Here is a 72089-nt window from a genome sequence, read left to right on the forward strand (position 1 = left end):
GAATTTTACATCTATCTATATATATATATATATATATATATATATATATATATATATATATATATATATATATATATATATATATATATATATATATATATATATATATATATATATATATAGCCAGACACTTGCGCTTTATTATATAGGGGAAATGGATACTCCTTTTTTTTTTAAATCCAGCCTCATGCAAATGTCAACGCTAATGTGAAACTTATTTAAAAAAGATCCATTGGCATCAATCATTTCCATCTCCACCTTCTGGCTTCCCGGGTTTATTGTAGTCGATTCTTGCTGGAACCAGTTACCGAAAGTCCAGAGTCAATATAACTTCTCTCTCAATTTCCATTCGCTATTTACTGTACGTCCCGATCTTTAACCTGGATATGGAGGCGCCACCGGTGGGGATTAATAACTAATATCGTCAACCCCCCCCCCCCCTGTGAAAGAGTAAAATCTCAGTTGCTTGATATAGTCAAAATTTATTTAGATACTTACTAATTATCATTCTTTTTTGGTAATTAATATTCAATCACTAGGATACCCGAGCCTTCAAAAATAATGTCTAAATATTTAGTTACATATGCACACACGCACACAGATTCAACCTTCCCCCCCCCCCCCCTTCCGATTTCCTAGCTACAAGTTACAACCAGCTGGTTCGGCTAGTTGTGAGAGTGTGGTTTCACCAAGGGATGCCTACTAGGCTACCTGTCTTCCCTGAGCAGGATAGGATATATATATATATATATATATATATATATATATATATATATATATATATATATATATATATATATATATATATATATATATATATATATATATATATATATATATATGTGTGTGTGTGTGTGTGTGTGTGTGTGTGTTTGTGTATGTATGTTTGTTTGTACGTATGTATGTAGAAATACACTAGCCCTTTATTATATAGGGGATTGCATTTCTACAACTTCAAAACGTCCGCCTTTCTCTGAAACTCTAGTCAACATAACCTGTTTCTGCGCAAGTGAATTTTGCGCAAGTGGATCAGAGGTTCACTGCAAAGACTATATACTGAAGGAAGATAAGAAGGCTCAGGCTTTTAACCCAAAAATGAGTGTGCTATGAAAAGATGCCAGATACTCCCATGCGAAACGAATGGCTCCATCTGTTGAGCAAGCAACCAAACATTCAGAGCGGTAATGCTTACGGGTATATAGGATGGAATTCGATTGTAAACTTTGCGACATATTTGTTCATAATTTGCATTACTATGTCAGTATATTTTGCTCATATATTCATGATATTCTTAAATTTTAGGTAACTAAATTGCAAATTATGTTTCTCAGTCTATTTTTTAGAAATTCAATAGCTATATCTCTTATGATTTAGTTAATTTTCTTGCAAATTTAAGTATTGTACAGTATATTACAACCATTTTTAAATGTTCTATTCAATACCACAATCGAATAAATTAAAACATACTGTATATCTGATTTGTTAAACTTGGCCACAAATGCTTATGTGTAGGCATACATTTAATTGCAGTATGTAGGCCACTGTAAGATGGAGAGATATTAGGTGTATAAAAACATAATTGTATTTTATTTTTTATTGAAATGGAAAAGCATGATGCACTCATGTATAGTTTAGTATTATAAACTAATAAATGTATAAATGTACAATCAGAAGGATCAAAATAACACAAAATTGTATCACACACAAATATAATCAAACGGGGGTTGGAAATAGAAATAGGAAGAGGCTATTTAGCCGGTTCCGGTAAAATAGACAAACCTACTTTTAAGCTTATTTTGCCGGTCCCGGTAAAATAGACAAACCTGCTTTTAAGCTTATTTAGCCGGTAAATATTATAAATAATGGCAATAAAATAAAATAAATTACATAACACTTAAAAGAAATTTATTTATATAATTTTAAAGACAATTTTGAATCTTGTTCACTACAAATTAAAAAAAATCATTAAAACGATTATTTTAATTAATTATTAAAATAAATACAGCTGTCTTAGAGTTTTTAGGCATAACAGTCTCTGCAAATCCAAAACATTCCTTTTGGGAGCGTTCTTTTACCAATACACTTAAGGTGCACCCACTGAAGACAACAGTCACAGACCACAGAATCCATCTTGCTCAAATCCTGACTACAGAGCTCACACGTCCACCGTGCTGACAATCTTGAGGCTTCATAAACATGCTCTACAGCTCTCCAACCGTCTGAATCAAAATATCGGCGGATTTTGTGGATTGAAACATTTTCATCCAGACATGCTGCTGGAATAGAAGAAGGGTTTTATTCTACCGCATTTTCAAAGAGAACCTTTCCACGCATGGCACAGATGGCATCTTTATCACTTACAAAGTAGCCAAGTACCTGTAGATCCCTGTCATTAGATGATTTTTTGATGAATGAAGTTGGCTTATCAAGTCTTGACTTTTTCTTTGGAAGTCCCAGAACATTATTGTTTGATCCTTTAGGTCTACCCCTTTTCTTGGCTTTTGGAGGCAAAGTGACATTGTCTAATTTAGGATTAGCAGGTTCTGGAACTGCACTGTTCTCAGTAAAAGTGGGTGGTTCTGTTTCACCATCGGCTACAGATAATTCTGTACCTGTAGGCCTAGGTATTAAATCAGAATTCTGTATATCTGGCAAATCATCCCGTTTTGTGCATTCAGTGATGCTGAAATTATGGTCAATTGGCATGTCAATCACTGGCACATCCTGCATGTTTGTCTATTTTACTGGACCGGCAAAATAAGCTTGAAAGTAGGTTTGTCTATTTTACCGGGACCGGTTAAATAAGCTTAAAAGTAGGTTTGTCTATTTTACCGGGACCGGTTAAATAGCCTATTCGATAGAAATAAGGTAGCATACAAGGCAACAAAAAATGAAAAATAAGAGAGATTTACTGTGGATGCCTTGCCCTCATCTTACATCCAATATCAATGGGGGTTACTCATTACCAGCACATACTGCATGTATTATACTGTTTGGACTCACCGTTCTTTGTCCTTAGGGAACCTGTGAAATACCAAATGAAGATCGGTTTCTTTTGTTTATGGCACACAACACACTTGTGTGACTTCTTGGTAAAGTTTTGGATTCAACCAAATTGGGAAATGTATTATATTAATATATTTTCCTAGTAAAGCACGTGATAACAAAACACTTCTTCTCAATACATTATTGTCGCTAATGCATACTTACAGAGAAAAAAAATATTTCAGGAATTGAAGGTCTTGACTTTTTCTAAGTTTAGTGTATATCTTTCCATGGGCACGCAAGGTAGCTCTTGTTCGTTTGTATATCTGTTTTCATCTTACTTGGCTCCTCCCCATTGCGCAATGTGACAATATTTGCTTGAATGCGCATTTGCTCCTCCCACTAATGTCGCTCCTCCAATCTAAATACTACTGGGTTCTTTTCAAGGGTTATTATTGGACGATTCATTGGTCTCTCAGTCTTGTTTCAAGGATCTGTTTTTCGTGCAATATAACATTGTAAACGATAGTATTTTGTTTTTTTCCCTATTTCATTATGGGAGAAACCCGTGATTGTCGTTTGTTTTCGGTTTTCAAAAGTTCCGGTTTCTATATTTTCATCACACGTCACTTGACTGTCATGGATCCTCCGGTATGGTTGTGTGAAATATGTCGTTATTCCTATTTTGATGTGATCGGCAGATTTCATGGGAATTATAATGGAACTCCTGAAGTAGTGAATCGTTTTCTAAGGGAGCATTCCGTATTACCTTTAAGTGTCCAGTGTGGTAAACGTGATTCGGCTTTACATTTTCGTGAGGATAGACATGTGTGGTATTGTACCAAATCTGTAAAGGAGGGTCAACCACAACCTTCCACATCTTCATCGTCATCTTCCGTTTAAGGTAAGAAGTGATTTAACAAAATATATATATTCAAATTTACCCCTGGTTAAAGGGTGGGTCGCAGGGGGGGCCGAAGCCCCCCCCCCCCGGTAGGGGTACAGGGCCCCTAGGTTAGGTTAGGTGGGTTTGTTAGGTTCTGTGGTGCCCTGAAAATTACTGTGGCCTTAAGGGGGGGTCGCAGGGGGGGCGAAGCCCCCCCCGGTAGGGGTACAAGGCCCCTAGGTTAGGTTAGGTGGGTTTGTTAGGTTCTGTGGTGCCTTGAAAATTACTGTGGCCATAAGGGGGGGTCGCAGGGGGGGCGAAGCCCCCCCCCCCGGTAGGGGTACAGGGGCCCTAGGTTAGGTTAGGTGGGTTTGTTAGGTTCTGTGGTGCCTTGAAAATTACTGTGGCCATAAGGGGGGGTCGCAGGGGGGGCGAAGCCCCCCCCCCCCGGTAGGGGTACAGGGCCCCTAGGTTAGGTTAGGTGGGTTTGTTAGGTTCTGTGGTGCCCTGAAAATTACTGTGGCTTTAAGGGGGGGTCGCTGGGGGGGGCCCTACCCCCCTCCCCCCGGTAGGCCTAGTTAGGGGTATGGGGGAGGGGTGCTGGAACATTAATTATTCATTTATTGCAAATATCATTCAATGCCCCAACACCCTCCCCCCCCCTTCCCCCACCCAAAACCCCGGTTCCCAAAGGGTGTCCCCCATAATTGGTGGGATGAACTAGGGTATACATAGTAAATCTCTAAATCGGTTGGTTTGCAGTCAAAATAAACGTTAAATTCATTGAAACCACACTATTTCTGATGCAACAAATATATTTTTATTGCATTTTTCCAAATTTGGCTGAAACTAAAAATTTACCGACTTCTTTACTGTCGGCGCCATTTTTTCGTTTGAGTCAACTTAGTTGACTCAACTATCAAATTCTGAATATAAACAAACAGACGACAAACGATGTATACCTACAATGCCATCTGAAATCGGAGCAACCAACTATTGTGTTCACTTTGGAGTTGCCAACTAGCGTATTAACATTCTATTTTGAGCCTTCCTATCTTCCTTCAGTATATTGTATATAGACTTTGGTTCACTGTATACAGTAGCTGTGATCACTAGTTTGTTTATCATTGTTACTTCGTGACAGGCAGAAAATGTATTGAAAACGGGAATAATACAACTTTATACATACTGTATTCTATATTATGTTAAGTGGATACATTGATATCAAAATTTACAAGTAATTGTTTCCACGAAGGCAAATTCTTCGTAAATTGTCTCTTGTTTTTTAGGGACCTACTCTTTGGGACGCCTGGCAAAATGGTAAGTACTGTTCGGTCAGGTGTTTTATCACTAATAATAAAAAAATAATAATAATAAAGTTTAGCAATAAAATACAAAGTTGTTATAAATTTACACTCTTTGTGGCCATTTAAGTTAGGTGTTGCTTTAGTGCGTGTCATTTATTCGGTGTCCATTTGTTTAAGGCCCTTTGGGGTATTATTGTAGTGTACTACAGGGCAAAGTAACCTAGGAAAAAACTACTTTTTTATAGAAAAAAATATGTTCTCTTCGGAAATGACACGTGTTCCCGTCGCAAATGATGAGTTTCATATATATATATATATATATATATATATATATATATATATATATATATATATATATATATATATATATATATATATGGTAAATTTTTAGTTTCAGCCAAATTTGGAAAAATGCAATAAAAATATATTTGTTGCATCAGAAATAGTGTGGTTTCAATGAATTTAACGTTTATTTTGACTGCAAACCAACCGATTTAGAGATTTACTATGTATACCCTAGTTCATCCCACCAATTATGGGGGACACCCTTTGGGAACCGGGGTTTTGGGTGGGGGAAGGGGGGGGAGGGTGTTGGGGCATTGAATGATATTTGCAATAAATGAATAATTAATGTTCCAGCACCCCTCCCCCATACCCCTAACTAGGCCTACCGGGGGGATGGGGGTAGGGCCCCCCAGCGACCCCCCCTTAAAGCCACAGTAATTTTCAGGGCACCACAGAACCTTACAAACCCACCTAACCTAACCTAGGGGCCCTGTACCCCTACCGGGGGGGCTTCGCCCCCCCTGCGACCCCCCCTTATGGCCACAGTAATTTTCAAGGCACCACAGAACCTAACAAACCCACCTAACCTAACCTAGGGGCCCTGTACCCCTACCGGGGGGGCTTCGCCCCCCTGCGCCCCCCCTTATGGCCACAGTAATTTTCAAGGCACCACAGAACCTAACAAACCCACCTAACCTAACCTAGGGGCCCTGTACCCCTACCGGGGGGGGCTTTGCCCCCCCTGCGACCCCCCCTTAAAGCCACAGTAATTTTCAGGACACCACAGAACCTAACAAACCCACCTAACCTAACCTAGGGGCCCTGTACCCCTACCGGGGGGGGGGGGGGGGGGGGGCTTTGCCCCCCCTGCGACCCACCCTTTAACCAGGGGTAAATTTGAATATATATATTTTGTTAAATCACTTCTTACCTTAAACGGAAGATGACGATGAAGATGTGGAAGGTTGTGGTTGACCCTCTTCTGAATCATCAAGTACTGGAATACGTTCAGATTTGGTACAATACCACACATGTCTATCCTCACGAAAATGTAAAGCCGAATCACATTTACCACACTGGACACTTAAAGGTAATACGGAATGCTCCCTTAGAAAACGATTCACTACTTCAGGAGTTCCATTATAATTCCCATGAAATCGGCCGATCACATCAAAATAGGAATAACGACATATTTCACACAACCGTACCGGAGGATCCATGACAGTCAAGTGACGTGTGATGAAAATATAGAAACCGGAACTTTTGAAAACCGAAAACAAACGACAATCACGGGTTTCTCCCATAATGAAATAGGGAAAAAAAACAAAACACTATCGTTTACAATGTTATATTGCACGAAAAACAGATCCTTGAAACAAGACTGAGAGACCAATGAATCGTCCAATAATAACCCTTGAAAAGAACCCAGTAGTATTTAGATTGGAGGAACGACATTAGTGGGAGGAGCAAATGCGCATTCAAGTAAATATTGTCACATTGCGCAATGGGGAGGAGCCAAGTAAGATGAAAACAGATATACAAACGAACAAGAGCTACCTTGCTTGCCCATGGAAAGATATACACTAAACTTAGAAAAAGTCAAGACCTTCAATTCCTGAAATATTTTTTTTCTCTGTAAGTATGCATTAGCGACAATAATGTATTGAGAAGAAGTGTTTTGTTATCACGTGCTTTACTAGGAAAATATATTAATATAATACATTTCCCAATTTGGTTGAATCCAAAATATATATATATATATATATATATATATATATATATATATATATTTCCTACCATAATGGGGACCCCCAGTGGGAATTCGGGTTTTTGGGTGGGGAAAACATACTGGAGAAATGATATATAATCGTTAAATAAGCCTTTTCTTTTCTATACATTACCTTCTTGAATGTATAATAAACGGAGGAATATACAAAACAGTATATCTGGATAAACTTTGGAGGCGCCGTTACAAAGACTATGTCTCAGGAAAAAATACAGTAACCAGTGCCGCCAACGTGTAATGTAGATCAAATGTTAACGTATCATGCTAACATTAGCAGTGTTTTCCATTTAATTTTTCTCATTCTACTTCCCCGTTGTAGACGCTCTTGTACGTACGTTTTTACATAGCAGGTTTCGACTTTTTGCGCAAAACCCCCGCCTCCCTGCGCAGAGAATTTTCCCCCACCAATAGGATTTCTTCTTATCTAAACGTGAAATGTAACCGTTCGTCTCTCTACCAGCTTTGTTCAAGTCTATTACTTGATTAGTTACGTAGTACCCTGGAATACATATTACGTTTGACCCCAGTATTACTTGTTTTTAAATATTAAACTTAGCCGGTGAATATATAATAGCTGACGTCTCAGACGGCTCGACAGAAACACAAAAACTCGCGAGCGATCGCCATGAAGGTTGCGGGTGTGCCCACCAGCGCCGACTATCGGCCAGATACCGCATATACTTGTAAACAGCTTCAGTTCTTCTCTGTCGGTCTTATCGACAAGTTGATTCCGCTCGCTGTTGACCTGGAGTTTTCGTCATTTTTGGTGAAGTACTTCATTTCGGTTGTTTTGAGCTTTCGCTGTGACGGGTGTTTTTCTCTTCAATTAAAACTCTTGAACCCTTTTTTGGCTAGTGTTTATTGTTGATGACTTTGGATTTGTTTTGGATTTTCTTTGACTGTTCAATATGGCTGACCCTTCTCCTATCCCTGGACCTAAATTTCGCAAATGTAATGCTAGGGATTGTAACAAACGTCTTCCCAAGGCCTCTCTCGACTCACATACCGTGTGTTCTAATTGCCGGGGTAAAACCTGCCAATTAGGAGATCGGTGTGATGAGTGCGTGGTCTTGTCGGAATTCGACTGGCTTGAATTTGATAAATATTCTCGTAAGCTGGAGAGAGATAGGGTGAGGAGAAGCTCCTCTAGGTCGTTGGAATTTTCCTCCTCCCATGCCCCTGAACCTAATCCTTCCCCTGTAGTAGTTGTTCCTGAACCCTCTACTAGCACTCATGAACCGTCCATGCGAGATATGTTTCTTGCCATTCAAGCTTTAGGCGAAAAAGTTGAGTCCTTAGCATCGGACCATAACCAACTCATGTCAGATGTGAATTTATTGAAGTGTCAGAGTGCCAAATCAGAAAATCGTAGTGATAAAGTGATAAGTGCGCAAAGTGTATTTAGTGTTGCGACCGAGGGTTCGTCTGTTCGTGCTTGTCGCTCCCCTAGTCCGAGACCTCTTTCAGGCTCCCCTGCACCAGGGAGAAGTAATTTCGTAGGACTTAAGGGGACGAGAGGCTTTAACCAACGTACAGACGTTCCCTCTTTGGTATCGGGCGTTTCTCGTCAAGATCGCCCCTACCATAAGACGAGCGAGGCTGTTTTCTCCTCGTCATCCGAAGGCTTTTCGCAAAAGAAACCTTGGCGCAAGGTTTCTAGACCCTTGAAGCGGAAGTTAGTCCCTTCAGGACAGGTCCAGCGTCCTGGCTGTAGCCATTGGGACAGCTCTGACCCTTTGCAGTCGTCGGAAGACTGTTCGCCTATTAAACGTAAGCGTAACACGGGCTCCGAGAGTCTCAGTAAAGGCAATGTTTTGCCGACACAGACGTTACCATCATCTCGGCCCGTCCCGACTCCCGTTGATCCTAAATGGGTTGTCCTGCAGGATATGCAGACTAAGCTTGCCTCCCTTATGGAGGAGTATACCGTTGGGCAGGTTCACGATGATCCTCGCCGTTACGCTGATCGAGACTCTGGCCGTCAGCCGCCCAAACGAGCTTTTACTCGTCCTTTTGACGTTATGAAACGTGATGTCGGCAGTTTGTCACGTCAGTCACGTGACATGGATCCTCACTCGCTGCAGTCCCGTGTTGACTTTCAGCCGCTGCCGCAGCCTCGTGTTGACGTTCAGCCGCTGCCGCAGTCTCGTGTTGACGTTCAGGACGTTCGCCAACCAGCTCAGTTGCCTCGACTTGACGTTGAGCGTCAAGCACCACAGTCAAAGGTTGTTTTGACTGCTCAGTCTAGGCAGTCAATGCAGTTCCGACGTGACGTCGAGTGTCCATCAACTCCTGTTGTTGTTGTTGGTCAGTCGCAAGGTTTTCAGTCCTTTCAGCAGCGGCATGACGTCGCTTCCTCGACTGCTACTGCTGCTCCTTTGCTTGTGGACTTTGCCTGTCAAGCTTTGCCGCCGCGGCAGGTCTCTCCTTTTCATGAGACTCGACAATTGTCGGACGAGGTTCCTTCAGATGAGGAAGTTGCTGATCCTCCGCCTACTGATATTCCTTTGGGCATTTTATCAGACGGAGAAGAGCCTAAAGCTGCTCAACCCTCTATGGACTTTAAGAAAATCATGATGATTTTTAAGGATCTTTTCCCAGACGATTTTGTAACTTCTGCTCCTCGTTCGCCTCCGTCAGAGTTTGCGCTAGGCCTAGCTGCTTCGAAGCCTTCTTTTACTAAGCTAGTGCTCTCTCGCTCTTCTAAGAGGGCTTTACGTTTGCTAGGCGACTGGTTGATTACCAGGAGGAGTTTGGGGAAGACGGCCTTTGCTTTCCCTCCTTTTAAACTAGCTTCTAGAGCGAGCGTCTGGTATGACACGGGAGAAGTTCTCGGCTTGGGAGTTCCTGCCTCTGCCCAGGGAGACTTCTCAAGCCTCGTAGACTCTCCCCGTCGCCTGGCCATGAGACGCTCTAAAGTTTATTGGTCCTCCTCGGACCTTGACCATCTCCTTAAAGGGGTTTACAGGGCCTTCGAAGTTTTTAACTTCTTAGATTGGTCTCTAGGAGCATTAAGCAGGAAGATCTCGTCGGCCGACCAAGATGTTTCCGTGCTTATTATGTCCTGCATGGACAAAGCCATCCGTGATGGCTCCAATGAGTTCACCGCTACCTTTACGGCTGGAGTCCTGAAGAAGAGGGAGACTCTTTGCTCGTTCCTTTCGGCAGGAGTAACTCCCTGTCAAAGGTCGGAGCTTCTCTTTGCCACCTTGTCATCTGCCTTGTTTCCTCAACAGTTGATCAAGGATATTGCGGCTTTGCTGGTGCAGAAGGATACACACGACCTGATGGCTACTTCTGCTCGTAAGGGTTCTCCTTCATCGTCTTATGTCGTAAGACCCAAGATCGATACCCCAGCGACTAGGTTTATCCCGCCCTTTCGTGGCAGAGCCCCCAGCAGGGGAGGCGCTCGTGCCGACGGTGAAAGAGGCAAGAGGAGAGGATCCAAGTCCTCCCGTGGCAGAGTCTGACTGCCCACGTCCTCAGACAGCGGTAGGGGCCAGACTGAACAGCTTCTGGCAGGCCTGGGAGAAGAGGGGTGCAGACCAAGAGTCTGTGTTGTTGCTCAAGGAGGGGTACAAAACTCCTTTTGTACGCAGACCTCCTCTAGTAACAGTTCCTTTAGACCTCTCTCCCAGGTATTGAGAGGAGTCAAGGAGACAAGCTCTACATCAGCAGGTTTCTCTGTTGCTAGAGAAGGGAGCGGGGGTGAAAGTCTCGGACCTTCAATCACCGGGATTTTACAACCGTCTCTTCCTAGTCCCAAAGCATACAGGAGGTTGGAGGCCAGTGCTGGACGTCAGTGCGCTCAACGTTTTTGTTGTAAAAACAAAATTTACGATGGAGACCACAAAGTCCGTCCTAGCAGCGGTCAGAGAGGGAGACTGGATGGTCTCTCGACCTGCAGGATGCGTACTTCCACATTCCTATACACCCAGATTCTCAACCGTATCTGAGGTTTGTTTACAGGAATGTGGTGTACCAGTTCCGAGCACTGTGCTTCGGCCTCAGCCCTGCTCCTCTCGTGTTTACGAGGCTTATGAGGAATGTGGCAAAATTCCTTCATTTATCGGGAATTCGAGCTTCCATGTACCTGGACAACTGGCTTCTCAGAGCATTGTCCCGTCATCGCTGTCTGCAGGACCTTCAATGGACGTTGGGTCTGGCAGAGGAGTTGGGACTGTTGGTGAACTTAGAAAAGTCTCAACTGAATCCCTCCCAGACGATTCTCTATTTGGGGATGGAGATTCGCAGTCTAGTTTTTCGGGCTTTTCCGTCTGCCACCAGGATAGAGCAAGCCCTGCTCAAAGTCCGCCTCATGCTGAAAAAAGACCGTTGCTCAGTGAGAAGTTGGATGAGCCTCTTAGGGACTCTGTCATCCCTGGAGCAATTTATCTCACTAGGGAGACTTCACCTTCGCCCTCTCCAGTTCCATCTAGACTCCCATTGGAACAAGAGCAAGACTTTGGAAGCTGTGTCAATCCCGATCTCCGAGCCAGTAAAAACGGGCCTGAACTGGTGGGACAGCAACATAAGTCTGCGAGAGGGTCTGTCCCTGGCGGTCAAGAACCCAAACCCCGTGTTGTTCTCAGACGCGTAGGATTTGGGTTTGGGAGCGACTCTGGACGGTCTGGAATGTTCGGGTCTTTGGACGTCGGATCAGAGGAGCATGCACATCAACTGCAAGGAGCTGTTGGCGGTTCACTTGGCCTTGACGAGTTTCGAGAGTCTTCTACGAAACAAAGTGGTAGAAGTCAATTCGGACAACACCACAGCCTTGGCGTACATCTCCAAGCAAGGAGGCACTCACTCCCACACACTGTTCGTCATCGCAAGGGACCTCCTCATCTGGTCAAAGGATCGAGGCATCTCCCTGTTGACAAGATTCATCCAGGGGGACTTGAACGTCTTGGCGGACTGTCTCAGTCGGAGAGGTCAGGTGATCCCCACAGAATGGACCCTCCACAAAGACGTGTGCAAGAGTCTTTGGGTGACTTGGGGCCAACCCACCATAGATCTCTTTGCCACCTCGTTGACCAAAAAGGATCCCGACCTATTGCTCTCCAGTCCCAGATCCAGAGGCGGCCCATATAGATGCTTTTCTACTGGACTGGTCTCACCTGGACGCGTACGCATTCCCGCCGTTCAAGATCATCAACAAGGTACTGCAGAAGTTTGCCTCTCACGAAGGGACAAGGTTGACGTTGGTTGCTCCACTCTGGCCCGCGAGAGAGTGGTTCACAGAGGTACTTCAATGGCTGGTAGACGTTCCAAGGAGTCTACCTTTAAGGATGGATCTCTTACGGCAGCCCCACGTAAGGAGTCTTCATCAAAGCCTCCCCGTGCTTCGTCTAACTGCCTTCAGACTATCGAAAGACTCTCAAGAGCTCGAGGATTTTCGAAGGAGGCAGCCAGAGCGATTGCGAGAGCTAGGAGAGCATCTACCATCAAGGTCTACCAGTCGAAGTGGGAAGTCTTTAGAGACTGGTGCAAGTCATCATCCATTTCCTCTTCCAGTACCTCTGTAGCCCAAATTGCAGACTTTCTCCTGCATCTGAGAAATGTTCGCTCCCTCTCTGCTCCCACTATTAAGGGCTACAGGAGCATGTTGGCTTCTGTTTTCAGACATAGAGGCTTAGATCTGTTCAATAATAAAGATCTCCAAGATCTCCTTAAGTCCTTCGAGACCTCTAAGGAGCGTCGTATGGCAACTCCTGGATGGAACTTAGACGTGGTCCTAAGGTTCCTAATGTCCGACAGGTTTGAGCCATTACATTCAGCCTCCCTGAAGGATATCACCCTCAAGACGCTTTTCTTAGTGTGCTTGGCTTCGGCTAAAAGGGTCAGTGAGATCCATGCCTTTAGTAAAAACATCGGCTTTTCTACAGATAAAGCCACATGTTCGCTTCAGCTTGGTTTCTTGGCCAAAAATGAACTGCCTTCTCGTCCTTGGCCTAAATCTTTTGATATACCTTGCCTATCAGAGATCGTAGGCAACGAGCTTGAAAGAGTACTGTGCCCAGTTAGAGCTCTTAAGTTTTATTTAGCTCGTACCAGATCCTTACGAGGTGGATCTGAGGCCTTATGGTGCTCAGTTAAGAAGCCCTCATTGCCTATGTCTAAAAATGCTTTATCGTATTTTATTAGATTTTTAATCCGAGATGCTCATTCTCACTTAAGTGAAAAAGATCGTTGTTTACTTAAGGTCAAGACGCACGAAGTAAGAGCGATAGCAACTTCCGTGGCCTTTAAGCAAAACAGATCTTTGCAAATTATTATGGACGCGACCTTTTGGAGGAGCAAGTCGGTGTTCGCTTCATTTTACTTAAAAGACGTCCAGACTCTTTATGAGGACTGCTACACACTGGGTCCATTCGTTGCAGCGAGTGCAGTAGTGGGTGAGGGTTCTACCACTACATTCCCTTAATCCCAATATCCTTTTAATCGTCTCTTGAAATGTTTTTAATCTTGTTTTGGGTTGTACGGAAGGCTGAGAAGCCTTTCGCATCCTTTTTGATTTGGCGGGTGGTCAAATGTCGTTTCTTGAGAGCGCCCAGATTAAGGGTTTTGATGAGGTCCTGTTGTATGGGTGGTCGCCCTGGATATAACAGCTCCTGGGAGTCTTTCAGCATCCTGAGAGGATGGCTGGGCTTCGTGAGGAAAGCGGACTAATAAGGCAGAGTAATCGTCAGAGTCAGCTTCCTTACCAGGTACCTATATTTATTTGGGTTTTGTTATGATATAACTGTCAAAAACTCTAACCATATACGCCTTTATTGTATTAATACTGGTCTCTACCCACCACCATGAGTGTGAATCAGCTATTATATATTCACCGGCTAAGTTTAATATTTAAAAATGATATTTTGATTATAAAATAAATTTTTGAATATACTTACCCGGTGAATATATAAATTAAAGGCCCTCCCTTCCTCCCCGATAGAGACCCAGCGGAATGAGAAGAACTGGAGCTGTTTACAAGTATATGCGGTATCTGGCCGATAGTCGGCGCTGGTGGGCACACCCGCAACCTTCATGGCGATCGCTCGCGAGTTTTTGTGTTTCTGTCGAGCCGTCCGAGACGTCAGCTATTATATATTCACCGGGTAAGTATATTCAAAAGTTTATTTTATAATCAAAATATCATTTTATTATCCGATAACTTATAAAATCACCTCATTTTATATACCAATCAAATATTATTTATCATACATTCCATTTTATCTTCATATATTACTTTTAAACATTTTGTTATTACATTGTCACTCCCATATTTCACATAAATACTTGCTCTGGACAAGTTTCCCATTCTGTGCATTCATGTTTACTCTCTAGACTCCGTTGCTTTTCCGTTAACCAATCACGAACCCATACGTATGTAAAGTTTGCACAGGGGGGTTAATATTTCCCTACCCCCACCTTCCAACAAGCCCTTTTCAGTGGAAACCTTTGCCCAAGTCACGTCTTTGTTAGTTCAAGTGTCGTCTTTTGCGTATTTTACGATCTAAGTATGAGAAAATTGTAATTGTTTCAGTAATCCATACATGAAACTATTTTGGTGTATTCCAATGTTTATAATTTTCTTAAATCACGTAATGTGATATACCAAGTTTTACAGTGTTCCAATTGCAGTGCTAACCTAAGGGAAAACACTTAGGACACCATAGACTCAGTCACGACACCCTCTTAACCCCTAAGTTACGACGTCTCGGTCATAAAAGTAAGTCATTAATTTCTTTAACTTTAATGTGTTAGTTTTAAATATTAAACTTAGCCGGTGAATATATAATAGCTGACGTCTCCGACGGCTCGACAGATTCCAAAAACTCGCGAGCGATCACCATGAAGGTTGCGGGTGTGCCCACCAGCGCCGACTATCGGCCAGATACCGCATATACTTGTAAACAGCTCCAGTTCTTCTCTGTCGGTTCCATCGACAAGTTGATTCCACTCGCTTTATGAGTCTATGACCTCGAGTTTTCTACCGAATTGGTGAAGTACTTGGTTTTGGTTTTATTGCTTTCGCCGTGTTGGATTATTCAATACTATCTTCAAAAGAAATGCCTTTGAAAGGAGAGGAAAAGTGTTTTGCCCTTGCTTTTTTTTATCTCTGGTTTTTCCATAGAGTAAAGATGGCCGACCCTTCCCTCAGTGTACGGAAGTGTGTTTAAGGCTTTTAGTATTTATTTTATCACGTTATAAATTATTGTTGATATTTACAGATTTTCCTCTATATATTTTATATCTCACCCGCCTTTATTAGGCCTCTTCGTTTAGCTTTCCATTTATACTAAACATCAAGATAAATTTTATGTTTTGTTTATATGCGGCCGTTACCTATTCCTTGTAGGCGGTCCTAACTTGGAAAACGAAGTTAAACAACGTTGAGCCCATTCAACTTTTATTTTTGTTAAGTTTAAATCAACTGCTCTGTAAGAGTTATGAAATGAATATCTTTTTTTTAGAAAATATTTTAAGAAATATATTCTTTGAATAGTCTTCGTGCTGTTTTTTTTTTCAAAGATGAACTAACGTTTGGTTTATTTATGCTACGCAGTTTGCGCTCTATCGTTACGATAGAGAAAGAGAGAATCACGGTTTCACTTTGCAGAAAGAGTAAATCGATTTTGACGTTTTGTTCATTCTTCTTTCAAACTGAAGTGTTTTAGATACTAATTTAAAGGAACTTGTTAATTTTCAATTTCTTAGTCCTTTCAGTTTTTTCCTTTGGTCAAATAACCTGTTTATTGACGAAGGGTGAGTGGGCAATTCTCTTGTGTGTGACAGAGAGAGAGAGAGAGAGAGAGAGAGAGAGAGAGAGAGAGAGAGAGAGAGAGAGAGAAAGAGAGAACGATCCGATCTTTATTCTCGTCCCAGCAGGTAACGTTGTTCTCGATTCAGTTTTTTACTCTCGTCCCAAGTCTCTGTACGGGGAGAGAGGATAAAACGTTTTTAGTTTTTATTCTCGCCCCAAGGCACTGTACGGTGAGAGATTGAAAACGTAGTCTTTAGTGAACTAGTGTTTAGTCTCCTTCCCAGTCACTGATCCTTTTTAACTTTATATATTTCCGTTTTATTCGATATATATGTTTACTGATTTTTGCATGTGTGTTTCATTTTGTACTAATGTGCTTACATTATACGACTCATTTCGCAATTATAACCTTTTGATGTAAGGGAGAATTGCGTGCTTCAGGTAGAAATCAGTTTTTATTCATGCCTAATGTGAAATTATTGAAAAATACGATATCAGTGAAGTAAGTGCAAAAAACAGAAAATCGTAGTGATAAAGTGATAAGTGCGCAAAGTGTATTTAGTGTTGCGACCGAGGGTTCGTCTGTTCGTGCTTGTCGCTCCCCTAGTCTGAGACCTCTTTCAGGCTCCCCTGCACCAGGGAGAAGTAATGTCGTAGGACTTAAGGGGACGAGAGGCTTTAACCAACGTACAGACGTTCCCTCTTTGGTATGGGACGTTTCTCGTCAAGATCGCCCTTACCATAAGACGGGTGAGACTGTGTTCTCCTCGTCATCCGAAGACTTTTCGCAAAAGAAACCTTGGCGCAAGGTTTCTAGACCCTTGAAGCGAAAGTTAGTCCCTTCAGGACAGGTCCAGCGTCCTGGCTGTGGCCATTGGGACAGCTCTGACCCTTTGCAGTCGTCGGAAGACTGTTTCGCCGATTAAACGTAAGCGTAACACGGGCTCCGAGAGTCTCAGTAAAGGCAATGTTTTGCCGACACAGACGTTACCATCATCTCGGCCCGTCCCGACTCCCGTTGATCCTAAATGGGTTGTCCTGCAGGATATGCAGACTAAGCTTGCCTCCCTTATGGAGGAGTATACCGTTGAGCAGGTTCACGATGATCCTCGCCGTTACGCTGATCGAGACTCTGGCCGTCAGCCGCCCAAACGAGCTTTTACTCGTCCTTTTGACGTTATGAAACGTGATGTCGGTAGTTTGTCACGTCAGTCACGTGACTTGGATCCTCACTCGCTGCAGTCCCGTGTTGACTTTCAGCCACTGCCGCAGCCTCGTGTTGACGTTCAGCCGCTGCCGCAGTCTCGTGTTGACGTTCAGGACGTTCGCCAACCAGCTCAGTTGCCTTGTTTTGACGTTGAGCGTCAAGCACCGCAGTCAAGGGTTGTTTTGACTGCTCAGTCTAGGCAGTCAAGGCAGTCTCGACTTGACTTCGAGCGTCCATCAACTCCTGTTGTTGTTGCTGGTCAGTCCTTTCAGCAGTGACATGACGTCGCTTCCTTGACTGCTACTGCTGCTCCTTTGCGTGTGGACTTTGCCTGTCAAGCATTGCCACCGCGGCAGGTCTCTCCTTTTCATGAGACTCGGCAATTGTCGGACGAGGTTCCTTCAGATGAGGAAGTTGCTGATCCCCCTCCTACTGATATTCCTTTGGGGACTTTGTCAGACGGAGAGGAGCCTAAAGCTGCTCAGCCCTCTATGGACTTTAAAAAAATCATGCTGATTTTTAAGGATCTTTGTCCGGACCATTTTGTAACTGCTACTCCTCGTTCGCCTTCGTCAGAGTTTACGCTAGGCCTAGCTACTTCGAAGCCGTTGTTTTCTAAGCTAGTGCTCTCTCGCTCTTCTAAGAGAGCTTTACATTTGCTATGCGACTGGTTGATCACCAGGAGGAGTTTGGGGGAGACAGCCTTTGCTTTCCCTCCTTTTAAACTGGCTTATAGAGTGAGCGTCTGGTATGACACGGGAGAAGTTCTCGGCTTGGGAGTTCCTGCCTCTGCCCAGGGAGACTTCTCAAGCCTCATAGACTCTCCCCGTCGCCTGGCCATGAGACGCTCCAAGATTTTATGGTCGGCTTCAGAGCTAGACCATCTCCTGTTAGGAGTTTTTTGAGCGTTTGAAGTTTTGCTGTACAATTATGTCATGCATGAACAAGGCTATCAGGGATGGCTCCAATGATCTGACAGCCACGTTCTCTGCAGGAACAAGGCTATCAGGGATGGTTCCAATGATCTGGCAGCCACGTTCACTGCAGGAGTACTTAAGATGTAAGTGCGCTCAATGTGTTCATTGTCAAGACAAACTTCACGATGAAGACTACCAAATCTGTCTTGGCAGCAGTAAGGGAAGGCGACTGGATGGTCTCTCTCGACCTTTAGGATGCATACTTCCACATCCCGATTCATCCAAACTTTCAACAACATCTGAGGTTTGTGGACGGGAAAGTAATGTACCAATGTCGAGCACTGTACTTCGACCTCATTCCTGCTCCTCTTGTTTTTACAAGGCCCTTGCAAAATGTAGCAAGCTTTCTACATTTTTTGAGGATTCAGAGCCTCCCTTTATTTTGACGACTGGCTAATCAGGGCGTCGTCATTATATCACTGTCTGGAGAGCCTCTAGTGGACATTAGACCTAACCAAGGAACTAGGTCTCATAGTGAACGTAGAGAAGTCGTAACTTACAGTACCCCATCCCATACTATTCTTTATTTGGGAATGGAGATACAGTGTCTGATTTTCGGCCCTTTTCGTCTCCCGCAAGAATGGAACAAGCTCTGTTAAAAGTCCTTCACTTGCAAGAGAAAAACAGTTGCTCTGTAAGAGTTTGAACTAGCCTCGTGGGAACTCTTTCTTCGCTGGAGTAGTTTATCTCTCTGGGGAGACTCAACCTATGCCCTCTCCAATTTCACCTAAACCATTGGAACAAGGAGAAGGGCTTAGAGAGTATCTCTTTCCCAATCTCCAACTCAGTCTAGACATGTCTGACTTGGTGGGACAGCAACATCAGACTTCGAGAAGGTTTTTCTCTTGCGATCAAGAACCCAAACCATGTGTTGTTTTCAGATGCATCGGATTTGGGTTAGGGAGCTCCACTGGACAGTCTGGAATGCTCGGGTCTTTGATCCACGGATCAGAAGGAACTCCATTTAAGGCAAGTAACATCTCTCTTTTGGCGAGATTTGTGCAAGGAAAATGAATGTCTTGGCGGACGGCCTCAGCAGAAGAGGACAAGTCATCTCCATGGAGTGGACGTTGCATAAGACTGTGTGCGAGAAGCTATGGATGACATGGGGTCAACCCACCATAGATCTTTTTGCGACTTCTCTGACAAAGAGGCTCTCGACTTACTGCTTTCCAGTTCCAGATCCAGAGGCAGCCCACATAGACGCTTTCCTGCTGGACTGGTCTCACCTGGACGTTTATGCCTTTCCACCTTTCAAGATCCTAAACAAGGTGCTGCAGAAGTTCACTTCTCACGAAGGGACCAGGTTGACATTGGTTGCTCCACTCTGGCCCGCGAGAGAGTGGTTCACAGAGGTACTTCAATGGCTGGTAGACGTTCCAAGGAGTCTACCTTTAAGGATGGATCTCTTACGGCAGCCCCACGTAAGGAGTCTTCATCAAAGCCTCCCCGCGCTTCATCTGACTGCCTTCAGACTATCGAAAGACTCTCAAGAGCTCGAGGATTCTCGAAGGAGGCAGCCAGAGCGATTGTGAGAGCTAGGAGAGCATCTACCATCAAGGTCTACCAGTTGAAGTGGGAAGTCTTTAGAGACTGGTGCAAGTCATCATCCATTTCCTCTTCCAGTACCTCTGTAGCCCAAATTGCAGACTTTCTCCTGCATCTGAGAAATGTTCGCTCCCTCTCTGCTCCCACTATTAAGGGCTACAGGAGCATGTTGGCTTCTGTGTTCAGACATAGAGGCTTAGATCTGTCCAATAATAAAGATCTCCAAGATCTCCTTAGGTCCTTCGAGACCTCTAAGGAGCGTCGTATGGCAACTCCTGGATGGAACTTAGACGTGGTCCTGAGGTTCCTAATGTCCGACAGGTTTGAGCCATTACATTCAGCCTCCCTGAAGGATCTCACCCTCAAGACGCTTTTCTTAGTGTGCTTGGCTTCGGCTAAAAGGGTCAGTGAGATCCATGCCTTTAGTAAAAACATCGGCTTTTCTACAGATAAAGCCACATGTTCGCTTCAGCTTGGTTTCTTGGCCAAAAATGAACTGCCTTCTCGTCCTTGGCCTAAATCTTTTGATATACCTTGCCTATCAGAGATCGTAGGCAACGAGCTTGAAAGAGTACTCTGCCCAGTTAGAGATCTTAAGTTTTATTTAGCTCGTACCAGATCCTTACGAGGTGGATCTGAGGCCTTATGGTGCTCAGTTAAGAAGCCCTCATTGCCTATGTCTAAAAATGCTTTATCGTATTTTATTAGATTTTTAATCCGAGATGCTCATTCTCACTTAAGTGAAAAAGATCGTTGTTTGCTTAAGGTCAAGACGCACGAAGTAAGAGCGATAGCAACTTCCGTGGCCTTTAAGCAAAACAGATCTCTGCGAAGTATTATGGACGCGACCTTTTGGAGGAGCAAGTCGGTGTTCGCTTCATTTTACTTAAAAGACGTCCAGACTCTTTAAGAGGACTGCTACACACTGGGTCCATTCGTTGCAGCGAGTGCAGTAGTGGGTGAGGGTTCTACTACTACATTCCCTTAATTCCAATATCCTTTTAATCTTCTCTTGAAATGTTTTTAATCTTGTTTTGGGTTGTACGGAAGGCTGAGAAGCCTTTCGCATCCTTTTTGATTTGGCGGGTGGTCAAATGTCGTTTCTTGAGAGCGCCCAGATTAAGGGTTTTGATGAGGTCCTGTTGTATGGGTGGTCGCCCTGGATACAACAGCTCCTGGGAGTCTTTCAGCATCCTGAGAGGATGGCTGGGCTTCGTGAGGAAAGCGGACTAATAAGGCAGAGTAATCGTCAGAGTCAGCTTCCTTACCAGGTACCTATATTTATTTGGGTTTTGTTATGATATAACTGTCAAAAACTCTAAGCATATACGCCTTTATTGTATTAATACTGGTCTCTACCCACCACCATGAGTGTGAATCAGCTATTATATATTCACCGGCTAAGTTTAATATTTAAAAATGATATTTTGATTATAAAATAAATTTTTGAATATACTTACCCGGTGAATATATAAATTAAAGGCCCTCCCTTCCTCCCCGATAGAGACCTAGGGGACTGAGAAGAACTGGAGCTGTTTACAAGTATATGCGGTATCTGGCCGATAGTCGGCGCTGGTGGGCACACCCGCAACCTTCATGGCGATCGCTCGCGAGTTTTTGGAATCTGTCGAGCCGTCGGAGACGTCAGCTATTATATATTCACCGGGTAAGTATATTCAAAAATTTATTTTATAATCAAAATATCATTTTTATTATGTTTTGTTAGAGTGTGAAGCTCACCATGGCCAATTGCCAAGCGTAACATTACTAATGTTAGCCTGCACAGTTCAACATTACCGCTTGCCAGTACATACGAGCTTGATGTTTTATTTTCATGCGAGCGAAGCGAGCTAATGGCGAAATAAGAACCATTATATCTAATGTTATCGTAACAGTACTAATGTTACCGTAGCGTGAGTTTAGTGATATAACAAAGGACATTATATTGGGTTTGTGACCTGGGAACTTCAATGTTAGGTTAGGTTGGTTTGTTAGGTTCTGTACCCTTTTTCTACTTTTTTATATATTGTGTAAATGGTATAAGGAAAAATTCTTTAAAATACACACGATAATAATAGCGTATCATTGCCCCACGTTGGTATTTCTGTGTATCACCGTAACGTTGATAACGTTTTCTACCGTTGGTAACGTTGCTAATGTTACTGTTCGCAGTACATACGTGAGTTAAGTGACACTGAATTTGAACAAGTCATTATATTTAAGTTTGTTCCGTAACCGAAATACAAACCACGCTATTTACATAGGGTATTACTTTTGGCGTAGCTGAAATGATGAGCCATTAGATTTTTAACGAGGGTTAACTACCCCCGCGCTAGTTAGCAGGGGGTAGGGAAGGGATAGCTTGCTACCCCTCCCCCCCCCCCCCCACACACTGGTGAGTTGCCCCACTTCACTTTTGGCTCGGACGAAGTACAGACGTTTCTGTCTTTGTCCTCGTTATTGACAGCCTTAATTCTTTTTATTTTTTTTGCTTTTTCTAGTTCTGTGTGTTTGGAAGTTGGCCTCGACTGTTTTCATCGCTATGCGCAAGTGCCCTGGACTCGCTGGCCGCCCTTGTGGGACCTTCATGTCAGCGGAGGACACTGGTCCTCACACCCTTTGCTCGCAGTGCCGAGGTCAACGGTGTGAGAGAGAGAATACTTGCAGTGAGTGTAGGGAGTGGTCTGCCTCCCAGTGGGAGAAGTTCGGCCGTCGGCGTAAGAAGAAGTCCAAGAGAGACCGTTCTCCTTCAGGGGTAGCCTTGAAGAAGGAAGGCTCTAAGGACTCCTCTTCCGCCGCCCGAACCTCCTCAGAAGCTCCCACTCGATCGGTCTCTCGTGAGAGACCGTCGAGTGGTAGCGCAAGCCCTAGTGGTGTTTCCCGACCTCGGGGTGCGGGAGAGGGCGTTGACTCCCTTAGCGTGGCAGCTCCCTCTTCTCCTCCGGAGGAGGATATTATGGATTTTAATGAATATGACCAAACTATCTCTAATAATGATTTGTTCCAGCTTTGGGCCTCCTTGGGGCTTAAGGGCTCGCCCTCCAAGGAAGCCCTGTTTGACCTGATCCAGCTGGGGGCTGCGGTCAAACAGTCGCTGGTAATACCTGAGGTACTCCCTTCGGATATTGTCGACACTGTCTTGGCAGGGCCTTCCGACGGGTCTGGTCAAACCCTTGATGCTGCGCCTGTTGCGGACGTTGCTGAAGGCTCTCCTCCCCCCTCCGAACATCTTTCGAGGGGGGAGGGGAGTCCCACGGTCTCTCCTGCGGGCGGGTCTACCCCTCGGGGGATCGCGCTGACAGAGACTCCTCTTCGGAGGACTGATGACTTGGACGCCCTTCCTCGAGGTCGAATTCGCTGTAATGCCCGTCGGCCTCTCCGCAGCAGAGGACTTCCTTCTCCCTATAAGGGAGTTAGAAGGCGCCTCTTCGGATCTTCCTCACCTGCTCCTTCCCCTGAGGAGGAGCCTCACCGTCAGAAGCAGACCATCGCAGTATCGTCCCTTGACCTCTCCGCAGATCGTTTGCGATCTCCTTCGCCTGCCAGACCTTCTGACTTGCCTTCTCCGTTCCTGGCTGCAGATGCGCTTTGGGCGCCTTCTCACCCTGTCATCCGACAGGCACCGATCCCTTCGGGGAAAAGGGACTCTACCCACGGCGTGGGTAATTCCCTTGCGCGTCAGGGAACGCGCCCAACTGCACGTTCGCGTGCAGTAGCGCACAAGCGCTCTCTAGAGTTACAGTCTTCGTACTCAACTCGCCAGCGCTCTCATGCTCCCCGGCGATCACCTGCTCGGCAGCGCTTTCCTTCTCGCAGGTCTCCTGTGATTCAGCAGCGCCCTCATGTTCCTGATGTGCGCAAGGCGCACCTTCGTTCTCCTGAGCGCCCTCGTTCTCCTGTGCGCAGCTGCGCTACTACGCAGCCTGTTCCTGATGCGCAGCTGCGCTACTACGCAGCCTGTTCCTGATGCGCGCCCAGTGCGCCAACGATCGCCACCGTGTCCACGATCGCCAGATCTGGACTTAGGCAAGGGTTCCATCCCGTCGCCTCTGCGCGCCCTTCTGCTCCTGCGCAACAGCGCACGCGCTCTCCGGTGCGCCCATCTAGAGCTCCTGTACACGAGTGTTCGCCTGCGCGTTCATCTCCTTCCATCTCTTCGGATGCGTACTGTAACCTTACTACGCGCCAACGATCTCCTGCGCGCCCACGCGATAATTCGCCTGTGCGCAAACGCTCTCCTGAGCGCCAACGCCCTCTTCAGGCTGATCGCCCCAGATCTCCGACTCGCCCGCGCGATAAATAACCTGTGCGCAGTCGTTCGCCTGTCCGTGGTACGCGCCGTTGTTCTCTGTTGTGTTTTCAGGAGTCCACGCGACATCGCTCGCCAACGCGCCAGCACTCGCCAACGCGCCAGCGCTCTCCGCCTGGCAAACGCTTGCCAAGTCGCTCGCGACATTACTCTCCTGAACATCGTCGTTCTCCTACGCGCCGCTAGCTGTCGCCATGTTTTCAGCGCACCCCTTCACCTACGCGCCCACGTGCCCGCTCGCCAACGCGTCCTTTCGCCTGCGCGCCCGCGCGCCCGCGCGCCCTCTCGCCAGCTCGCTCACGCGGCCACTCACCAGCGCGCCCTCTCGCCCCCGCGCGCATATTCTTCTCCACGCGGCAACGCGCCCCCGCTTCGGAAATCGCCCGCGCGCTATCCCTCGAATGCTCTTTCGCGCGAGTGCCGCCGCGATCCCCATTCTCGCAGGCATTATCAGCGCGGCTAACTGATAGGGACGCGGACTTCCAGATCTTCCTCTGGATCGCCACCGTGCAAGCGTAGGATTACCTACCAGGATCAGGACCAGGAAGGATCTACGGAGAGGTCAATGCAACATTATTTTTCTTCTTTTCAGGCAGGCCCCGTGGTGTCCACTCCGTAGGGTCAGGAGATCCCCTTCCCTCCAGCAGGGATAACTAACACTGCGTCAGTTACCCGTCAGCCTTGGTTCCGTCACATAATGAACGCAGGGGTTCAGGCTGTGAAGCCTGCCCTCGTTGATTTGGGACTTAAACCAACGGCAGACTCATCCCCGCTGAAGAGAAGGAGAGGAGTGGACTTCTTGGTGACTTCTGCCCGGGAGAAGTTGGCTCCCAAGAGGTCTGTCAGGAAGGCTCCTTCCCCTTCGCGGTCGGTTTCTCCTTCTCCCGTGGACGAGGTTTTTCCGTCCTCGGGAGAGTCCAGCGAAGCAGTGGTGTCTCCCACGGCACCAATGGAAGGAACCCCTCCTCTTAGGAGAGAAACTTCTCGCGAGGAAGCTCCCTTCCGGACCTCTTTGCTGGAGTCCTGTATTCCTCCTAGGAGGGAGCCTAAGGACTCCAAAACGATTCCTAAATTGTCATCCAGGATCCATCCAGAGCCAACCAGACCCCGAGAGAACGTCCACGTGTCTCCCCAAGATGAGCCTTTGGGGACCGGAGACTTAGCTGCCAGTCCGCAAAGAGGAGACCAGTTTGAGTCAGAACACGCTTTCGGGCAGGTCCTAAGCCTAAGCTTGATGAGGCAACTCAACAAGTTTAAGGACCCGGAGACTGCCCCTCGAGAGGGCAAGGACACGGTGCTAGACCAAGTCTACGGCACCCAGAAACCCCCTAAGACCAGCGCAGCTTTGCCTTAGTCCAAAGGGGTGAAGGGGGCTAGGGACAGGGTCGAAGCCCAGCTCTCCGAGTTCGCCTCCTCCGGTCGTTCTTCTGCTGGGCACAAACTCCTCCCGCCTCCTCGAGTACATCAGAGGAGGTACTTCGAGATCATGGGGGAGTCCAGTATGGCTCTTCCATTTCACCATTCTGTGGAAGAGCTGACCAGGGGAACTTCTCTCGAGAAGCTCTCCGCTCGGCAGGTGACATTCTCAGCGTCGGAGATCCTGAGCCTAGAGAAGGTAGCGAAGAGTGCCATGCAGGCAACTTCGTGGCTAGACATTTGGCTGGGATCTCTGGACATCCTATTGCGCTCTGAGGATCTGTCCAAGGAGAGCAATAGGAAGGCCTTTGAGACCTTTCTCCTCTCGAGCACGCGTTCGTTCGAGTTCCTCGCTCACCAGGTTACTAACCTGTGGACTAACTCGATCCTCAAGCGTCGCGACGCAGTGACCGAGAGGGTCCATCCGAAGGTCCCCGCCGTGGATGTCTGCAGGCTCAAGCACTCCTCCATCACTGGGAGAGATCTGCTTGAGCCCAAGGAGATAGAACGAACAGCTGAGTGGTGGAGGAGATCGAATCAGGATTCTCTCCACCAGAGGGCCCTTACATCTCTGCCCTACAAGCCTCCAGCGCCTCAACAGCAACAACAGCCTCGCAAGACACCGAAGCAGGCTCCGGCAGCTAAGACAGGGGTGTCTAAGCCGCAGCCCTTTCAAACTAAGGACAGATTACGCGGCAAGTCCTCTAGGGGAGGAAAGAATCCTAGGGGCAGCGGCCGAAGCGGCAAGCGCCAGGATCGGCAATCCCCCTGCGTGTCCACCTGTTGGGGATGCCTAAAAAGTTGCGTACACAGGTGGCAGCAACTTGGGGCCGATTCTTGGACGGTCTCCGTAATCGGCCAAGGTTATCGCGTCCCATTCACGACATCTCTACCTCCCCTGACAGCGAATCCAGTGTCGCTGAACTCCTATGCCATGGGATCGGCAAAGGGGTTAGCCCTTCGGGCAGAAGTCGAGACCATGCTCAAGAAGGATGCTCTCCAGGAGGTTGACGACGGCTCCCCGGGCTTCTTCAGTCGACTCTTTCTTGTAAAGAAGGCGTCTGGAGGCTGGAGACTGGTCGTCGACCTCTCAGCCCTGAACAAGTTTGTCAAACAAACTTCGTTCAGCATGGAGACATTGGACACGGTCAGACTTGCAGTGAGACCGCAAGACTTCATGTGCACACTGGATCTGAAGGACGCGTACTTCCAGATCCCAATCCATCCGTCTTCCAGGAAGTACTTGAGATTCAGCCTAAACAGCAAGATCTACCAGTTCAAGGTGCTGTGTTTCGGTCTCTCCACAGCACCTCAGATGTTCACCAGAGTGTTCACACTGATTTCGTCTTGGGCGCACAGGAACGGCATATGTATCCTCCGTTATCTGGACGACTGGCTGATCCTGGCAGACTCGGAGTCGACCCTTCTTCGACACCGGGACAGGCTTCTGGAGATTTGCCAAGATCTGGGGATCATGGTAAATCTCGAGAAGTCCTCTCTGCTTCCGACGCAACGACTGGTATATCTAGGCATGATATTAGACACCGATCTCCACAAAGCCTTTCCATCAGACGACAGGATAGCAAGGCTGATGAGGGTCGCAGAACCTTTCCTCAGGCGGGAAGAGCTTCCACCCCAATCATGGTTACGTCTACTAGGCCACCTATCCTCCCTGGCACGTCTAGTTCCGAACGGCCGCCTCAGGATAAGATCCCTGCAATGGCGGTTAAAGTCCCGGTGGAATCAAGGCTCCGATTCTCCGGACTTTCTGGTTCCTATAGGATCCACGGAACTGACGGACCTTCGGTGGTGGCTGAACGACGAGAACCTTCGAAAGGGAGTGGATCTTCTCGTCCTCCCCCCGGATTTGACTCTGTTTTCGGACGCGTCAAAAGAAGGGTGGGGGGCCCACATTCTGAACCAAAGGATCTCAGGCCTCTGGTCAGAATCAGAAAAGTACCTCCACATCAACCTGCTAGAAATGAAGGTCGTTTTCCTGGCTCTTCAACAGTTCCAACGGCCCCTGGCGGGCCACTCCGTAGTGGTGATGAGCGACAACACCACGGTAGTGGCTTACATCAACAAGCAGGGAGGTACCTTTTCTCAACAGCTATCCCATCTTGCAGTAGAGATTCTGAGATGGTCCGAAATCCACTCGATAACACTTTCGGCTCGCTTCATTCCTGGCAAGAGGAATGTGCTCGCCGACAGTCTGAGCAGAGCGACGCAGATAGTGAGTACCGAGTGGTCTTTGGATCATCAGATAGCCAACAAAGTCCTGACTTTGTGGCGTTCCCGGACAGTAGATCTGTTTGCGACAGCCTTGAATTTCAAGCTGCCCCTGTACTGCTCTCCAGTCCCGGACCCCAAGGCTCTCTGGCAAGATGCTTTTCAACAGAGGTGGGACAACATCGACGTTTACGCCTTCCCACCATTCTGTCTGATGAAGAGGGAGCTCAACAAGACCAGACTATCGGTCAATCTCTCCATGACTCTAATGGCTCAGCTATGGCATCACGCGGAATGGTTCACGGACCTTCTGCAGCTCCTGACGGAGCTTCCGAGAAAACTCCCCACACGACACGAGCTACTCAGACAACCACACTGCAGCATCTTCCACAAAGCCGTAGCTTCGCTTCGGCTTCAAGCCTGGAGACTATCCAGCGTCTCCTTACGGAGAGAGGATTTTCGCAACAGATTGCGGACAGGATGTCTCCCCACCTGCGCGAGTCCTCTATCGGAGTCTACCAGGCGAAGTGGAAAGTCTTCTGTGGTTGGTGTCGTGGGAGGGGTCTCTCTCCACTCGATGCCACTATTCCAGCAATAGCGGATTTCCTCGTGTATTTACGGGAGGAAATGCACCTTTCGGTCTCGGCGGTGAAAGGCTATCGCTCAGCCTTAAGCCTGGCTTTTAGGCTGAAAGGAGTGTACATTTCCTCTTCGTTAGAACTTTCCCTACTCATACGCAGCTATGAGCTTACTTGCCCTCAGTCAGAAGTAAGACCTCCTCCTTGGAACGGGGTTCAGGTCCTCAGGGCTCTGAAGAGAGCTCCGTTTGAACCATTACGCCAGGCCTCTGATCGCCACCTGTCTTGGAAGACGGCTTTCCTACTCGCTTTGGCCTCGGCCAAGCGAGTCAGTGAACTTCATGGTCTTTCTTACGACGTCGCCTATTCAAGGGGATGGGGGGATGTAACGTTCAGGTTCGTCCCTGAGTTTGTTGCCAAGACTCAGAACCCTGGGGTATCGGACCCTAGGTTCGACTCCTTCGGGGTAACGAGTCTTCGTTCTGTAACAAGTGACCCAGACCATCTGTTACTTTGCCCAGTGAGGAGTCTGAGGCGCTACTTGAAAAGAACAGCTTCAGTCCGTCCTCATGTGCAAGCGTTATTCGTGAGCACAGGAAGGACGAAGAGGAGGGTCACAAAGAACACCATCTCGGCCTGGATTCGGAAGGTTATTCAGCACGCCTTGGATCCTGACCCTCCTCCGTCACGTCGCCCTAGAGCGCACGATGTCAGGGGCATCGCTACGTCCCTGGCCTTCAATAGAAATTTCTCTGTGACGCAGGTCTTACAAGCTGGGGTCTGGAAGCGTCAAACGACCTTCACAGCCCACTACCTGCAGGACGTGACACACAGGAGCCTCGATACCTTCTCTATTGGCCCTGTGGTGGCTGCACAACAGCTGGTCTAACCTCAGGCTCGTTAATGGACAGGTAGCAGAAGGTTGGGGGCATTGTTACCCGGTTTTAGTCTGCGTGATTGAAAGAGTATGTCTGGCCCTTACTTCTTTCTTCATTCTCCCCTCCCTTGGGGAAAGCAGCATCCTGGTCTCTGCATAGCTGACCTCAACCTCTGCAGGTAAACCATGCTCCCTTGTGCTCCTAGTATTAGCTGTAATACTGTTTGGGTCCCCCATACCCTGACGAGGTGGTATTGGGAACGTCGTAGCTTAGATTTCCATCTAAAGAATTCCAGGTCAACTTCCTAGGACGAGTCACAACTTCCTCCACACTCAGCTTATGTAGGCCGCACATTCGTTGCAAGCAATGAATGTGCGAGGTGCAGGGACCCCTTTTCTCGAGTGCTGCTCACTCGGATTTTGGGTCCCCGGGTAAAGCCAAAGCCAGTAAGGCTGGGGACTTTCCGCCCTTCCTAAGGGGTAAGTCACCTTATGTAAATAGCGTGGTTTGTATTTCGGTTACGGAACAAATGACAAATTCGGAGATAATTCGTATTTTCCTAACCATACAAACCTTAGCTATTTACTCATATTTGCCCGCCAGCCCTGTCCCCCAAATCAAGTCCTACCTCTAAGTGAAGTGAGACAACTCACCAGTGAAAATATGAAAGATAGCCGATAAATTTATCCCCAACCCAACACCAGTGTTGCAGGTGAATGGTCAGTATGTGACTGAAGCAACTGAGGTTAGCATAGCAATGTTCTGGTTGTTCAATTCTACAATGTATCCTGGAAGTGTGAAGCAACTCCTGTTCACCAGTGTAGGAGCATTGAAAAACAGAAAATTTTAACTTTTGCAAAAGGAAGGAAAAAATCTTACAATTCTCCTTTTACTGAAAAAGAACTGGATTCTGCACTTGCTACTTTTAATGATATAGCCCCTGGATCTGATTGAATTCCATATGTAATGATTAAACATGTACAGTACCTTTTCATACCAAATTATTTATTTTAAGCATTATTAACAGACTGTGGTATGATCATAGCTGTACAAGTGTTTGGAAACTAACAACTATTTTGGCATTTTTAAAACCTGGTAAGGATAAGTCTTTAGCAGCAAACTATCGATCAATTGCATTATCCTAATTTTTTCATGTAAGATCATAGAAAAGATAGCCAATGCAAGATGGGTGTGGTACCTGTAGAGGAAAGGTATTTTATCACCTATCCAGTGTGAATTTAGAAAAATGCACTCGTCTGATGTATTGATACGACTTGAGTCCTCCATTTATGAAGTCTTTGCTTCAAAACAGCACCAGGTAACAGTGTTTTTTTACCTTAAAAAGGAGTATGATACTGCATAAACATATAGTATACTTAAAACATTCATAATTTTGTACTGAGGGGAGAGCTACCATTGTTCATTAAAGCATTTTTGTTAGATAGATTTTTTCAAGTTAGATTAGGTGAAACTATGTCAGAGAGGAAATGTCAGGAAGAGCGAGTTCCCCAGGGTAGTGTACCGAGTGTAACCCTATTTGCACTAGCCATCAATGGGATATCCTCTGTTATTCCTCAAAACATTCTCTCGACATTCTTTTTAAAGGATATTCCAATATCATTTGCCGGAGCTAGAATGTCAATAGCTGAGTGAAGATTACAACTCTCAATTGACAAAATAATTCAATGGCCTGATATGAATGGATTCAAGTTTTCAATAAGCAAAACTGTTGTCCATTTCTGTTGTATTCAGGAAGTACTTTCAGACCCAGATATGTAAATCAAAGGTCAATGGATCCCATGTGTAAGTGAAGTTAGAATTTTAGTATTGATGTTTGATTGTAGTCTTACATAGGTTCCTTACTTGAAAGCTTTAAAAGTAAAGTATGTTGAGGCTCTAAATCTTTTAAAAGTTTTGTCCCATATATCATGGGTTTTAAGTTTTTGAAAAATTAGTTATGTATGTGAAATATACTCCTCAACCACGCCAAGTCGACTTAAGATTTTTTTTTATTATATACACAATACTGGTATCAGATTGGCCACAGGAGCCTTTAGAACATTGCCTATCCCAAACATCCTTGTTGACGCCGGAGAGTTACTTTTAGACATTTACCAGAAGTTTTCTCGTGGTCAGTATTTGTTTCTGTTCCAAAGACTTCTAATTCTTTATCATATCAGGATACAAACCTCGTAAGGCATTTTGAGTTGCACCCAAGATCGCCTCAAATCATAGAGTTTCAGGTGAAACAATTGGTATACAATATAGTTAGAAGTAAGGTGATTCCATTTAAGATATCATCATCCCCTCCATGTAAATTACCACAGATTTTTGTTTTTTCAATTTTTTATTGGTGTTCAAAAGAATATGACTCGGATAGAAGCGAGGTCTCTTTTTATGGAACATGTTGCAGAACCTGGAGAATCAACTGTTATGTATACTAAAGGCTCCAAATTTGATGCTGGCGTTGGATTTGGAGTATATAGTAATTATTTCAATTGTAGAGGTTTACTTCCTCCAACAGTTTCCATATTTTCTGTTGAAATGTATTGCATAATTACCACTGTTGAGAAATTAGCATTTGAGAAGGAGGGTAATTTTACCAGTTTTAGTGATGCTGTGAGTGTCTTTCAAACTTTAGAAGTTTTTAATTCTAGTAACCCTTAAGTTTTAAAGCTTTAAGAATGGCTTTTTTATTATTGGACTGAATTCCAGCACACAGGTACGTTTGGAAATGAAAAGGCGGTTTTACTGACAAAGAATGCTGCAGCATAATTGTTACCAAGAAGGTATCCCATTTTCTGTGGTGTTTGTTTACGCAGCATTAAGAATTTTATTCATAATAATTGGTAACCGAATTAGAATAGTTTAGTTGAAAATAAAATGAGAGAGATTACGAGTGTTATATCCCCTTAGAAGTATAACATAATGCCCTGAAAGTGGAGACTACTTTTTGTAGTCTTCGCATTGGACCCACTCTGATAACATGAATTTCTGCTAACTGGCTAGTGCCAACCATATTTCAATGACTGTTCGGTATCTTTGACAGTGAGGCATTTGTTAACCCAATGCCCCACTTATAGTACTGGAAGAAATAGATTTATGTTTGAGGCTCAAGGTGAGGATAGAAGGTTTATCGTTGCCAAGATTCTTGGATATGATATGTCATTTGTTCTGTAACTGAATAGAAACCACGCTATTTACATGGGGTAATTACTTCGGCGCAGCCGATGACGAGCCATAAAGTTTTAACGAGGGTTTCCTATCCCACCGCTACCTCTCCCCCCTCACACACACCGGTGATTGACTCTTTACTTTTGGCTCGGAGAGACGACAGACCTGTCAGCGCTCTCCTCTTTGTTGAATGCCATAATTTTGTGCCCTGGCCTTCCCGGCCGCCGTTGTGGGACCTTTATGTCGGCCGTGGAAACGGATCCTCACTCCTTATGCCCTCAGTGTAGGGGCCAACGGTGTGATAGTTCTAATTTGTGCATTGAGTGTAGGGAGTGGTCTACCTCCCAGTGGGAGAGGTTTGCCTGGTGACGTAAGAATAAGGCTAAAAGGGATCTTTCTCCTTCCGAGGCTTCTCGGAAGAGAGAAAATCCCAAGTCTTCTTCTTCCGCCGCCCATTCCTCTTCCGAAGCTCCCGCTCGGGCGGCCTCTTCCGAGAGGCCGGCGAGTGGTAGTGTAGACCGTAATGTTGTTGATGTCATTAACCGATCCCGTGGTGAGGGAGAGGTCGTTGCCTCCCATAGCGAGGCTGCTGCCCCTCCCCCCTCAGAGGAGGTGTTTGTTTCTAACAATGATCTTTTTCAGCTTTGGGCTTCCTTGGGGCTACAGGGTTCGCCCTCCAAGGAAGCCCTGTTTGACATGATCAAACGGGGTGCAGCTGCCGAACAACTGTCAACCTCAGCGGAGATAGATCCTCTGTCTGTGATTGACGTTGTTGTGTCGGAAACATTCCTTGGGTCTGGCCAAACTCCCGTTCCTGTGAGTGCGGTAGTAGAAGGCTCTGTCTCCCCCTCCGAACATACTTCGAGGGAGGAGCTTAGGCCCACGGTCTCTCCTTCCGTTGAGATTCCCTCTCGGGGGAGTTCTCTGGTAGAGATGCCTCTTCGTAGGCCCATTGATGGTCAGCCTGCTGATCCCACGGCCCCTCGTGGGCGTATAAGGCGGAAGGCTCGTCCTCCCCTTCACAGTAGAGGCCTTCCTTCCCCCTTTAAAGAGGTTAGGAGGCGCCTCTTCGCCTCGTCATCATCACAGTCCTCTGCGGAGGAGACGACTCGCCGTTCTCCTGACCTGCCTGCTACCAACCTTGACCTCTCCAGGGATCGTTCGCGATCCCCTTCGGAGGATGGTCGTCCTTGGGGACAAGGTGAGCTGTCGCCCAGACCTTCGACATCTAAAGCTGCTGACGCGTATTACGCGCCACCTGAGAACGCCACTGTGCAATCTTCAGACCCTTCGGGGTCTCAGGGACTTGAGTGCGTAACTGCGCCTCTCGCCCCTAAGCGTAAGGCTCCACCTGCGCACCCTCCTGCAGCTGTTGTTCCTGACGTTCCTGACAAAGCGCCTCAGCGCTCACCCTTAGGCGTTCGTGCCACTGTTCCTGTTGTACGCCAGGGTTCCCCTGCGCGCCCACGCCCATCGGTGCCCCGTTGCCCTCTAGCAGTTCCTGGAGTAGAGCGCAAGCGCCCGACTGCGCAGGCGCGCCCTGCTCCTGATATAGTGCCACCGCACTCGCCTGCGCACTTGCGGCCAGTTCCTGATATGGCGCCTACGCATCCACCGGTGCCCCAGCGGCCTCCTGCGCCCACGCGCCCTCCGGCACCTCGCCGGCCCCCTGTTCCTGTTTCATAGCGCGCGATCCAGGAGGTTCCTGAGTTGGCGCACAGGCGCCCTCAGGCTCCTACGGACTCGCCGCGCCCTGCGGGGGACAGACGCGATACGCATCCCCACGTGTCGCTTTATACCCATCACGCCCACCTAGGGAGGTTCGCGATACAAGGGAGGCTCGCGATGCGCGCCCGCGCGTAGTTCCTGTTCCAGCACCAACGCGACCATGAGTCGCGACGACTCAGTTCGTCGCCCCAGAGGCTGCAAAGCCAGCGCACGGGCGCTCACGGCCGCCTCTGGAACCGCTACTGCAGATACGATTGCGCCCCACGTGCCAAAATCACGCCCTGTTCCTGCTATGCGCCCCGTGCCTGTCTTTAAGACAGCGGTGGTTGCGCAACTAACTCCAGAATGCCCTCACGCGGCTCGCACCACGCGACCTCCAAAGCAGCAAACCCCGGTGCGACCTGTTCCTGATGCGCGGTATGCGTACCCACGATCGCCTGCGCAACTAGCGCTTACACAGGCGAGTAAACCGGTCCAACCAGACCGTTACCAAACCTCTCGCTCCAGGTCGCTCGCGACCCTGCTATCGCGCCCTCGGCCGGTCCTCCCGGACACGTGCTCGGGCGCTCCCGTTATCTCGTGCCCTCCGGGGCCGCACCAGGTTGCTGCGCGCCCGCGCGTTCGGCCTCCTCCTGTTCCAGCTCCTGATCGCCGCACGCCTACACCATCCCCTATGCGCTCTCGCGGGCATGTTTCCGCTCAAGCTGCCGTGCGCCCCTGCGCCCACGCTCACGCTCTGTCGCCAGCGCATCATCGCTCCTGACCATCCTCCTGCGCGTCATCGCACCCCCGCGCCCGCTCACGCGGGTGCGCACGCGATTTCCCAGCTTCGTGCCCTCCTTTCACGCGCGACCCTGCTCTGGGCCCGACACACGAGCCCCAGCGCGATCGCCGACAGGCGGATTCTTCCTTGTCGCTTTCCCTGCCCCACAAGCGCGGACCAGTGCGCTCGCCAGAGGGGGAACACTCCTCGGACAGGTCTAGGGATTCTTCTCTTACAGCCCTGCAGGCGAACTCTTGTTTGTCGACTCCTCTTAGGGATCCCTCGATCCCTTTCCCTCCAGAGGGAGTGTCAGACAGCGCTGCTGTCAGTCAAAAGCCCTGGTTCGACACCCTAATCAGAGCTCTCGTGCGGGCGATTAAGCCAGCCTTCTCTGATTCGGGTCGCGAGCCAGCGGCAGCTTCCTCCCCCCTGAAGAGGAAGAGAGGAGTCTCTCCCGTGGATCCTCCTCCGAGGCCTGTGCTGTCCCCGCGTAGATCCTTGCGCAAGGCTCCTACTCCCCCTCAGACCTTCTCGCCCTCCCCTGCGGAGGAGGATTACCCCTCCTCAGGAGAGTCGGTCAAGCAGGAATACTCCCCCATCGCACCAATGGAGGACATTCCTCCTCTTCTCGAGCTAGGATCAGACAGGAACAGCCCAGAGCCGTCGAGGATGTCCACCATTTCCCCCCAGGAAGAGCCTCTGGGGTCCGGAGACTTCGCTGCAAGTCCGACAGGAGGCGAGCACCAGGAGTCAGAACACGAGTTCTGGCAAGTCCTGACTCTCATGAGGAACCTTAATGGGATTCCAGACCCTGAGGTCCCACCTCGTGAAGGTAAGGACACGGTCCTGGATCCCGTCTACGGCACTCAGAAACCCCCTAGGGCCAGCGCAGCATTGCCCTGGTCCCAAGGGATGAAAAGTGCCAGAGACAAGATCGAGGGCCAGCTCGCGGAGCTTGCCTCCTCCAGCAGATCCAGTGCCGGGAATAAGCTCCTCCCTCCTCCTCGAGTCCATCAGAGGTGGTACTTTGAAATCCTCGAGGAGTCTTCGCTGAACCTTCCCTTGCATCACTCCGTGGAAGGACTCACAGGGGGAGTCCCTCTTGAGAGACTCTCCAACTGGCACGTGTCCTTCTCAGCCACTGAGATCCAGAGCCAGGAGAAGGTCATCAAGTGCGCCATGCAGGCCACTTCATGGCTCGACATCTGGCTGGGGTCTCTGGGTATCCTGGTGCGGTCCCAGGACCTCTCCAAGGAAAGCTCCAGGAAAGCGCTGGAAACCTTTCTCCTCTCGGGCACTCGGACCATCGAGTTTCTGTCCCACCAAGTCTCGAGCTTGTGGGCCAACACGATCCTCAAGCGCCGGGACGCTGTTGCCGAGAGGTTCCACCATAAGGTTCCCAGCGCCGAGTCTAGCAGGCTCAGACGCAATTCCGTTCTCAGTAAGAGCTTGTTCGAGCCTAAGGACGTGGAGCTCTCTGCCGAGAGGTGGAGTAAATCCAACCAGGATTCCCTCATCCATAGGGCCCTGACATCGAGGCCCTACAAGCCTCCGGCGGTCCAGCAGCCCCGTCCTGCCAAGTGAACATCCTGATCCCCATGGGATCTGCGGAACGAGTGGACCTCAGGTGGTGGGTGGCAGACGAGAACCTGCGAAAGGGAGTGGATCTTCTCGTCTCTACCCCAGATTTGATGCTGTTTTCAGACGCATCAAACAAGGAGTGAGGTGCCCACGTTCTGAACCACAGGGCTTCAGGCCTGTGATCAGAATCAGAAAAGTACCTTCACGTAAACCTGCTGGAGATGAAGGCCGTTTTCCTGGCCCTTCAAAAGCTCCACCAAGTCCTGGCGGGCCTCTCCGTAGTGGTGATGAGCGACAACACCACTGTAGTGGCTTACATCAACAAGCAGGGAGGTACCTTTTCGGAACAGCTGTCCCATCTTGCAGTAGAGATCCTGAGATGGTCAAAAGTCCACTCGATATCACTTGCGGCTCGCTTCATTCCAGGCAAGAGGAATGTGCTCGCCGATAGTCTGAGCAGAGCGACGCAGATAGTGAGTACCGAGCGGTCTTTGGATCCTCGGATAGCCAACAAAGTCCTGACTTTGTGGGGTTCCCCGACTGTGGACCTGTTCGCTATGGCGTTGAACACCAAGCTTCCGCTGTACTGCTCCCCAGTCCCGGACCCCAAGGCCCTCTGGCAAGATGCCTTCCAACAACGGTGGGACAACATCGATGTGTACGCCTTTCCTCCATTCTGTCTGATGAGGAGGGTCCTCAACAAGACCAGAACATCGGTCAATCTCTCGATGACCTTGATAGCTCCGCTATGGCATCATGCAGAGTGGTTTCCGGACCTTCTGCAGCTCATCACGGAGATCCCAAGGGAGCTCCCTCCACGTCACGAGCTACTCAAACAACCACACTCCAACATCTTCCACAAAGCCGTAGCTTCGCTTAGACTTCACGCCTGGAGACTATCCAGCATCTCCTCAAAGAGAGAGGATTTTCGCAACAAGTTGCGGAAAGGATGTCTGGCCACCTGCGCAGGTCATCCGTTTGAGTCTACCGGGCGAAGTGGCGAGTTTTCTGTGGTTGGTGCCGTGGAAGGGGTATCTCTCCCCTCGATGCCACTTTACCAGCAATAGCGGAGTTCCTTGTGTATCTGCGGGAAGAAATGCGCCTTTCAGTCTCGGCAGTAAAAGGCTATCGCTCAGCCTTAAGTCTTGCCTTCAGGCTCAAAGGAATGGACATTTCCTCCTCGCTGGAACTCTCTCCTCATACGGAGTTACGAACTTACCTGCCCACAGTTGGAAGTGAGACCTCCTCCTTGGAACGTGGTTCGAGTCCTCAGGTCTCTTGAAAGGCCTCCCTACGAACTATTACGCCAGGCTTTTGATTACCACCTTACCTGGAAGACGGTGTTCCTGCTAGCTTTGGCCTCGGCCAAGCGAGTCGGCGAACTGCATGGTCTCTCCTACGACGTCGCCCATTCAAGGGGATGGGGGGTGGTAACGTTCGGCTTCGTCCCTGAGTTTGTTGCTAAGACTCAGAACTTGGGAGTGCCGGACCCTAGGTTCGACTCCTTCCAGATCTCGAGTCTTCGTTCTGTAACAGATGACTCAGACCATCTCCTACTTTGCCCAGTCAGGAGTCTGAGGTTGTATCTTAAAAGAACAGCTGCAGTCCGCCCCAAGGTGCGAGCCTTGTTTGTTAGCACTGGGGAAACGAAGAGGAGGGTCACCAGGAATACCATCTCGGCCTGGATCCGCAAGGTGATCCACCTGGCCTTGAGTTCTGACCCTCCTCCATCACGGCGCCCTAGGGCGCATGATGTCAGGGGCGTGGTTACGTCCCCGGCCTTCAAGAAGAACTTTTCGGTGACGCCGGTCCTGCAAGCTGGGGTGTGGAAGCGTCAGACCACCTTCACGGCCCACTACCTGCAAGACGTGACACACAGAAGGCTCGATACGTTTTCTATTGGCCCTGTGGTGGCTGCACAACAGCTGGTCTAACCTCAGGCTCCTAATTGGACAAGTAGCAGAAGGTTGAGGGCATTGTTACCCGGTTTTAGTCTGTGTGAAGGAAAAGATCTGTCTGGCCCTTTTCTTTTCTTCATCCTCTCCTCCCTTGGAGAAAAACAGCATCCTGGGTCCTTTGCACAACTGATCTCGAACCTCTGCAGGTAAGCCATGCTTTCTTGTGTTCCTAGTTGTAATACTGTCGTGTCCCCATACCCTGACGAGGTGGTATTGGGTAAGTCCTAGCCTAGATTTCTTTCTAAAGAACTCCAGGTCAACTTCCTAGGACGTGTCACTGCTCACCTTCACACACAACTTATGTAGGCCGCAGCAGCCCCTCAGCTGCCTGCGAGGCGCAGGGGCCCCAACGCTTGAATTGACCTATGAACTCGGGTTCGGGGCCCCCGGGCAAGCCAAAGCCAGTATGGCAGGGGACTTACCTCCCTTCCTAAGGGTTAAGTGACCCCATGTAAATAGCGTGGTTTGTATTCAGTTACGGAACAAATGACAAATTCGTAGATACAGTAATTTGTATTTTTCCTAACGATACAAACCTTAGCTATTTACAGTTATGTGCCTGCCAGCCCTGTCCCCCAAGATAAGTCCTACCTCAAAGTAAAGTGAGTTAATCACCGGTGTGTGGGAGGGGGGAGGGGTAACTAGGTACCCCTCCCTACCCCCCCCCCCCCGCTAACTAGCGGTGGTGTAGGAAGCCCCCGTTAAAACTTTATGGCTCGTCATTGGCTGCGCCGAAGTAATTGCCCCATGTAAATAGGTAAGGTTTGTATCGTTAGGAAAAATATAAATTATCTACGAATTTGTCATATTTTGCTAGCAATAATTTTAGATTAAAGTCGCCCTGCATTGACTCCAACTGGTTCACTCAGCTTCCATGGGTCCTTCTGGGACTAAATTTATTTCTTGCTACCATACTTACACTCCCTCATCAAAGCAACACATACCGACAGATTTACACTCGACAATGCACATTTTTCGGTGCAATGACTCTAGCAAGCCACGGCTAACACCCCTTTACACTGGTCCTTTCCTCAAGATCCGTCGTATGCAGAAAGTATTCCTAATTAATTAGAAAGCGTTACAAAGAAGATTGGGTCTCAATTGATCGTCTAAAACCTGTATATCTCCTGCCAGATATCCCGCCTACAGTGTCTGTCTCTAGAACAGGGTGCCATATTTCACATGCATGTAATTATAAGGGGGGAGCCATGTACAGCACGTGTTTCATACATGCTCGTACACTATCATGGATTTGATTATTTTTCTTATTCCTCACTCTTCAATGCACTGTTAACAGACCAACCAGTTTTATCATGTTAACTCATCCTTTATCATGTTTGAGGGGTCGTGATGTTTTTGCTTGCAAATTGCTGTATATTTGTTCTGTAACCGGAATACAAACCATGCTATTTAATAGGGGTATTACTTTCGACGTAGCTGAAATGGCAAGCCATTAAAATTTAACAAGGGTTTACTACCCACACCGCTAGTTAGCGGGGGTAGGGGAGGGTAGCTTGCCACCCCCCTCTCCCCCACCCCCCACACACACCTGTGCTTGCGCTCACTTTGCTCTTGGCTCGGATAGTAGTCGGACGTGTCCGCTTTCATCCTCGTCGCCATTGGCAGCCATTATTGCTTTTTTTATTTTCCTTTTACAGTTTTGTGTGTGAAGTTGGCCTCTGTTATTATGAGTACCTGCCCTGGATTTCCCGACAGCTCCTGTGGAACATTCATGTCGACGGTCGAGACCGATCCTCACGCCCTTTGTCCTTCCTATAGGGGCCAACGGTGTGAAAGCAATAACATGTGTAGTGAGTGTAGGGAGTGGTCTACTTCCCAGTGGGAGAGGTTTTCGCGGCGACGAAGAAGTCCAAACGGGATATTTCTAGTTCGATGTTTCTTTGAAAGGAGAAAAACCCAAGGCCTCTTCTTCCGTTGCTCAAACCTCCTCCGAAGCTCCCACTCGGTCGGTCTCTTTCGAGAGACTGTTGAGTGGTAGTGTAGGCCGTTGTACTGTTTACCAAACTCGGGGTTCGAGAGATGGCGTTACTTCCCTAGGCGTAGCATCTCCACCTCTCCCCCCGGGGGAGGATTTGTCACTAATCCCTCTTTTTCAGCTTTAGTCCTCCTTGGGGCTCGAGGGTTCGCCCTCCAACGAGGTCTTACTTGACTACATCCGATTGGGTGCCGCTGTCAAGCAATCGCCGCTTCCGACAGAGGTTGATCCTCTGTCGATTGTCGACGTTGTGGTGTCAGAGGTATCCAATGAGGTCTTTGGTTCAACATCTTCGTTGCAGTCCCCCGCAGAGGAGCCTCGTCATCGATCACCGAGTGTTCCTGTGGTCCTGGACCTTTCTGCGGATCGTTTGCGATCTCCTTCGGTGGAAGGTCGTCCTTTCAAAGGACAGATCGACCTTCCACCCGACAGACCTGCTGATCTGTCGTCACCCTTCTTGGATGCAGATGCGTGCTACCTGCCAACGAAACCTGACCTTCACGCTCGTGTAGCTCGTCAGGCCTCGTCAACAAACCCTAATACAAGGCATCAAGGGCGTATGCCCCAACGCGCGCAAACATCCCATCAGGAGCCCAGCTCTTCTATGCGCTATGCTCGCACTCATGAGCATACGCGCCCACGTTCTCCTGCACGCCAGGCTTTGCCTGAGCAGACACGCCCACGCCCAGCTGCGCGCCAACCCTCACCTGCGCGTCAGCGATTTCCTGCGTGCTGTCAACCTCCTGCGCGCCAGCGCCAGCGCCAGCGATCTCCTGCGTGCCAGCGCTCTCCCGCAATCCAGCGCCCACGCCCAGCGGTCATCTCTACTGTGTGCCCATGATCTTCTGATCTGGGCGCTATTGGGAAGTCAACTAGGTTGACTTCTCCCAAGCGCCAGCTCTTGCCATCACGCCAGCGCTCGCCCTCGCCTGCACACATCAACGAGGATATGCGAGCGCACCCTGCGCGCCCTCGCCCATCCTCTCCTGCAGTTGCGCACCCTCATTCTGACGCGCGCCTACGAGCAGCACAGGCTTCAACTGCACGCCCGCGCGCCAGGGGTCCTTCTCCAGAGCACGCTCGCCTTCGACTGGTTCAGGCTCACGCGAACTCTCGCCCGCGCACTCTACGCCCTGATCCTGTGTGCCCCAACAGTCTCCCGCACGCACTCCTGTGTACCCACAGTCTCCTGCATGCGCTCTAGTGCGCCATCAGTCTCCCACGCGCACGCCTGCAGTCTCCCGCGTGCGCATCAGCAGCCTCCCGCGCGCGATTCTCGGTACTCTCCATCGCGCGAGCACCATTACGCTCTCCCGCGCAAGGGTCAATATCCTCTCGCGCGCGAGATGGCTGAGCTACGCAGGACAAGGTCGCCATCGCCTCATTCCCTTCCCCGCAAGCGCATAATAGCGAGCATTGTGGCGAAAGGGAAACATCTAGAGGGGTCCAGGATCCCTAAGCCTTTCCAGGCGAACCCAGCAATGAGAACTCCTCCCAGGGATCCTTCAATTCCTGCCCCTTCAAAGGGGATATCTGACAGCGCGTCTGTCAGCCAACAGCCCTGGTTTGGTGCACTAATCAGAGTCTTTACGCAGGCGTTCAAGCCTGTTTTCTCTGAATTAGGACACATATCCTTGGCTGTTTCTACCCCTCAGAAGAGGAAAAGAGGAGTTCCAGACGCAGTAACTTCTCCAAGGGCTAAATTGACTCCAGGCAAGCCTTCGAGGCAGGTTCCTTTTGTTCCCCAGACTATTTCTCCTTCCCTGTTGGACGAAGATTTCTCGTCCTTAGAGGAATCACGTTAGGTGAGACTTTCCCCCATCGCACCAATGGGGGAAACCTCTCTTTGCGCTGAGGTATCATCTCAGGTGGGGACTGGAAGGAACTTTCCATCTTCATTAATGTTAGAGTCCTACATCCTTCCCAGGAAGGAATCTAAGGACTCTTAAGACATTAACAAAGTCCTCTATAAGGACTAGGACGGAGCCAACTAGCCACTCGGAGAACGTCCACGACTCTCCCCAAGAAGAGCCTTTGGGGACAAGAGACTTCGCTGCAAGTCCTACGTCAGGAGAACAAAAAGAGTCAGAACAAGGGGTTTGGCAAGTTATCACTCTAATGAGGGCTCTCAACGGGTTTTCCGACCCAGAGATCCCTCCTCGAGAGGGCAAGGACACGGTATTGGACCATGTATTTGGTACTCAGAAACCCTCCAAGACCAGTGCAGCTCTGCCCTGATCTCAGGGGGTTAAGAGTACCAGAGACAGGATCGCTGTACAGCTCTCCGAGATATCCTCCTCCAACCGTTCCAGTGCCACCAACAAGCTCCTTCCTCCTCCTCGCGTACAGCAGAGGAGGTACTTCGAGATCCTTATGGAGACTTGTTTAGCTCTTCCGCTTCACCACTCATTGGAAGAGCTGACCAGGGGAGTCCCTCTTGAGAGACTCTCCAACCGGCAGGTCTCTTTCTCGGCAACCGAGATCCTTAACCAGGAGAAAGCTGCGAAGTGTGCTATGCAAGCCACTTCCTGGCTTGACATTTGGTTAGGGACCTTAGGTATCCTGATACGTTCTGAGGACTTTTCCAAAGAACGTACTAGGAAAGATATGGAGACTTTCCTTCTCTCGGGTACTCGCACGATCGAGTTTCTGGCCCACCAAGTCTCGAACTTGTGGGCAAACACCATCCTGAAACGTCGGGATACGGTAGCCGAGAGATTCCATCAGAAGGCCCCTAGCACCGAGATCAATATGCTCAGATATTCCTCTTTAGATGGATCCATCCTGTTTGAGCCTAAGGATGTGGAACAGGGCGCTGAGAGGTGGAGGAAGTCTCATCAAGACTCCCTCCTTCATAGGGCTTTAACATCTAAGCCCTATAAGCCTCCAGCACCACAACAGTCCCGTCCAGCCAAGACCGCTAAAACGACGACAGCAGCGAAGACCGTGGTGTCTAAGCCCTTTTCTCTCAAGGATAGGAAAGGCAAAAAGTCCTCCAGGGGAGGCAAGAATCCTAGAGGGAGCAGCCGAGGCCGCAAACGCTAGGATAGCGTGTCCACCAGTGGAGGGATGCCTACAAAGTTGCTCAGACAGGTGGAAGCAACTTGGGCCGATTCCTGGACGATTTCCGTGACGAGTCAAGGATATCGTGTCCCGTTCATAACATCTCTACCTCCTCTGACGATGAATCCAGTGTCATTGAGCTCCCTTGCCATGGGATCAGCAAGAGGGTAAGCCCTTCGGGCAGAAGTCCAGACCCTGTTGAAGAAGGGCGCTCTCCAAGAGGTCCTCGACGAATCTCCAGGCTTCTTCAGTCGACTCTTTCTTGTAAAGAAGGCGTCTGGAGGCTGGAGACCAGTCATTGACCTCTCAGCTCTGAACAAGTTTGTCAAACAAACTCCTTTCAGCATGGAGACGGCGGACATGGTCAGACTAGCAGTAAGACCGCAAGACTTCATGTGTACACTGGACCTAAAGGACGCGTACTTCCAGATCCCACTCCATCCGTCTTCAAGGAAGTACATAAGATTCAGCCTAGACAACAAAAAGTACTAGTTCAAGGTGCTGTGCTTCGGTCTCTCCACAGCACCTCACGTTTTCACCAGAGTGTTCACCCTTATATCATCGTGGGCACACAGGATTGGCATCCGTCTCCTCCGCTATCTGGACCACCGGTTAATCTTAGCAGACTTGGTGTCATCCCTTCTTCAACAACGAGACAAACTTCTGAGACTTTGCCAAGATCTGGGGATCATGGTAAATCTCGAGAAGTCCTCACTGCTTCCCACTCAAACACTGGTATACCTAGACATGACTACAGACTCCAATCTCCACAAAGCCTTCCCATCAGACGACAGGATAGCAAGGCTGGGGAAGGTTGCAAGTCCTTTTCTCAGACGAGAAGAACTTCCAGCCCAATCGTGGTTACGTCTCCTCGGTCACCTTTCATCGCTGGCCTGTCTAGTTCCCAATGATCGCTTCAGGATGAGATCCATCCAGTGACGACTCAAGTCCCGGTGGAATCAAGGTTACATTTCCCCGGACGTCCAGATCCCCATGGGACCTGCGGAACTGACGGACCTCCAGTGGTGGGTGGCAGACTAGAACCTACGAGAAGGAGTGGATCTTCTTGTCCTGCCCCCAGATTTGATGCTGTTTTCAGACGCTTCAAAGAAAGGGTGGGGGGACCACGTGCTGCACCACATGACCTCAGGCCTTTGGTCAGAGTCAGGAAAGTATCTCCATATAAATCTCCTAGAGATGAAGGCCGTCTTCCTGGCCCTTCAACCGTTCCAACAGTACCTGGCAAGTCACTCTGTGGTGGTGATGAGTGACAACACCACAGTAGTGGCCTACATCAACAAACAAGGAGGTACGTTTTCGCAGCAACTATCCCATCTAGCAGTAGAGATACTGAGATGGGCCGAAATCCACTCGATACCACTATCGGCACGCTTCATTCCAGGCAAAAGGAATGTGCTCGCCGACAATCTGAGCAGAGCATCTCAGATAGTGAGTACCGAGTGGTCTGTGGATCATCTAGTAGCCAATAAAGTCCTGACTTTGTGGGGTTCTCCAACTGTGGATCTTTTCGCAACGGCCCTGAACTTCAGGCTCTTGCTGTACTGTTTCCCAGTCCCAGACCCCAAGGCTCTCTGGCAAGATGCTTTCCAACAACGGTGGGACAACAATGATGTTTACGCCTTTTCCCCCGTTCTGTCTGATGAGGAGGGTACTCAACAAGACCAGAACATCGGTCAATCTTTCAATTTTTGCAGCAACTATCCCATCTAGCAGTAGAGATACTGAGATGGGCCGAAATCCTCTCGATACCACTATCGTCACGCTTCATTCCAGGCAAAAGGAATGTGCTCGCCGACAATCTGAGCAGAGCATCTCAGATAGTGAGTACCGAGTGGTCTGTGGATCATCTAGTAGCCAACAAAGTCCTGACTTTGTGGGGTTCTCCAACTGTGGATCTTTTCGCAACGGCCCTGAACTTCAGGCTCCTGCTGTACTGTTCCCCAGTCCCAGACCCCAAGGCTCTCTGGCAAGATGCTTTCCAACAACGGTGGGACAACATTGATGTTTACGCCTTTCCCCCGTTCTGTCTGATGAGGAGGGTACTCAACAAGACCAGAACATCGGTCAATCCTTCAATGACCCTCATAGCTCTGCTATGGCATCACACGGAAGGGTTCCCGGACCTTCTGCAACTCCTAACGGAGCTACCAAGAGAACTTCCTCCACGACACAATCTTCTCAAACAACCACATGCCAACATCTTCCACAGAGCTGTAGGTTCACTACGACTTCACGCCTGGAGACTATTCAGCATCTCCTGTCTGAGAGAGGATTTCTGCAACAAGTTGCGGTCAGGATGTCTGGACACCTACGAAAGTCTTCTGCACCAGTCTACCAGGCAAAGTGGAAAGTCTTCTGTGGTTGGTGTCGTGGAAGGGGTATCTCTCCACTCGATGCCACTATTCCAACAATAGCGGAGTTCCTCGTGTATTTGCGTGAAGAAATGCGCCTTCCAGTCTCGGCAATGAAAGACTATCGCTCAGCCTTAAGTCTAGCTTTCATGCTGAAAGGAATGGACATTTCTTCATCGCTAGATCTTGTCCTACTCATACGTAGCTATGAACTTACCTGCCCTCAGTCGGAAGTGATACCTCCCCCATGGAACAGCTGCAGTACGTCCGCATGTGCCAGCACTATTCATCAGCACAGGAAGGACTAAGAGGAGTGTCACCAAGAACACCATCTCTGCATGGATTTGTAGGGTCATTGACCTGGTCTTGAATCCAGATCCTCCTCCGTCACGTCGCCCTAGAGCACATGATGTCAGGGGCATAGCTACGTCCTTGGCCTTCAAAAGAAATTTCTCAGTGAAGCAGGTTCTTCAAGCGGGGGTGTGGAAATGTCAAACAACGTTCACAGCTCACTACCTGCAAGACGTGACCCACAGGAGGCTCATTACGTTCTCTATCGGCTCTGTGATGGCTGCACAACAGCTGGTTTAAAACCTCAAGCTCCTAATTGGACAAGTAGCAGAAGGATGAGGGCATTGTTACCCGGTTTTAGTCTGCTTAAATGAAAAGGTTTGACTGGTCCTTATTCTTTTCTCCTTCATCCCCTCTCTTGGGGAAAGCAGCATCCTGGGTTCTCTGCTTAGCTGACCTCAAACCACTGCAGGTAAACCATGTTTCCTCGTGTTCCTAGTATTAAGATTAATACTGTTTCCTTCCCATACCCTGACGAGGTGGTCTCGGGAAAGTCCTAGTCTACAAATTTCCATCTAAAGAACTTGGAACAAATTCCTAGGACGAGTCACAATTCTTCATACCTTCACACACACAGCTTGCGTAGGCTGCAGTCCTTGCGTAGCAAGGTTCTAGCGAGGTGCAGGGACTCCTTATTTCTTGGGTGCTTACACACTCAAATAACGAGTCCCCAGGCAAAGCCAAAAAGCCAGACTGGCTGGGACGTCCACCCTTCCTAATGGGTGAGTCACCCATATTAAATAGCGTGGTTTGTATTCCAATTATGGAACAAATGACAAATTCTGAGATAATTTGTATTTTTCTTAAATATACAAACCTTAGCTATTTTACCAAACTTGCCCACCAGCCCTATCCCCCTTGAAGTCCTACCTCCAAGCAAAGTGAGCTCAAGCACAGGCGTGTGAGAGGGGGGGGGGGTTGGTGGTTAGCAAGCTACCCTCCCCTACCCCCGCTAACTAGCGGTGTGGGTAGTAAACCCTAGTTAAATTTTGATGGCTCGTCATTTCAGCTACGCCAAAAGTAATACCCCTATTAAATAGCTAAGGTTTGTATAGTTAGGAAAAACACAAATTATCTACGAATTTGTCATGTTTTCAATGACTTTTACAGCTTCCCCAACAACCGATGGGTGACCAAAAGGCTTCCCTTGCCCTCTGGGAAATGATCATTATCACTCGCCTGCAATCTACCGTAGACGGCTCCCCTTGGGAAGTGAATCTACTTCATGACCTTTGGGTACATACCTACCCGAACCTGTACGTGCTGCCATTACAGATGTTGATCTTTTGCCCATGAAGGACATGATGACCAAAGTGGTTGCTCTTATGGATAGCCACTTCACGACCGTCAAGATCTCCATCAATGCCTTCACTCTTGGCGAAGAGGACAACTATTCAACATCGACTGAAGCTGATGTGAATGCGGTAGGACAAAGCTGCCCACTACCCACATATACCACCCCTCCTCTATGCCACTACCAATGACCTCCCCAGCCACTGACATTGGCCGCAGTTATGCTACTTCCATTCCAGATTCGGGGCTGTTGCGAAGAAATGTGTGAATGGTTGTCAGTGGCCAGAAAACATGTTAGTAGGCCAATAGTTGTGATGGTTGCCTCCCCTGTAAGTAATATTTCTTTTTACTTGATGCAGAAACAGGTGCACGATTTATGGTAGACGTGTACTTGCCATTCTCTTTTGCCAAGGCCACTTTCCAGGTCACACCATAGTCTATCTAAGTCTGCCTACGTCCACCTGGTAGTTGTGGATGGTTTTGATATACCCACCCACGGTTATGATATCCTCACATTATCGTTTGGAAGGGTTGAATATGATTAGATGTTTCTCGTGGCTGATGTCACATTGCCAATCCTCAATACAGATTTTCTCTTACATTTCTACCTCAGTGTTATAACTCATTGTCAGTTAGTCAACTCAGATTTGTACTCCTCGACACCTCTCCACATTAGCGCATCCATGGATGCCTACGTCCTACTCCACTCGCACCCTGAAGTTTTCAATCCAGAATTTAGTCAAACACTCACGGTTCCTGCCAAATAGGATATTTATCACCATATCAAGACGATGGAGCCCCCAGTATTCTCCAGGTTCAGGCATCTGTTACCGGATCGTTTGGCAACCGCTAAACAAATGTTCATGAAATAAGAGAAATGAGCCTTTGCCAAAAGGCCTCAAACCCATAGTCGCCACCCTTACACATCATCCTGAAGAAAGAGGCTTTTTCTGTCCATGTTGGGATTATAGGTGCATGAACAGGAAGGCAAAACCAGATCATTACCCCTTCCAAACATTGCCGACGTGAACTCCTACTTTCACAAAGCGAAGGTTTTCTCCACATTCGACTTCCTGAAGGAGTATTATCAGGTGCCCATGAACCAAGAAGATATCCCTAAGACCACCGTCACTGCCTCCTCCGGTACATACACTTTTAATTTCTCCTATTTTGGCCTTTGTAGTTCTTGGGACACTTCAACGTCTCATGGACTGAATCTTAGGGGACACCCCCCCTTCTGTTTATGTTACGTGGATGACATAGTTGCGTTCTCTTCCTCCAAAGAGGAACACCTCCGTCATCTACGCATCATGCTTGACCGCCTACAGAAGAATGGCCTTGTAGTCCAGTACGTCAAATGTACCTTTGGCGCCAAGGAACTATTGTTCTTGAGGCACCGCATCACTCCTGAAGGAGTCCACCCCCTCCCTGAGAAAGTAGCAACTTCCCACACCTTCATCGGTCAAAGCACTACAAGAATTCTTCAAAATAATCAACTATTATCACTGTATCCTGACAGCCATCGCCGCCACACTGGCCTCCATCTACGCCTTCCTCAAGAGCAAGACAAAAGACCTGAAGTGGAGTCCCCTTCAACAAGTGACCTGCAACGCAAAGAATGCCCTATCAACTTCTGCTACTCACACTTTTCCTGTGCCACATGCACCTCTCCTCTCCATCGATGCCAGCGATGTTGTTATTGGTGCAGTACTCTAGCAAGTGGTTAACAGCTTGCCCCACACATTGGTCTACTTCAATAGAAATCTGTCGAAGACGGAATCGGCTAACCTACCTACGACCGCGAATTGTATGCGGTGCATTTGGTGGGCCGTCACTTTCGCCACTTCTTGGGAGGTACGCCCTTCGTCATTCGCTCGGAAAACTTGCTTCTGGTGTACACCTTCACTCGACAGTCCGACGCCTGGTCCGTCTGTCAACACCGACATCTCTCTCTTGGTTGAATATAATTGCACCCTTCAAAACGTCCATGGGAAAATGAATCCCATTGCCGATGCCCTGTCAGGAAACACATTGGCCGCCATTCACCTGGAATTTTATTACAATGCCTTGGTAGAAGCCCAGCGAAAAGATCCAGGGTCCCAAGCATGTAGGACATCCTTCACGTCCCTCTTTTGGGAAGACGTCCCACTCGACAACTCCAACGCCACCGCCCTCTGTGACGTCGCTACTGGTAGACCAGGACCGTGGATATCTACTCTCATGCGCCGACAGGCGTTTAATTTCATCCATGGACATTCACATACCTTGAGCCAATCTAGTGCACAGCTACTGAAGACTTCATTTGGCATGGCATTCTAAGAATGTTAAGGATTGCATCTGAACCTGTACTGCATGCCAAAACTCAAAAGTACATCGACACACGGATACAGGAGTGGGCACCCTTCCTCAACCTCGGCGTAGTTTTACCCACATTCACGCCGATGTAGTAGTCTACTAGCCGCATTGCAAGGGCATCGTTACCTGTTTACCGTATTGACCACTCCACTCTCTGATCTGAAGCTATTCCCATGGAAACTTCAACATCCGGCTCATGTACACATGCCTTGCTCTGAGGGTGGATAGCATGATTCGGCATGCCCAAGCATATTACATGTACTTTAGACAGGGGTGCCACTTTCACCTCTCAATTATGAACATCAGTAGCAAATCTCCTGAGAATCACCATACATCAGACAACCACCTAGATCCCTGCTGCTAACAGAATGGTTAAATTTTTTAATCTCATCCTCAAAGCACCTTTGGTGTACTGCTGCAAAGACTCCAACTGGTTTACTTAGCTTCCCTTGGTCTTTCTGGGATTAAGAACCACTCCTAAATACACCCTGGATGTCTTGGCAGGTGGAAGGGTGTATGGTGACCCGTTGGTTGTCCCTGTTCAATTATTTTTTCTCCTCAGTTTACAACTTCTTCCAATAATCTTCAGCGTCTACGTTACATTGTGGGAAAATTTACTCCTTGCCGCCAAACTTACAAGGCCCCAGCAATGCAACCCATACCAACAGATCTACTCAGCATTGCATATATGTCGGTGTAACCACACTAGCAAGCCACTGATAAAGCCTCATTATACTGGCACTTTCCTCGTTATCCGTCTTATGCAGAAAGCTTTCTTAATTATCATGCGTGGCAAAGAAGACTGTCTCAATCTATCAACTAAAACGTGCATATCTTCTGCCAGATGACACGCCTACAGTAAAGCCCTATAGAGCTATGTGCTGTATTTCATATGAATGTCACTTTTGAGGGGAAAGCCATGTACCACAGTGTTTCATACACGCTAGTACAGTGTAACGGTTTTGATCTTTTATCTTATCACTTGTTATTCCCTGCACTGTTATCATGTTAACTCGTGCTTTGTCATTTTTTAATTTTTGTGATGTTCTTTCTTGCAAGTAGCTGTATATAAACTCGATGATAGTTTAATAAAGTTTAGTTGCATTCTCAGCTCCTCACAGTTATCACCTAACTGTCGCCTCGCACAAAGACATTCAACCTTTTCGTACACATTCTGTTGCAATTCCTGGATATAATCCTATGAAGAAATTTACTGGAGAAGACAGTTAATCCTTATTACAAATCTTTAGTAACATGATAATCTAATTTTCTTTTGTGGATAGTGTTAAGTCTCTAATCCTTTGTGTCTATGTTTGGGTTTAATTCGTGACTTTTTTTCTGGTTTCTTGGGAACATTTACTTTTCATTTAGTTTTTAGAGGTGGGCAAGATCTGATTAACAAACTGCTTTTATCTCTCGAGGCTCAATTACCTTTCACAATATTCTTGATACCATTACTAGTTTCATCGCAAGATATCATCACAAGCATCATTTTATCATTAATTATTATTATTATGTTCTCGTATCATATTCTTTTATATTTTAATATTTTGATGAGGTCTTTAATCATTTGGAGATACATCTTAAGGGTGGACCTTGGAGTACATTAATTTTAATACTTACTTTTGAACCTAGCTTTATTTCTAGGATATTACCCTTTGTAAAGTTATAATATTCATTGATTTTTTACCCTAAATAGTCATCTCATTGCCCAGGGACTTTGTCATCTATCAAGGAGTTTAGTAGTCTTTCTTTTATCTGTCTAACAGAAATATAGTATTTCTCATAATTTTTCATTTAATGAGCTAATCAATGTAAATTTTTCTCCTACTAAAACTAATTATTAGTGTTCTATGGTTGGACTAATGATAGTTCACAGGACATTCAGGGCCCCTTTTATTTGCCCTTTCCACTCTTCTGTTTGAACTTTACCTATAGCTGGTTATCTCTCCCCTGTAAAGGGCACTTGCTGCTTTCTACCTTCTCCAGCTGTGGGCTGGTCTCTTAGTCTCTGCTCTCTTTCTCCAGTTTTGGAGCATATATCAGTATAGCAAGAGTCGGACAATCTCCTACCTTCCTTGAATGTTCCATCTACACCATGACTGGATGGCGTCAATTTTAGAGTCGGGGGCCTCTGCTGTTTGGTGGATATCTGTCCATTTCTAAGGACAGAATGTCGTAGGTGAACGCCGGACACCGTGGGGGTTTGCTGTAAGGTCGACCCGACCTTTTAGTGACAATTTGCTGGGTGGACAGGACTGCTTCATTACTCCTATCCTCCTTCCTTTATACAGTGGATTTTTGGGGGTTTTTCAACATGGCGGCTTATGACTAATCTGTGGTGAGTCACCTGGCGTTGTCTCAAAATGGGGGTTGTCACTAAGTCGGAATAGGTACAATGGATAAAGGAATTACTGGTTCACCTTGCTCTGGTGAATTACGCCCTGTCACACCCTTATTACGTGGCGAGTGACTAAACAGATAGTGAAGGGAGAGATGACGGAAGTGGTGGTTTGGGCTATGCACTGGAACTTGTTGCACAGTAATGACGTGATAGAGTGAAATTCCTCAGAGCAAGGTGTGCCAGGAATTCCTGTGTCTAACTGTACCTTAAATTGAGGTTTTTACTTAGAAATACTGTATCTAGGACATAAAACTTGAATGGAGTCAAAGAAAGAATCTACTTCATAATTATCAAGTTTATTCCCTTTTTTGGAAACGTGATACGAATATTATTTTCTCGAGAGCTTTTTCAAATACAGGGATTAGAATATTGTTACCTCGGGATGTTTTTTTTTTTTTTTTTTTTTTACATCCTTAAGGGCTGTCAAGTCGCTATTCGTGTATTTTTCTATATAACTAATGTACACGAACCGCCATTAATGACGGCTAAATATTTAGATAGATATGCATAAAGATTTAGTCTCAGAGCTGAGGAAATTTTATTTATGTTTTCGAGTTCAAAAGGTTTATAAGTTATTTCGTGTTCAGAATTTTATGACGAATTTAAAAATCCATTTGGGGGATTTTCCAGAAAAGGCATTTGAAGTAGGTTACCTTGTGCTGATACAGACACATTTTTGCGTGTTCATAAATGTGGGATGGCTGCTACATTATATACAGATATTATGAGTCCAGCAAATTTATCAATTGCTAACTTAGGTATATCACTGGAAATTAAATTACATTATTTTCACACACACACACACACACACACACACACACTATATATATATATATATATATATATATATATATATATATATATATATATATATATATATATATATATATATATATATATATATATATATATATATATATATATATATATATATATATATATATATATATATATATATATATAACAAATATCCAATGAAAAGTAACAAATCAAATGAAATTATTTTTTTTTTTTCATATGTAAAGAAAACGTTGCACTTTTACAATGAAAATAATATTCTATCGGAATTGTTGAAAATAGACTTACTTTTTTTTTCTTGGCTAGTATTATTTCATATAGTTGGAAAGACTATTCAATCCCCTTCAAAATTATCAATGTATGATGTTTCATTATGCCCGTTCCGTCATAGTTTATATCAAATTCGAAATGAAACATCGATTTACAAAATTCAAAATTATATATAAAAGGCAACACTGGCTGTGAATGATGTTCATTTGGTTACAGTTATTTTGGCTTTATTTCCACAAAACCACACGTGCCTGTATTACTTGCTAATTACAAATAATCTTACATACAGTTTTATTCATAAATGTAATAAAATGAAATATTTCATAACTTGAGACATTAGTATCGATGACAGTCGTTTGAATTTCGTATAATCCCATAAAAATGTGTGTATTCAGTCTGGATATTGGAGCATATTTCTGAAAAGACACGTTATATAAAAAATATATTGTTTATTTAATATATCAACATTTATTATGTTTAAGAAAATATAATGGTAAACTGGTTTCAGAAGTCAATGTAAATCAGCAAAATCACTGCCAATCTTGGTCATCTTCCGAGTCATCTGAACCAGGCTGGTCAGCGCTTGTCTTCTGCTCGCCATCATCCTTAACATCAGTCAACGCTGCAACAAAAAATTAAGCAAAATCGTAAGGAACTTTGGGTCCTGGTGCCATTTTATTACATGAGATCCATCGCGCTGTTCCATCCCATTTCCTTCTGGACTACAAGATCTGGTGGGCAGTGCTAGAAAAGCATTTTCTTTTTCCAAGTGGCAGAACCATGGTTAGTCTTTTGATATTTTTAGTAGGCACTTTGCAACATGGTGGCATGCTATTTTGATCTATTACCTTTATCCTATCAAGTGGATCCTTGTCTGGACTGTGTTTCATGGGTTATGCAGTTGTCATCACAAGGTTGGCAAATGCATAGTGGAACTTGTCAGGATACCAAATTATACCTCTGGTAATGCCGCTCAGTGTGACCAGATATATATATATATATATATATATATATATATATATATATATATATGTGTGTGTGTGTGTGTGTGTGTGTGTATACACATACACACACACACACACACACACACACACACACATATATATATATATATATATATATATATATATATATATATATATATATATATATATATATATATATATATAAACAGACCCTTGTTCTTCACTTTTTTTGGCCAGGAGCGAGGGTAGAGGGGCTAATTCACGTCTCTATATGTTTTAGAAAATTCAAAATTCCTAACAACTGTGTTATTTGTTTATCTTCACCAAACCAAGTTATGTTTTGGTTTGCGAGTCCTTTGCCTTGTCCTTGGAGCAGGGCTGAATTCATAGGTCTCAGAGCCTACTCATACTTGTCACATATATAAGTTGTTTCATGAATAAAATATACCGTAAATGAAATGGAAAAAGTTGCCTCCCAATCAAGTATTCAAAGATGGAGTTTTCATTTTTTTAATGATATGCCCCCTAAAAAGAAATGTATATTGTAATGGAAGTGTAAATAACCATGATGAAGGTAACTTAATTAAAAAGCCCCTATGATGCTTAACTTGAATTCCACTGTCATTGAGAGAGAGGAAACTATTTACAGAGACCTTTTTGATTGAGGACTTTTTCCTTATGAAGATTGTTCCTACATGTGTTAGTGTGCGTGTGTTAATCTGTGTTATTAACCACTATGATATATTGATAGAAGAATGCAATATCTATGACCTTGAATTATTTCACACAGCTTAATAGATTATCTAAGAGCTTGAATTATTACACACAGATAAATAGATGAAGATGATGGAAAACATAGTAACATGCAAATGTCCTGTATAAATATTATGCTCACAATCGGAGAATGGGGTAAGCAGAGTGAATCAATGTATTTTTGCAATCAAATTTTAAGAATAGATCAGATAAAAAATAAAAAAAGCATAATGTATTCCAAGGGGGTCTTAATTGACGATACATTTTATAAGAACAACAACCAATGCACCAATTTCTAGTCCATTGCAGGACAAAGACCTCAGACATGTCCTAATTTTAATGTGGGTTTTTCCATTTTTCATCACCACATTGGCCAGTGCGAATTGGCGATAGTCTGATCGCTCACAGCAAACCAACCTAATATGGGTGGCCCTGATAGTACAGCTTTGCTGCTCATGGCGATACACAAACCCTTTTCACTACGTTAAGGTTCCCCCACTCAGAAAATAGAATTGTTAGTCGATATAGAAGAATCCATCTCAAAACGAGATAACTTATAACTTTAGAAACATTCTGATAATAGTGATTAAATAACATGCAGTCAGGTTAGAAGAATATGCGATTCATCTTGCGTATAACTACTCGGTCTCTCCCTGTTCCTTGGGTAGGGGGAGGGAGTAACCATACCCTGGTGAAAAATGTCACTGAGAGAGGTACGTTCGGATAACACAGTCTCCTACAATTTGCCGAAACTGCCGTGTTTTTTTTATAAGAAAGGGGGAGGTATGGGAAGGGTTGAATGTGTGTGCATATCTATCTAAGTATTTAGCAGTCAATTTCAACGAGTCGCGTATACTAATGTAGAATATCTGACACCACATTTTACATTTCAATCTGTTGTTCGTGTAATGGGCAGCACTGATTTTCCATAACAGGGACATTATCAAGATATTACTGTCGATCATTATTGCATTTCATTTGAATTTTCAACAATAATTATTGACTTTTCTCTGTTAGAAATAGGCCAAACCTTATGGCCATAGCCGTTAAGTAATTAAGTGAGCTGGTATGTATTCTAACGTTCTCTTTAGGTTATGAAAATAACCCATTCTAGTTTAACGACGTTTTTATTTTCGCTGTTGAAGGTGGTGTTGTAACTGTCGAATAGTTGGATGGGTAGTTAGTCGATAGAACTTCTGTGAGAAAAAATTCTTTACTGAACTTACTCAAATTTATTTAACCAGAATCTGCGCAGAGAAATTTAAGGTATGATATGCTACATAGTTTTTAGGCTTGACCTGAGTAAATACTTTGCTTATTTTATTTAAAGGACTGCTTTTCTGGGCCTATACAGCAGGGAACCCTACTCTGTACAAAACCTTTGTGAAGCTATTTGGAGCAGAATCAGTTTTAATTTATAGCCACAAGTGTTTTATATTTTGAATTATTATTTTATAAGTTATGCTGAGTGGTCACTGTCATTAAACCTGCAGCGCATTTAATTACTTTTATAATCAAGACCCTCAAAAGAAGGGGTGCAGGTAAAATGCAGTTCTTTTTCGTTCTTTTAATATGTGAACTTCGGTGAACAATACTTTTACAAGTATCTTCTAAATTTAAAGAGTTATTACACAAAACTGGTAACAAAATTAATTCTCTTGAAGATTGGACGGGTGCATCCATGGACTGGAACTTAACCAATTTTCCGTGTGTTGCGGACTCCATGAGTCCCAAATTCAGGCAGGAAGGGAACTCGGTCTAAGACAGGTGACATGCAAATGGACACATCGAAAAATTCCTCCTACCTCGTCTTGGGCAGAAGTTAGTTATTTATCCTCCTCTCGGGTTGAAAGGCAAAAGGGCATCTCCAAATAGTATGAACTTTACTCCATTCCTTTTGGGCCCAGTACACTCCCCTGTGGTACCCCTCTGTTTAATGGTTCATAAGATAATTCAGAATTTCCAATTTTCGCACAGTAGTTTCTGTCAACAACTTAGTCTTTTAGGTATTCAAAAGTTTGATCTTCAATACTGATGGACCATAGATCATTTAGTAGTAATTCATGCACAACTGTATGAAAAGCAGTGCCAAGATCAAGCAGTAGTAAAATACCACATATGTTTTCATCCAAAATTTCTAGCATATCATTTACAACAGAACAAATAGCTGTCTCCGTAAGGTATAATTTTCTGTAAGCAGACTAGTTGTCTGGCAAAGCTTTAATTTTCTTTTTTAAAAGACCTACATATTTTAGCACTTGAAATAAAGGATAGATCCTTGTTCTGGCGTCCAACTGTATCACATTTCTTGAAATTAAGTGCATATCACGTCGGCACTTGGTTTGGGGGCCATGACCCAAGATGGGGGAGAAGGGGGAACCTTTCACTGCATTTGTTGGTGATGGAAAAGCCGCCCTGCTTCCTCACAGGCGTCTTTTGTAGTCCAATCTAAGGTGTAGCAATCCTACATTACATCATGTGACTGTTCCTTTGTTTTATTGGTCCCCTTCTTCTAACGTAATGTTTACGTCATTCATTGTGCTTGACGTCCTGGTGACATCATTATTACCGGCTTCTTTGCAGCGTCTTTTTAGCCGGTGAGCAGCGCTTGGCAATTACCGGCTTTTTGCAAGTGAATCACGCGCTTTAGCTTCAGGTTTTGTCTTCTTATGTCTATAAAAACTACAATGTAAGCATTTAACTAGCACAATGCCTTTCCAATCCCTCTCTCTCTTGTTTCTAGTCTGTATTCAATAAGTCTTCACGAAATAAAATAATTTTATTTGTCTCTATCGTTTCATTAATGATCAAAACTTATAGAATAGCTAATCACATATATTTATTAACTTATTCAATGTGAAATTCTCTTGACATCACATATTTAAAGTTATTTTACCATGTGAATCCCAAGGTCTTCAGCTTTTGTCTCCACATATTCCTCGTTTATTGTCAAATCCCCACTATCAAAGCACTTAGAGAACAAGAAAGTCTTTAGTTTCCTCTTGAAAGCCGTAATATCTTCAGTCTTTAGGATGTCTAGTGGAAACTTATTTGTATAGTCTTGTGGCTGCATATTTAAAGGCTCTAGAGCCTATTGTAGACATATATCTAGGTTCCAATAATTTGAAAACATCTGTAAATATTCTCGTGTTAACACAATTTGTTGGCTGCACAATATGTGGCAATTTTCTTAGATATTTACGACGTTCGTTTCGGACAAGTTGATGGGTTATTGTACATATTTCAATATCAATTTTCGCTTGAATGGGCGGCCAGTGTAAATCAATTATTGTAGGGGTGATTCTTTCTCGTGGCGGGACATTTTTTCAGTTTTGCTCCTTTTATATATTGTTTTGTAATTTCTTAAGTTTCACTTTTGGTAAACTGTGATAGATGGAGTTACAGTAGCCAATCCTGGTAATAACACAGTTTATCATAAGTTTCTTGACAGAATGTTCATCCAGATACTTCTTTATAAAACAATGTTTCTAAGATGATACCCTGCAGATTTAACTACATTATTTATTTGGACATTGAAAACCAAGTTACTGTCAAGAGATACTCTTGGATCTCGAGCTTTACTAGATATCATGGCTAAGTTGTTGTTTATGTTTATTTAAATATCCCCCAAGTTTCTTAGGCTGTTTTTCTTTCCGACCACCATAAACTCAGTTTTATTTTCATTTAATTTCAATTGTTTGATTGCCATCTATTCCCTAACACTGGCAAGAATTCTGTTTGGAGTTTCAGTAGTGTCGTCTACATCATTCATGGAGAAGTAACATTATGTATCATCTGCAAATAGTTTCAACTTTACTCCATTCCTTTGCAGACATTAAGGCTTTCAAGAGGAAACTGAAATACTTTCTTATTCAAAAAATCATGTAACAGTCATGAGTTAACAGTAAATTAACAATACGTGATCTGAAATGATAAATACTCTGAACGAACAAGGTAAAACGACAGCGTAGGTCCTGTAGAGAGTAGGGTTCTCTTGCTGTATGGGACCGGAAAAGCAGCCATCAAAGTAAGTAAAGTAAGTAAGTACTTTCGATAGGTCAATAATATAGATGCATAATAAAATTTGGGCCCAGTACACTTCCCTGTGGTACCCCTCTGTTTAATGGTTAATAAGATAATTCAGAATTTCCAATTTGCGCACAGTAGTTTCTGTCAACGACGTAGTGTTTTAGGTATTCAAAAGTTTGATCTTCAATACTGATGGACCGTAGATCATTTTGTAGTAATTCATGCACAACTGTATGAAAAGCAGTGCCAAGATCAAGCAGTAGTAAAATACCACATATGTTTTCATCCATAATTTCTAGCATATCATTTACAACAACAAATAGCTGTCTCCGTAAGGTATAATTTTCTGTAAGCAGACTAGTTGTCTGGCAAAGCTTTAATTTTCTTTTTTAAAAGACCTACATATTTTAGGACTTGAAATAAAGGATAGATCCTTGTTCTGGCGTCCAACTGTATCACATTTCTTGAAATTAAGTGCATATCACGTCGGCACTTGGTTTGGGGGCCATGACCCAAGATGGGGGAGAATGGGGAACCTTTCACTGCATTTGTTGGTGATGGAAAAGCCGCCCTGTTTCCTCACAGGCGTCTTTTGTAGTCCAATCTAAGGTGTAGCAATCCTACATTACATCATGTGACTGTTCCTTTGTTTTATTGGTCCCCTTCTTCTAACGTAATGTTTACGTCATTCATTGTGCTTGACGTCCTGGTGACATCATTGTTACCGGTTTTTTGCAAGTGAATCACGCGCTTTAGCTTCAGGTTTTGTCGTCTTATGTCTATAAAAACTACAATGTAAGCATTTAACTAGCACAATGTCTTTCCAATCCCTCTCTCTCTTGTTTCTAGTCTGTATTCAATAAGTCTTCACGAAATAAAATAATTTTATTTGTCTCTATCGTTTCATTAATGATCAAAACTTATAGAATAGCTAATCACATATATTTATTAACTTATTCAACGTGAAATTCTCTTGACATCACATATTTAAAGTTATTTTACCATGTGAATCCCAAGGTCTTCAGCTTTTGTCTACACATATTCCTCGTTTATTTTCAAATCCCCACTATCAAAGCACTTAGAGAACAAGAAAGTCTTTAGTTTCCTCTAGAAAGCCGTAATATCTTCAGTCTTTAGGATGTCTAGTGGAAACTTATTTGTATAGTCTTGTGGCTGCATATTTAAAGGCTCTAGAGCCTATTGTAGACATATATCTAGGTTTCAATAATTTGAAAACATCTGTAAATATTCTCGTGTTAACACAATTTGTTGGCTGCACAATATGTGGCAATTTTCTTAGATATTTACGACGTTCGTTTCGGACAAGTTGATGGGTTATTGTACATTTTTCAATATCAATTTTCGCTTGAATGGGCGGCCAGTGTAAATCAATTATTGTAGGGGTGATTCTTTCTCGTGGCGGGACATATTTTTCAGTTTTGCTCCTTTTATATATTGTTTTGTAATTTTTTAAGTTTCACTTTTGGTAAACTGTGATAGATGTAGTTACAGTAGCCAATCCTGGTAATAACACAGTTTATCATAAGTTTCTTGACAGAAAGTTCATCCAGATACTTCTTTATAAAACAATGTTTCTAAGATGATACCCTGCAGATTTAACTACATTATTTATTTGGACACTGAAAACCAAATTACTGTCAAGAGATACTCTTGGATCTCGAGCTTTACTAGATATCATGGCTAAGTTGTTGTTTATGTTTATTTAAATATCCCCCAAGTTTCTTAGGCTGTTTTTCTTTCCGACCACCATAAACTCAGTTTTATTTTCATTTAATTTTAATTGTTTGATTGCCATCTATTCCCTAACACTGGCAAGAATTTTGTTTGGAGTTTCAGTAGTGTCGTCTACATCATTCATGGAGAAGTAACATTATGTATCATCTGCAAATAGTTTCAACTTTACTCCATTCCTTTGCAGATATTAAGGCTTTCAAGAGGAAACTGAATACTTTCTTATTCAAAAAATCATGTAACAGTCATGAGTTAACAGTAAATTAACAATACATGATCTGAAATGATAAATACTCTGAACGAACAAGGTAAAACGACAGCGTAGGTCCAGTAGAGAGTAGGGTTCTCTTGCTGTATAGGACCGGAAAAGCAGCCATCAAAGTAAGTAAAGTAAGTAAGTACTTTTGATCGGTCAATAATATAGATGCGTAATAAAATTTGGGCCCAGTACACTTCCCTGTGGTACCCCTCTGTTTAATGGTTAATAAGATAATTCAGAATTTCCAATTTGCGCACAGTAGTTTCTGTCAACGACGTAGTGTTTTAGGTATTCAAAAATTTGATCTTCAATACTGATGGACCGTAGATCATTTTGTAGTAATTCATGCACAACTGTATGAAAAGCAGTGCCAAGATCAAGCAGTAGTAAAATACCACATATGTTTTCATCAATAATTTCTAGCATATCATTTACAACAACAAATAGCTGTCTCCGTAAGGTATAATTTTCTGTAAGCAGACTAGTTGTCTGGTAAAGCTTTAATTTTCTTTTTTAAAAGACCTACATATTTTAGGACTTGAAATAAAGGATAGATCCTTGTTCTGGCGTCCAACTGTATCACATTTCTTGAAATTAAGTGCATATCACGTCGGCACTTGGTTTGGGGGCCATGACCCAAGATGGTGGAGAATGGGGAACCTTTCACTGCATTTGTTGGTGATGGAAAAGCCGCCCTGTTTCCTCACAGGCGTCTTTTGTAGTCCAATCTAAGGTGTAGCAATCCTACATTACATCATGTGACTGTTCCTTTATTTTATTGGTCCCCTTCTTCTAACGTAATGTTTACGTCATTCATTGTGCTTGGCGTCCTGGTGACATCATTGTTACCGGTTTTTTTGCAAGTGAATCACGCGCTTTAGCTTCAGGTTTTGTCGTCTTATGTCTATAAAAACTACAATGTAAGCATTTAACTAGCACAATGTCTTTCCAATCCTCTCTCTCTCTTGTTTTTAGTCTGTATTCAATAAGTCTTCACGAAATAAAATAATTTTATTTGTCTCTATCGTTTCATTAATGATCAAAACTTATAGAATAGCTAATCACATATATTTATTAACTTATTCAACGTGAAATTCTCTTGACATCACATATTTAAAGTTATTTTACCCTGTGAATCCCAAGGTCTTCAGCTTTTGTCTACACATATTCCTCGTTTATTTTCAAATCCCCACTATCAAAGCACTTAGAGAACAAGAAAGTCTTTAGTTTCCTCTAGAAAGCCGTAATATCTTCAGTCTTTAGGATGTCTAGTGGAAACTTATTTGTATAGTCTTGTGGCTGCATATTTAAAGGCTCTAGAGCCTATTGTAGACATATATCTAGGTTTCAATAATTTGAAAACATCTGTAAATATTCTCGTGTTAACACAATTTGTTGGCTGCACAATATGTGGCAATTTTCTTAGATATTTACGACGTTCGTTTCGGACAAGTTGATGGGTTATTGTACATTTTTCAATATCAATTTTCGCTTGAATGGGCGGCCAGTGTAAATCAATTATTGTAGGGGTGATTCTTTCTCGTGGCGGGACATATTTTTCAGTTTTGCTCCTTTTATATATTGTTTTGTAATTTTTTAAGTTTCACTTTTGGTAAACTGTGATAGATGTAGTTACAGTAGCCAATCCTGGTAATAACACAGTTTATCATAAGTTTCTTGACAGAAAGTTCATCCAGATACTTCTTTATAAAACAATGTTTCTAAGATGATACCCTGCAGATTTAACTACATTATTTATTTGGACACTGAAAACCAAATTACTGTCAAGAGATACTCTTGGATCTCGAGCTTTACTAGATATCATAGCTAAGTTGTTGTTTATGTTTATTTAAATATCCCCCAAGTTTCTTAGGCTGTTTTTCTTTCCGACCACCATAAACTCAGTTTTATTTTCATTTAATTTTAATTGTTTGATTGCCATCTATTCCCTAACACTGGCAAGAATTTTGTTTGGAGTTTCAGTAGTGTCGTCTACATCATTCATGGAGAAGTAACATTATGTATCATCTGCAAATAGTTTGAACTTTACTCCATTCCTTTGCAGACTTTCAAGAGGAAACTGAATACTTTCTTATTCAAAAAATCATGTAACAGTCATGAGTTAACAGTAAATTAACAATACATGATCTGAAATGATAAATACTCTGAACGAACAAGGTAAAACGACAGCGTAGGTCCAGTAGAGAGTAGGGTTCTCTTGCTGTATAGGACCGGAAAAGCAGCCATCAAAGTAAGTAAAGTAAGTAAGTACTTTTGATCGGTCAATAATATAGATGCGTAATAAAATTTGGGCCCAGTACACTTCCCTGTGGTACCCCTCTGTTTAATGGTTAATAAGATAATTCAGAATTTCCAATTTGCGCACAGTAGTTTCTGTCAACGACGTAGTGTTTTAGGTATTCAAAAATTTGATCTTCAATACTGATGGACCGTAGATCATTTTGTAGTAATTCATGCACAACTGTATGAAAAGCAGTGCCAAGATCAAGCAGTAGTAAAATACCACATATGTTTTCATCAATAATTTCTAGCATATCATTTACAACAACAAATAGCTGTCTCCGTAAGGTATAATTTTCTGTAAGCAGACTAGTTGTCTGGTAAAGCTTTAATTTTCTTTTTTAAAAGACCTACATATTTTAGGACTTGAAATAAAGGATAGATCCTTGTTCTGGCGTCCAACTGTATCACATTTCTTGAAATTAAGTGCATATCACGTCGGCACTTGGTTTGGGGGCCATGACCCAAGATGGTGGAGAATGGGGAACCTTTCACTGCATTTGTTGGTGATGGAAAAGCCGCCCTGTTTCCTCACAGGCGTCTTTTGTAGTCCAATCTAAGGTGTAGCAATCCTACATTACATCATGTGACTGTTCCTTTATTTTATTGGTCCCCTTCTTCTAACGTAATGTTTACGTCATTCATTGTGCTTGGCGTCCTGGTGACATCATTGTTACCGGTTTTTTTGCAAGTGAATCACGCGCTTTAGCTTCAGGTTTTGTCGTCTTATGTCTATAAAAACTACAATGTAAGCATTTAACTAGCACAATGTCTTTCCAATCTCTCTCTCTCTTGTTTTTAGTCTGTATTCAATAAGTCTTCACGAAATAAAATAATTTTATTTGTCTCTATCGTTTCATTAATGATCAAAACTTATAGAATAGCTAATCACATATATTTATTAACTTATTCAACGTGAAATTCTCTTGACATCACATATTTAAAGTTATTTTACCCTGTGAATCCCAAGGTCTTCAGCTTTTGTCTACACATATTCCTCGTTTATTTTCAAATCCCCACTATCAAAGCACTTAGAGAACAAGAAAGTCTTTAGTTTCCTCTAGAAAGCCGTAATATCTTCAGTCTTTAGGATGTCTAGTGGAAACTTATTTGTATAGTCTTGTGGCTGCATATTTAAAGGCTCTAGAGCCTATTGTAGACATATATCTAGGTTTCAATAATTTGAAAACATCTGTAAATATTCTCGTGTTAACACAATTTGTTGGCTGCACAATATGTGGCAATTTTCTTAGATATTTACGACGTTCGTTTCGGACAAGTTGATGGGTTATTGTACATTTTTCAATATCAATTTTCGCTTGAATGGGCGGCCAGTGTAAATCAATTATTGTAGGGGTGATTCTTTCTCGTGGCGGGACATATTTTTCAGTTTTGCTCCTTTTATATATTGTTTTGTAATTTTTTAAGTTTCACTTTTGGTAAACTGTGATAGATGTAGTTACAGTAGCCAATCCTGGTAATAACACAGTTTATCATAAGTTTCTTGACAGAAAGTTCATCCAGATACTTCTTTATAAAACAATGTTTCTAAGATGATACCCTGCAGATTTAACTACATTATTTATTTGGACACTGAAAACCAAATTACTGTCAAGAGATACTCTTGGATCTCGAGCTTTACTAGATATCATAGCTAAGTTGTTGTTTATGTTTATTTAAATATCCCCCAAGTTTCTTAGGCTGTTTTTCTTTCCGACCACCATAAACTCAGTTTTATTTTCATTTAATTTTAATTGTTTGATTGCCATCTATTCCCTAACACTGGCAAGAATTTTGTTTGGAGTTTCAGTAGTGTCGTCTACATCATTCATGGAGAAGTAACATTATGTATCATCTGCAAATAGTTTCAACTTTACTCCATTCCTTTGCAGATATTAAGGCTTTCAAGAGGAAACTGAATACTTTCTTATTCAAAAAATCATGTAACAGTCATGAGTTAACAGTAAATTAACAATACATGATCTGAAATGATAAATACTCTGAACGAACAAGGTAAAACGACAGCGTAGGTCCAGTAGAGAGTAGGGTTCTCTTGCTGTATAGGACCGGAAAAGCAGCCATCAAAGTAAGTAAAGTAAGTAAGTACTTTTGATCGGTCAATAATATAGATGCGTAATAAAATTTGGGCCCAGTACACTTCCCTGTGGTACCCCTCTGTTTAATGGTTAATAAGATAATTCAGAATTTCCAATTTGCGCACAGTAGTTTCTGTCAACGACGTAGTGTTTTAGGTATTCAAAAATTTGATCTTCAATACTGATGGACCGTAGATCATTTTGTAGTAATTCATGCACAACTGTATGAAAAGCAGTGCCAAGATCAAGCAGTAGTAAAATACCACATATGTTTTCATCAATAATTTCTAGCATATCATTTACAACAACAAATAGCTGTCTCCGTAAGGTATAATTTTCTGTAAGCAGACTAGTTGTCTGGTAAAGCTTTAATTTTCTTTTTTAAAAGACCTACATATTTTAGGACTTGAAATAAAGGATAGATCCTTGTTCTGGCGTCCAACTGTATCACATTTCTTGAAATTAAGTGCATATCACGTCGGCACTTGGTTTGGGGGCCATGACCCAAGATGGTGGAGAATGGGGAACCTTTCACTGCATTTGTTGGTGATGGAAAAGCCGCCCTGTTTCCTCACAGGCGTCTTTTGTAGTCCAATCTAAGGTGTAGCAATCCTACATTACATCATGTGACTGTTCCTTTATTTATTGGTCCCCTTCTTCTAACGTAATGTTTACGTCATTCATTGTGCTTGGCGTCCTGGTGACATCATTGTTACCGGTTTTTTTGCAAGTGAATCACGCGCTTTAGCTTCAGGTTTTGTCGTCTTATGTCTATAAAAACTACAATGTAAGCATTTAACTAGCACAATGTCTTTCCAATCTCTCTCTCTCTTGTTTTTAGTCTGTATTCAATAAGTCTTCACGAAATAAAATAATTTTATTTGTCTCTATCGTTTCATTAATGATCAAAACTTATAGAATAGCTAATCACATATATTTATTAACTTATTCAACGTGAAATTCTCTTGACATCACATATTTAAAGTTATTTTACCCTGTGAATCCCAAGGTCTTCAGCTTTTGTCTACACATATTCCTCGTTTATTTTCAAATCCCCACTATCAAAGCACTTAGAGAACAAGAAAGTCTTTAGTTTCCTCTAGAAAGCCGTAATATCTTCAGTCTTTAGGATGTCTAGTGGAAACTTATTTGTATAGTCTTGTGGCTGCATATTTAAAGGCTCTAGAGCCTATTGTAGACATATATCTAGGTTTCAATAATTTGAAAACATCTGTAAATATTCTCGTGTTAACACAATTTGTTGGCTGCACAATATGTGGCAATTTTCTTAGATATTTACGACGTTCGTTTCGGACAAGTTGATGGGTTATTGTACATTTTTCAATATCAATTTTCGCTTGAATGGGCGGCCAGTGTAAATCAATTATTGTAGGGGTGATTCTTTCTCGTGGCGGGACATATTTTTCAGTTTTGCTCCTTTTATATATTGTTTTGTAATTTTTTAAGTTTCACTTTTGGTAAACTGTGATAGATGTAGTTACAGTAGCCAATCCTGGTAATAACACAGTTTATCATAAGTTTCTTGACAGAAAGTTCATCCAGATACTTCTTTATAAAACAATGTTTCTAAGATGATACCCTGCAGATTTAACTACATTATTTATTTGGACACTGAAAACCAAATTACTGTCAAGAGATACTCTTGGATCTCGAGCTTTACTAGATATCGTAGCTAAGTTGTTGTTTATGTTTATTTAAATATCCCCCAAGTTTCTTAGGCTGTTTTTCTTTCCGACCACCATAAACTCAGTTTTATTTTCATTTAATTTTAATTGTTTGATTGCCATCTATTCCCTAACACTGGCAAGAATTTTGTTTGGAGTTTCAGTAGTGTCGTCTACATCATTCATGGAGAAGTAACATTATGTATCATCTGCAAATAGTTTCAACTTTACTCCATTCCTTTGCAGATATTAAGGCTTTCAAGAGGAAACTGAATACTTTCTTATTCAAAAAATCATGTAACAGTCATGAGTTAACAGTAAATTAACAATACATGATCTGAAATGATAAATACTCTGAACGAACAAGGTAAAACGACAGCGTAGGTCCAGTAGAGAGTAGGGTTCTCTTGCTGTATAGGACCGGAAAAGCAGCCATCAAAGTAAGTAAAGTAAGTAAGTACTTTTGATCGGTCAATAATATAGATGCGTAATAAAATTTGGGCCCAGTACACTTCCCTGTGGTACCCCTCTGTTTAATGGTTAATAAGATAATTCAGAATTTCCAATTTGCGCACAGTAGTTTCTGTCAACGACGTAGTGTTTTAGGTATTCAAAAATTTGATCTTCAATACTGATGGACCGTAGATCATTTTGTAGTAATTCATGCACAACTGTATGAAAAGCAGTGCCAAGATCAAGCAGTAGTAAAATACCACATATGTTTTCATCAATAATTTCTAGCATATCATTTACAACAACAAATAGCTGTCTCCGTAAGGTATAATTTTCTGTAAGCAGACTAGTTGTCTGGTAAAGCTTTAATTTTCTTTTTTAAAAGACCTACATATTTTAGGACTTGAAATAAAGGATAGATCCTTGTTCTGGCGTCCAACTGTATCACATTTCTTGAAATTAAGTGCATATCACGTCGGCACTTGGTTTGGGGGCCATGACCCAAGATGGTGGAGAATGGGGAACCTTTCACTGCATTTGTTGGTGATGGAAAAGCCGCCCTGTTTCCTCACAGGCGTCTTTTGTAGTCCAATCTAAGGTGTAGCAATCCTACATTACATCATGTGACTGTTCCTTTGTTTTATTGGTCCCCTTCTTCTAACGTAATGTTTACGTCATTCATTGTGCTTGACGTCCTGGTGACATCATTGTTACCGGCTTTTTGCAAGTGAATCACGCGCTTTAGCTTCAGGTTTTGTCTTCTTATGTCTATAAAAACTACAATGTAAGCATTTAACTAGCACAATGTCTTTCCAATCTCCTCTCTCTCTTGTTTTCTAGTCTGTATTCAATAAGTCTTCACGAAATAAAATAATTTTATTTGTCTCTATCGTTTCATTAATGATCAAAACTTATAGAATAGCTAATCACATATATTTATTAACTTATTCAACGTGAAATTCTCTTGACATCACATATTTAAAGTTATTTTACCCTGTGAATCCCAAGGTCTTCAGCTTTTGTCTACACATATTCCTCGTTTATTTTCAAATCCCCACTATCAAAGCACTTAGAGAACAAGAAAGTCTTTAGTTTCCTCTAGAAAGCCGTAATATCTTCAGTCTTTAGGATGTCTAGTGGAAACTTATTTGTATAGTCTTGTGGCTGCATATTTAAAGGCTCTAGAGCCTATTGTAGACATATATCTAGGTTTCAATAATTTGAAAACATCTGTAAATATTCTCGTGTTAACACAATTTGTTGGCTGCACAATATGTGGCAATTTTCTTAGATATTTACGACGTTCGTTTCGGACAAGTTGATGGGTTATTGTACATTTTTCAATATCAATTTTCGCTTGAATGGGCGGCCAGTGTAAATCAATTATTGTAGGGGTGATTCTTTCTCGTGGCGGGACATATTTTTCAGTTTTGCTCCTTTTATATATTGTTTTGTAATTTTTTAAGTTTCACTTTTGGTAAACTGTGATAGATGTAGTTACAGTAGCCAATCCTGGTAATAACACAGTTTATCATAAGTTTCTTGACAGAAAGTTCATCCAGATACTTCTTTATAAAACAATGTTTCTAAGATGATACCCTGCAGATTTAACTACATTATTTATTTGGACACTGAAAACCAAATTACTGTCAAGAGATACTCTTGGATCTCGAGCTTTACTAGATATCAGCTAAGTTGTTGTTTATGTTTATTTAAATATCCCCCAAGTTTCTTAGGCTGTTTTTCTTTCCGACCACCATAAACTCAGTTTTATTTTCATTTAATTTTAATTGTTTGATTGCCATCTATTCCCTAACACTGGCAAGAATTTTGTTTGGAGTTTCAGTAGTGTCGTCTACATCATTCATGGAGAAGTAACATTATGTATCATCTGCAAATAGTTTGAACTTTACTCCATTCCTTTGCAGACATTTCAAGAGGAAACTGAATACTTTCTTATTCAAAAAATCATGTAACAGTCATGAGTTAACAGTAAATTAACAATACATGATCTGAAATGATAAATACTCTGAACGAACAAGGTAAAACGACAGCGTAGGTCCTGTAGAGAGTAGGGTTCTCTTGCTGTATAGGACCGGAAAAGCAGCCATCAAAGTAAGTAAAGTAAGTAAGTACTTTTGATCGGTCAATAATATAGATGCGTAATAAAATTTGGGCCCAGTACACTTCCCTGTGGTACCCCTCTGTTTAATGGTTAATAAGATAATTCAGAATTTCCAATTTGTCAACGACAGTGTTTTAGGTATTCAAAAATTTGATCTTCAATACTGATGGACCGTAGATCATTTTGTAGTAATTCATGCACAACTGTATGAAAAGCAGTGCCAAGATCAAGCAGTAGTAAAATACCACATATGTTTTCATCCATAATTTCTAGCATATCATTTACAACAACAAATAGCTGTCTCCGTAAGGTATAATTTTCTGTAAGCAGACTAGTTGTCTGGCAAAGCTTTAATTTTCTTTTTTAAAAGACCTACATATTTTAGGACTTGAAATAAAGGATAGATCCTTGTTCTGGCGTCCAACTGTATCACATTTCTTGAAATTAAGTGCATATCACGTCGGCACTTGGTTTGGGGGCCATGACCCAAGATGGGGGAGAAGGGGGAACCTTTCACTGCATTTGTTGGTGATGGAAAAGCCGCCCTGCTTCCTCACAGGCGTCTTTTGTAGTCCAATCTAAGGTGTAGCAATCGTACATTACATCATGTGACTGTTCCTTTGTTTTATTGGTCCCCTTCTTCTAACGTAATGTTTACGTCATTCATTGTGCTTGACGTCCTGGTGACATCATTGTTACCGGCTTCTTTGCAAGTGAATCACGCGCTTTAGCTTCAGGTTTTGTCTTCTTATGTCTATAAAAACTACAATGTAAGCATTTAACTAGCACAATGCCTTTCCAATCCCTCTCTCTCTTGTTTCTAGTCTGTATTCAATAAGTCTTCACGAAATAAAATAATTTTATTTGTCTCTATCGTTTCATTAATGATCAAAACTTATAGAATAGCTAATCACATATATTTATTAACTTATTCAATGTGAAATTCTCTTGACATCACATATTTAAAGTTATTTTACCATGTGAATCCCAAGGTCTTCAGCTTTTGTCTCCACATATTCCTCGTTTATTGTCAAATCCCCACTATCAAAGCACTTAGAGAACAAGAAAGTCTTTAGTTTCCTCTTGAAAGCCGTAATATCTTCAGTCTTTCGGATGTCTAGTGGAAACTTATTTGTATAGTCTTGTGGCTGCATATTTAAAGGCTCTAGAGCCTATTGTAGACTTATATCTAGGTTTCAATAATTTGAAAACATCTGTAAATATTCTCGTGTTAACACAATTTGTTGGCTGCACAATATGTGGCAATTTTCTTAGATATTTACGACGTTCGTTTCGGACAAGTTGATGGGTTATTGTACATTTCAATATCAATTTTCGCTTGAATGGGCGGCCAGTGTAAATCAATTATTGTAGGGGTGATTCTTTCTCGTGGCGGGACATTTTTTTCAGTTTTGCTCCTTTTATATATTGTTTTGTAATTTCTTAAGTTTCACTTTTGGTAAACTGTGATAGATGGAGTTACAGTAGCCAATCCTGGTAATAACACAGTTTATCATAAGTTTCTTGACAGAATGTTCATCCAGATACTTCTTTATAAAACAATGTTTCTAAGATGATACCCTGCAGATTTAACTAGATTATTTATTTGGACATTGAAAACCAAGTTACTGTCAAGAGATACTCTTGGATCTCGAGCTTTACTAGATATCATGGCTAAGTTGTTGTTTATGTTTATTTAAATATCCCCCAAGTTTCTTAGGCTGTTTTTCTTTCCGACCACCATAAACTCAGTTTTATTTTCATTTAATTTAATTGTTTGATTGCCATCTATTCCCTAACACTGGCAAGAATTTTGTTTGGAGTTTCAGTAGTGTCGTCTACATCATTCATGGAGAAGTAACATTATGTATCATCTGCAAATAGTTTGAACTTTACTCCATTCCTTTGCAGACATTAAGGCTTTCAAGAGGAAACTGAAGACTTTCTTATTCAAAAAATCATGTAACAGTCATGAGTTAACAGTAAATTAACAATACGTGATCTGAAATGATAAATACTCTGAACGAACAAGGTAAAACGACAGCGTAGGTCCTGTAGAGAGTAGGGTTCTCTTGCTGTATGGGACCGGAAAAGCAGCCATCAAAGTAAGTAAAGTAAGTAAGTACTTTCGATAGGTCAATAATATAGATGCATAATAAAATTTGGGCCCAGTACACTTCCCTGTGGTACCCTCTGTTTAATGGTTCATAAGATAATTCAGAATTTCCAATTTGCGCACAGTAGTTTCTGTCAACGACGTAGTCTTTTAGGTATTCAAAAGTTTGATCTTCAATACTGATGGACCGTAGATCATTTAGTAGTAATTCATGCACAACTGTATGAAAAGCAGTGCCAAGATCAAGCAGTAGTAAAATACCACATATGTTTTCATCCATAATTTCTAGCATATCATTTACAA

This window comes from Palaemon carinicauda, chromosome 33 (assembly GCF_036898095.1).
Source record: "Palaemon carinicauda isolate YSFRI2023 chromosome 33, ASM3689809v2, whole genome shotgun sequence".
Taxonomy (NCBI): domain Eukaryota; kingdom Metazoa; phylum Arthropoda; class Malacostraca; order Decapoda; family Palaemonidae; genus Palaemon; species Palaemon carinicauda.